Genomic DNA, 72,089 nt, shown 5'->3' with positions numbered 1-72,089 from the left:
TCGGTTTCCATGCAGGGGTCACTTAGTGTGAAAAAGAAAGCCATTAAATATTGCTGTTTTGTATATTTGACTCAATTTTACAAACTCGCTGCCCTTTGACTCGTGCCTATTTGTGGATGTGAGGAAGCGTCAGCCTGTGGGGAATGAAAAGTGCATAGAGAGAATCGTTTTTACGAAGGGTAAATACAAGACCCACCTTCCCCATTTTCCATCAATTTCTTTCCACACAGTAGCAACTCCTTCAGTTATGCTTCAACTAAGCATTATGCATTGCAAATAAATTATTTGCCATCCTTTTTGTTTTCCAGGCAATAGGCTTTTGACATTTAATATAGTTTCCTAATAAAGGCAATGCAGAAACTCTAAGTCCAAGGCAGCTTTTATTGTTCTTCACAAAGATAATTAAAACTGGGTCATGTTCTTAATGGTCTGATTAGAGGACATGTTGGACAATTAACCGGTGACGTTGCTTATAAAACGGACTGCTTTTGAGGCGAGGTGACTGGAAATGGGGCACATCATTAAACGGCATGTAGGTGCCTCTCTATTTCTTTCTTCCTTTCTTTCTTTCTTTCTTTCTCCAGGTACTAAAGGAAGAATGAGCGCTAAATGACAAGGTTGCACCCCTGGCAACAGACGTCCTGATTACTTTTTGTCTCAAGCCTCACAGAAGCCTCAAATAAACTAAATGCTCTCAAGCTATTCACTCAATTAACCGCTATGTTTATGATGCAGAAGTTATATATACGCACCTTTGTCTAAACTTTGATATTAAGTCTGTCATGGATGCTTAAAAATTCTTCCTAGCCTCTGCAGTACCCGTAACTCTTATTCCCTTGTTGAGCAGCCCAAAGAGTATGTGTGTATAAATGGAAGGCCTGTCTTTTCACATTCATTAAAAGTGAAGTTCCAAAATTAATAATGTAAAAATATGGGTTTTAATTAGTCTTCTATTCTGCCCAATGTACTTAAATTGGATCATCTGGTCCCCGATGCCCTTTCACTTAATAAAGAATTAGCCTGTGATGTTCTGAGCTTGACAGGTAGGATAAAGTGGAGAAAATCACTGCTGTTATATAAAGGATATATCCGTTTGTACGTAATTTGCAGCTTAGTCAATTTGACAGGGGGGAGGTTCCCAGCCATGGATCCCGTGCAGGTTTCCATTTAATGCATTTCTATCATGTTATGCCGTGACCACACCATTGCCTTCACTGCTCATTTCTGTCATATAATTAGTGACATTAATCCAATTTGATTGGATATCTGCCTCACTTTGGTTCAAGCAATACTTTTGAGTAAAATCTGCACCTACATAGACACGGTATGTGCTACTGTTAGTGTGATCAACTCCACTAGAGTTAATAAGTATTATTTAAAATGTACATTTCCATTTCTTTTTTTTCATGCTATATAATTATCTGATAATTTAAACTTTCACATGAAATGAAATTACATTTGTGTCTAATGTGTGGTGGAGACTTGCACACCACTTTGCATTTGTGCTTTGAACTGGTACAGATAAAACAGCTTTGACTCATGATCGTCCAAAGCTCGAAGCTCGTTCTATCTTAGAGGTAAATAGAGGGGGGGGTTAAAAAGGATGGCTTTAGTTGAAAGCATATGGCATCCATGAGTGATCCTTTACATCGGTGGCATATACTGGTGACGCGGTGGGTGGCGGGTTGCTACTAGTGGCCGGGGTGCTCAAGGACACGACTGATTAGCGCGGAGTCGCGCAGCTAAGACTACCCACACCTCCCTAAGCACTCGCCCGTAAAGATAGAAGATCATAGTCAGCCTACGAGAGCGAGAAAGAGACGAAGAGGAGCTCCGACGATGAAGGCGAGATCTACTCGTAGAGATAGCGGAATATACGATTAGCGCTACTCATCTCCTAGAGTCTCTCTATCTTGCTATCTCTCTCTCTCTCTCTCTCTCTCTCTCTCTCTCTCTCTCTCACTCTCACTCACTCCCTCGCTCACTCACTCCCTCGCGCGGGACAGGCACAGCTGTCAGATCAAAATCAATCGCATTTTAAAGGACGTGCGAGCTAAATATTTCATTCTTGCCTTGGGAACCAATTAAGTGCTACATATGAAGTCAGAAGGACTGGTTGAGCCGGAGTCGTACTGGTGCGTACCAGCTGCTCCATTGCTTACACCAACCCCCCTTTACTCCATGCAAATGTGTCAGTGTGAACGTTCGAGTTCAATTACCTAGTGATGTTTTAAAAATGCACCAAAGCCAGACTGGCAGTCCGGAATTGGAGGGGATCCACCCCAGGTATGTTGTTTATTTAGTTGTTGTCTGTTGTGCTGGCTGTAACCCATTTGCCCTGATTGCAGATGTAAAGGATCTCAGGGATAGGAGGGACTGGGGCCTTCAAAGCGCCATGTGTCAGAAAACACCTCACACCGGATGGCAGGGACAACTGGCATATATTTCTCAAACTATGACCCCTGATTCCAGCTCTCATTACACTGCATCACTCACACAAAAATAAATAAAAAAAGTTATTTTCAAACTTGATCTTTGAGGATGTTTCCTCTGGGTGTCCTCTCTATTTCTTTTTGCTGAGGCTGGTTTTTGTCCTTTTTATTTGCTCTCTTCTCCATGTCTCTATTTATTTTGCACTTTAATCAGATTCCCTGGGTATGATAAATCACGGTCTATGTATTCCTTTTGGAGTTGGACCCAGGTATCGCATCCTTCTAGCAGCATCTGCTCTGTCAATCTAAAGGACAAGTAAAAAAAACATTTTATTCTCAAAGTATGCTCTTACACTGAAGTGTGTGAAACAAGTTAGAGATTTGAGGAAAGAAAAACAGTCACATTAGGAAGGTTAAAGTCTGTATATACGTATAAGCTGAAGGTGAGTAGAGTGTGCCACTGAAAATGAAAGAACTGGAAGTGGAAAAAAGGATATATGAGGGAGAGAAAAATAAAAAGTGTAGAGAAAACAAAAGCAGAGAATGCCATAAAGTGATAGACAAAAAGGAAACAGTGTGAAAGAGAGAGTGAGAGAAAGAAAAAGTGGGAGAAAAAGAGAGAGAGAGACAGGGAGGGAGTATGATTGATAACGGTGCTGACAGAACCCCTCTGGCCATGCTCTCTGTGGCAGTTTGGGGAGACAGGGCCTCCCCGCGTGAGACCGAGCTGCCCCTCGCCACTGTCCCAGCACACACTCCACATCTGGTGGGATCGCCCACGCTAGGTCAGGGGTCACGGCACCATGGGGCCACTTTCGGACTCACATCCCCAGAATGCTCAGAGAAAAACACAGGCCTGTCGGGGTCCGCACAATAATCAGCATTTTGAAAGTACAAGCATGAGCCTAATCACTCCCCGGGAATATTTTCGCTTTACACTGACCTAGGGAAAAGGTAGGAGGAAAAAATAAAAAGAACATTTGATTTTTTTAGCTAAACGGTGATGACATGGAGTATCAGAAAAACAAAAGCTCTGTTCAAGGTAAGCAGAGATTAATGTGCTGATGTGCAATGTGTGTCCTGTGAGTGTGTTCACAATCAGGGAATGTGTGTGCATTACTGCCCGTGTGCGAGGAGACAACACTGATGAATTAGAGATAAATAATGAAGTAGCTCAGGGACTGATTTGTGATAGCAAGAGGGCCCATCAACAGAGAACACTAATACTTTTGAATGCAATGCTGTTTGATGTTGATCAAGTTCAACTCGGTTGACAGGGCTGAGAAGACTGTAGGGAGCACAGGGACCGTACTAGAGAACCTACTCAGACAGGTGAAAGAGGAGAGGGACAATACCACTCAGACACACTCACGTAGGCAGCCAGTCACACATATGAACACACACTAAATCACACACATACACACTCGCCCAGGATCCCTGATCAGGTCCACAGAGTTATTTAAACATTTTACCTTTAAATGAGAATAGGTGAAGACTTTGTTTGTATACTCTAAGGTATTTTATTCAATTTAAAAACCAACTTTTTCGATAATTAATTGGGTGGAATTCTTAAGAAACCGACATTTAATGACATACTGCCCTTCCAAATTCTGTCTATAGACATTCATGACATGCCTCTGTTCCTCCATTGCTTGGGGCATGGGTCATTTTGAAAGTGTCACCATTTAACCGGGGGGAGGGTTGGGTCTCCATACCTCCAGCATCAGCCATGTGGGCAGAGTTCGGGTGTGTGGAGAGCGTGGCCTCATTATGAAGGAGATAAAGACCGTTAAGGCTGTTTGGTCTTGGGCCGGCTCCAGCCCCTATGGTGAAACACACCTGCTCCCCTCTTTAAAAAGCCCTGCTCCAGTTTAGCTCTTGGCCACGGACGAGTAATGACCTATCCAGGGGGCCGTAACGCCCGCTTCGTTTAGCCTGTCGTTAAGACCCAGAGTCAGCAGCATACTGCGGCACAGTACCGTGCCAAAACTCAGTACAGGGTGTCCTTGCCAAAGATCTAACATCAAGCCTACTATGTTAGAATATGGATAACTAACTAACCACATTAATGAAATGGCGGAATACATTTGGCAACATTGCTCTCCACTTGAAGAATTTATTTTAGACATATTGTCAGTTGGGTTTGATACTTTGATAATTCGACTGAATCATCAACATGAATTTATATCAAAAAATAAACCCTTGTATCTCAGCCAATAGGAGCACACTCAAGAATACAGTATCCACTTAGTAATTAGAGAACATAAAGTTGCAGCTTGACACTGCTTGGTTTCCTATTGTTGTCCTGTCTTTGTTGTTACACACACAAGCACTCACAGACATGTACAGACACACTCAGTGAAGACACCGACACACGCGTGCCTGCACAAACGCGCACGTACGCACCATGCACGTGCGCACGCAAACACATACAGAGGTACGCACACGCATTCACACACCCAAACGCTCTCACACACATATAAAGATTTCCCAGTTTCCCAGTTATGTTTTCATCAAAGCTTTTCTTTGGCACTACAGAGCAGCGTCAGTATGGTAATGTGTTGTGCTGCCTGGAAAGCTGTCAAAAAGCTCCCACCTTGGATGAGAGACCACGGTAATTCAACTGGGCTCCTGTCTTCTGTGTGTTCAGGTCTCCTCATTATTCCGCTTTGCAGGGTAATGGCGTCTTGCGCTGTTTTATCTGTCAGCTCACAGCAAACTATAGTTTTTTAGCCCTGTATATTAGATGCTAACATCAAAGGCAGCTGTCTTGACACAGGAGAGAAAGAAAAAAAAAATTGTTGCGTAAAAAAATGGAAACACTCCCGGTAGGCGAAAATTGAATCTCTTTACGTCTGGGGTGATGTGTGTATTGAGAATAGATTTGCTGGTTGGCGTCTATGTGTTTGTTCTCGAGTAAACAGCAAGGCTTGTTTGGGTGTAACTGTCAGGTATATGCGTGTGCCCCGTGTGAAAATGGGTTTGTTCGCAAAGTGGGAGTTAGAAAAAAAACAGCAACACAAATTCACTCTAGCTGTCTGATCAATGGGGATTTAAGTTACCAGTGACAACTGCATAGCAGATGTCAAGAGACATAGACCCCTCACACAACGTAGCACTGCTAGCCCCATATTCTATCAGCAGGTTTTAAGACTTGTCTCTTTTTACCCAGCTGAACGCCTCTGAGAAGTGATTTGTACATGCACCAGTTAGTGCATGTGAGTTAGTTTGGAGTTTTTTTCAAGTTTGAAGAAAAGTGTGCTTCCAAAACTAAAGTCTGGCACTATCCAGATCCCCCCTCCCCTGCACTCACCTCTATTTGGGCATGTTGGGTTTCTTCCCCCTTGGGTGGTGTGGTGGCAGATTTGTATACAGTATGAGTGTGTTTATTATAGGTGTGGGTTTGGTAGGTAAATCTGTGTTTATAGGAATAGATGAATTTGTGTGTGTGTGTGTGTGTTGGGGGGGGGTTAGGGTTCTTCAGAAGACGCGGGTAGAGCAAATTAAAACTCACCGCAGGAAATGAGCGCCCTTGGCACTCCTCTTCCCAAGCAGCTGCACACACCCCAACCATCATCTGCCATTTTGACACATCCACGGGGCGTAGCAGGCAGCGACAAGGGGGGAGCGAGGGGTGCCAACGCGACACCCACGGCTGCGAGCATCGCCGGGCCGCAGCCTCCAGCCAAACAGGTGTGTGACATCATGCCGCTGGTTCCTCTTCAGGGGCCCGGGGAGCAGGCTGGGGGACTGGAGCAGAGAGGGGGGTGGAGGAGGAAACAAAGGGAGGTTAGGTCTCTACCTGACAAGCTCATTGATAACGTTTGGGACACGAGCCCTGAAGTCGATGGCAAATTGCCTCTAATGTCTCCCGGAGATCACGGGCCAAAGTCAGGTGCTGGGCGCTAAATGGGCTCATTAGTTATGATTTTTTCATTCCTTTTTTGGACTTGCGAGGAGTTTTACACACATAAACACACGCACACGAACAACATGTCAGAGATAGTTGAAGCCAGAGGGCTTTTGCAAACTTGGGACGTCATCATAACTCAAGACAGGGTTATAAAGGAGCCCAAGTGTTGAGACCTTTTCCTCTCAGCTCTTGTAGCTCACACAAAACTGGACATATTTGGTTTCTTGTTTGACTATTTCAACAACTGAGACGTGCAGAGTTATCAAGGGGATACACAAGTCAAATCGGAATGATCTGAAATCAATCCCAAAACGACAATGAACACTGCAATATTTTTTTCCTCAAACCTGTAACAAGAACTAAACTTAACAGAGAGACAACAAATGAAATAAGCACGTACATATTGAGAATTCTCCGCACGTCTCCCACATACACCCTCTTCACACTTCAGTCGAATCCCCCAGCGACAGATCCTGTAACAGAGGAGAGGGAGGCTGTGAGTAGCCTGGGGGGTTCCTAAAGGCACCCGTCTGGGACCTGCTTCATAATCAGTGGACAGAGAGGATAGTGGTGGTACGGCTTCCCAGAGCCACTCTCTCCCCCTGGCTGCCCGAACTCTGGTAAGCACCCCAGGGCTACCTGTTAAGGTGCTCCCCCCGGTCCAGTCTCTCTTCCTGGGCAAAAAACTCACATGCAGTCTGCCGTCTACACACTGAGGGAACAAGATCTGGGTGTTGATTGGATGGAGGTGACAAGGAGTATGTTTGCGTTTTATTTATGTGAATTTGTATACAAATTGATGTTGATGCACACATGCTTAAGCACGTGTGGGCAAGTTATGCATGTGTGAGCAATATGTGTGTACAAATGTTGTTCATTATTTCACGTCTTACTAAGAGGAGGTATATTATTGTTAGTTGTCAAGGAGATATTGCTAGGGATCTGGAATTACTCACCCACATGGACATAATCACATGCCAAGTAACAGCCTGGACAATACGAGTCTCTCTGCAGACCTCTCTGGCCCTTATCAACAATAATGCTTGTTAATAATGTGAAATGCCTCTAATTAGTCTGCAGTGAAATTAACTGCTGTAGCCTAATAAAAATGATCTTCCTGATAATGAAACATTCAAAAGAGAGCAGCCCAGAGACAAGGAACACTCAAGTTGAAATAAGGCAACGGATGTGTGTTGTCGGCTTTTCTGGCTTTTTCGAAAAAAATACATTATGACATGTTGTCTAGGATCTGTTTTATCTGTCTGAGTTTTTATTGTAGTTACTGTAGGTATATGTAACATCAGCTGTGTTCCTGTTTCCATAGTCAGGAACAATATTCCCTTGACTGCGCCTCGGGGTATATCTCCTCCTTTCCGCTGTTCAACAGCAGACCTCAACATCACCACCGCTCTTGTAGATTCAGGAAACACTGTAGTGGTAAGCAAGGAGGCAGGTTGGGGGCTGCGGTCGTGGACTGTCTAATTCTGGGCCTGGCCGAGGGATCGGGGAGACATAGTAGACTTTAACAAACACACTGGCCATTTCCAAATCTGCCGTGTGCTCAGCCGTCCATGGTTCTCCAAGATATCTGGAGGAGAGGGAGGGTGGGTGGGAGGCTTTGGGGAGGTTGGGGTGTACAAGGCGGAGAGAGCCAGGACTGTGCCGTCTTTCCAGTTTGGTTTGGTCCGAGCACAGAGCCAGCTGGCCTCATTAGGACTTGATGGGAGGCGGGCTGGCATGAGACGTGCACATGCATGCACACATCAACAAATGTAGTGTGAAGCGTGGCCTGATGCCCGTGAAAGACCCACACGAAAGTTTTTTTTTTTCTTCATTTTTTTTTCTTTTTCTATTGAGTGCACTGTGGCTTATGGGCAGAGGGAGTGTATGATGTGGGAAAACATGATCATTAGTTTATGTCTCTCTTTAAGGTGCTGTCTTTACCTGGCTCACCTGAGCTACTTCAGTGCGCTCGAGTGCTTGTGTGAAGAAAGAGCGAACCATGAACAGGGGCAATGAGGGTCGGGGTTGGTTGGAGTGGAGTGGGTATAAAAGGACGAGAGAATATGATTCATGGTAAGGTGGGTTCATCACGAGAGACGGCCGCTGACCTACAGTCTGAGGGCCATTGGACCGGAACCAAGGCCTTGTTCCGACAGAGCGAGTGTAGCGTGAGCTGTGACGGATGGCGCCGGTCTGTTTGAGAGCCCCTGAGCAGGTGTGTGTCTCGCTCACATCTGCAGGCAAGCACAGTGAACCGAGACCAAATGGCAGACGCACGGGGCCCATCGGGTACCTGTGCACTGAGACACACTAATGATTATGGATGCAGGCCTATTAACGGTCACATCTGTAAGGGAGAACAACAACCAGCGCACTGGGATTGAGTCAGCAGTTTTAACTCCCCTTTGGAACATAGACATGCTGGTGTCAATGTTGGGATAAAAACTCAAGTCAATATGCTGCCTTTCCCCCGGTTCAGGTCCAGCTCTGGACCTCGCCTCTGTTCAGGCTACATGGAAAATGATGAGGTGCTCTGCGCTCATGGAGGGAAGACTTGAGGAAGTTTACTTGTTGAACTTGAAAACCGACACACACTTGTTCTGGATTTCAACACAGAAAGTAAAGGGCACTGAGTGGAGAAACAAAAACCTGCTGTTGTAGCTACACGCTAAATTATCTAATGAATTCATCAACTTAAAAACAGCGTTAAATATTCATTCTAAGAGTATAGGTACTAAATTAAATATTACTCATTGACTTATTATTTAAAAATGCATAATATGATTTGCATAGTTTTATCCTGATAGGAAATAATAATGGGTAGTTGTCTTGTATCGTCTTTCATGACGGATGAAGGCTGTGTCTTTTTGTTCCCTCATCATCCCTCTCTCCTACTTGCTTCTCATTAAAGTTTTAACAGAGGCTGTTTTAATTGTCAATCCTTTGACAGGTTGATAAAAGCAACTTGACAATTAAGTTCATTGGCTCTGCTATGCATATTAATTAGGTCTTATTTGGGTTTCTATTGTTATTGGAAGGAGCACTCATGGTGTAGCAAAATGTCATCCATTAACTTCCCTCTTCTCAGAACTTAATGTAATTAAGCGTGCTATTGTATGACTACGAGAGCAGACTCAAGAGAGAGGAACTTTTAGTATTCATTGTATAAATGAGTAATGCCATTCCTGTGACAACGCTACTTCTCTAAAATCAGCCATTCACAACTTTATTATCTGTAACAAGTGCTGCCTTCTCTTGTTTGGTTAACAGACAAAGGAAGCTTGCTTTCATGTCATTGTGTGCACACACATGTGCATTTATGCGTGTTAGTGTGTGTGTGTTTGTGTCTGGGTTTGTTTATGTATGTGTGAAGCAGAGATGAAGCGAGGGAGGGATTGTGGGTCAGAGGGGAACACGAAGCAGGACATAAAAGGTGCAGAGAGACTCTGCATTGGGAGGGAGGGGTAAGAAAAACGAAGGAGTGGTGGGGGTGTTTTAGCAGATTACCCAATGCACCTTGCTCAACTCTGCAGGCCCACACACTCACATCAAAGCAGTACCCCCTATCTGCCCGAGGCTTAGTCGGCCCCTGTCCACCCCCCATGTCACTCCATACATCCTAGCGTTCATGTTGAATAATTGACAGTTCTGTTTTACATGCTCAGCATTTGCCAGGACATGGAAGTGTGACTCCAAACAGGGCATGACTCCGAGAGGTGCTGTGCGTTGGGTTGACTTCATTATTGTGCCCTACAAATGCTCCGTGCACACCCTGAGCTGAATACCATCAAGCATAATACATGGAGGAATCGCCTGTTGAAACAGAGCGGTGGTTGCGGTAATAAAGATGCTTTTTTGCTGCGGTTTTATCGAAACTTAATTATCCACGTAGTTTAAAGAGTTTCCCTTCCCACATGTGAGCTGACAGCAGGTTGCATTTCCTAGTCGGGTTTATGAAGGGAGCAACAACTCCCTTCATTACAATGAGACTGTTGCAGTTCCTTATTTGAAGACACTACTGTCTGGTGTGCACTTACACTCTGAATCTGCTGAACTTGTTGGATGTCACTCAAGTCTGCCAGAATGGCCGTGCATAGCAAAGGACAATGACTGCCAGGGGTATGTGAAGGGGCTGCAGTGTTTGTGCCAGGGCGATCTCTGAAGTCATATAAGCCATTATCAGTCTGTCACGCCAGGTCTCATTTGAGGTCTCTTAATAACAGTTAGGCAGTTTGGTGAGGACTCCATCAATGCCCCGGTAATAGCTTTTTAGAACTACTGTAGAGAAATTAGACAAAGAACTGAAGTGATAAAGTAAGGTTGCAACAGGGTGTTGAGTTTCTCTCATAAAGCACCCTCGGGTATATGCACTTAAATAATTTAAATATCAAAATATGTCTGGCGTTCTGTCTTTGCATCACACAGGTTTGTATGGATATTTAATCTTTACTGTAGGACGGTATAGTCCTTAACGCAAGGGAAATAAAGGCCTGGCTGTTCATTTGATGGTTTACCTTGACCCCTGAAGTGTGTCGCTCGCACCCTGAGGGCTTGGGCTGGCAAAACCTTTCTCAGTCCCCCCTGGGAATGATAATCTCAACGTGGGCGTTTACTATGGACACCAGACACAACACCATTAGCCACAGCTCCGCTGCTGCTCATTAGGGCCCCCCGATCGATATAGGCGGCCACAGAAATCGCCAGTGCTGCGGAACTAGCTATCACCCTTCAGAGTTATTATTGTAAACAGCACAGGCCTAGGTTTAGGGCAGTACCACACTTTTGCTGTTTCAACTGGAGATGGAGGGGTGGGAGGGCAATAACTGAATGACTGACTTCAAAGGACGTTATATTGTATCACTTGTTCTGAAACTTTGTGCAGCGTGGAGTCATTGCATTGCAATAACGTTAGACACAGTCAGGAAGCATTACTGTGTATGCGGCTCTGTTCTCTAGGGTTTGGTATTATGACATGGTCGGAGCAGAAAACCCTGACACAGAGGAAGCTTACTCATTACTGTGGAGATATTTGAGCGCTGATGTCTCCCTTATTGAGTGTCAAAAACAAATGAGTAGGTTTAAGCACAACTACAACATGTGCTGAGTTTGCAAAGCTACTCTGTGCACAACAAAATCGTGTAATGGAAAATAATCTAGAAATCTATGAGGTTAAAATGGGAGCAACTAAATGCAGAATGACCACACTGTTTTTAAAACGCCCAGCGCTCTGTGGGACCTCTGCTTGATATCACCATGACAAGATAATTTAATTATTTTCCAATTGTTCCCCTCCAAAACATGAGGTGTGGAGACATAAGTCATAGGAAATTGTAGATGAAAAGACCAAAAAAAAAGATAGTCCATTGGTTTCTGGCAGAGAAGAGAATAATATTGAGGCAAAATTGTGAAAATAAGAAAAAGGGGAGATGTATTGATTTTTGGTGGAGCCGGGGAAAGAAAAGAGAGGGAATAAAGAAGTGCTCTTTGGCCGATGTGTCCAAATGATGTCTCAGGGGAGGTTCTTAATGGTAGGGGGAGGGGTGGAGGGGGGTTAAGGGGGTGAGGTGGGGGTGACGGGGGCAGGTGCCTACCCTGACTAAGGCATGGAACTGCCCTTAGGCTAGGGCTAATGGTATTGGCTGAGCTTACTTTAAGCAGCTCTTTCCTAATGGCCAACTATGAGTGTGCCACAGGATAGACAGGTATTGATTGGTTCAAATGCTCTTGAGTTGACAAGAACTGAAAGTCCCTCAAGCATATACAATCTTGCAGCAAATTATGTCACACGGAAAGGTGATTAAAAACAGAAGCTTGGGGCAGGCACACTCATTAAAAGTGTATATGATATTTCTCTTGTTGTCCTTGTATTGCTCACTCCTCTTTGTGTTTACTCCTCTTTCTGCCAAAGCCTTTGTCTCTCTGGTGGTTGTTTGTTTTTTCAGTTTTCTCTGAGTGAGAAATGTCTGTTTATACATTGTGAAATTCTAGCAGCAACACAGCCTTCAAACCTTATTTTCCATAATAAAGATGTGGCGCATTGACTGTTGGGCCTCCATTGCATCACTTAAAGTGGTGCACATGGTGTAGTTATGCACTTCATCAGTGGTGTAGGATTGCCATTTGAATAGAGTTAAATGGTCTGACATTTTTGAAAAATGAATACAGGTGTGATGGTTATATTCTCTTTAAAATAGGTGCAGCATAGGGCTATAGTATACAGAGAACAATGCCATATATTTGCTTTGTTGTCATGCCCCCCTTCCTCATACACACATACAAAAAATGCTGTGTACAAGATTTTCTCTTATTCACATGGGGCGCTTTCTAGACTGCTTGAGGCATCTGCTTTGATTGCATAATTCCCAAGAGACGAACAACACAAAACAAAAATACTGACTGAATTCAGACTTATAATATACCGAACAAATAACATACCAGCTCCACTCTTCAAAACCATAGTTCTCTAAAGAAAAGGAATTGGAGAGTAAATTCAAAGTTGAAAGCTTAGCTGTTTCTCAGTGAATGCAGGGATGCGGGTGAAAGATGAAACAAACTTTTTCCTGGCTGGAAATGTGCAGCATTACTAAAACAAATAGGCAATAGCATACGCACTTACGTACACTTTAACTGAAGTGGCACATATCAGAGATACCATAAAACATTTTTTTGCCGTAAATGCTGTAGATATTTCAGGAGTGACTGTGAGGAAACGTTTTATTATGCAGGAGGTAATACAACAGGTCCCCCACGTCATCTGCTGCTTTGCCAAGTGTAGCATGACAGTTTCAGGCAAAGTTAACAGTGTTGAACAAATGAAAGTTAAATGAAATGACGTGTCCTTTTTCCTCAGGAAAACTAAAAAACAAAAAGGAGAGAAGAATTTTCTGCATCCAAATGATACGGCTGCACTCAAAGCTCACAGTTTTCTTCTCTTTCGATTAAATGCTCTTTCTCTGGCTGTTTGTGCTTTACAGTGGAGTGTGCTACATCGCTACTTTCTTCTCTACAGGGGCCCCTGGGCTCCCCAAGCAATAGGAGTAAATTAGAGTGCACCTGTTCCAGCTCCAAGATAAGCCATCTCCAGAGGATTTCCTCTGAGTAAAATGAAGTGAGTGAAGAATAAACAGAATATCACAGCATTACTCCGCCAAGGTGAAGTTGCTGCTGCTCAGGGGACACGGTTCGTTTTGCACAACACCCAGCAAAATATCCTCTATAAACCTCTGTATGTGAGACTGTAGGAATGGTCTCTGCTCACAGTGGAGAGAATAGGCGCTGCACTTTGTGTTCAGACCAAGGCAGTGAGTCTGCTGCTCGACTGTATCTACTCACAGCCTTGACTTGAAATGCTCCTATTTGTGGTCTGGGTGTTGTGGTTTGTTTCCAGCATGTTTGGACTCTGTGTCAACACATCTGCGATAGTCAAACATCAAACTGCATATTTTCCCTCGTTTTTTCCATTCCTGTACCGCTGCCAAATATTTTTAAAAGTATCTAATTAAGGCAACTAAGAATATTGTCAGTACATTTCTCCCCCTCTTCCCATCGGCTTAGCCACATGAGTAACTCCTTGTATGTTTCTTAGCGGAAATGAAAGGTGCAACCCCAGTGTGATGCCCAAAGACCACTGACCGTAGATGTCTAGAATGCAAAATTCACTCAGTTGGTTTACACATAAAAGGCAAGGATAATTAGAGGAAAAATGTAATTCCTCATACGTTTGATAATCAGACTGATTTGGTCTCCTATCTGCACCAGAGCATTCAAATAACCCCCCTACTATTAGCACCCCACTCTCCCTCACACCAGTAGTCTGTTTTACCCTCTCTTTGTTCCCCTACAACACATTATCATTATTGTAGCTAATTGCATGGTTTGCCTTGAAGTTGTGCAGGAGACTCGTGATCTGGGGTTGAAACGTGGACAGGGATCCAGTCTTCTCCACAGCTTGCTTTACACTGCTAATTGCCGTTACCACAGGATAAGGCATGCTCCTCGCTGTGGCCAGCCGGACGAGGCTGGAACAGGCACGGGGCAGGTTGGGTGGGGGGAAACTATCACACAAGGGTGGTAAGACGTGGGAGGGAGAGCCAAGGGTGGCATAACTGAAGTGGGATGGGTAGGCCAGATTGGGGAGGGAAAGGATAGCGGTTGGGGGTAAGCTTGTGGGATGGAACCGGCGTTAGATGTGGGTCAGCGGGAGTGGAGTACCCTAAAGATTACAGTTGGTTAGTGCGACCCCTCTCTGACAGGATCTGAGCCCTTACTCCCAGCAGAGGTGGACCGTGGCATTTGGGAAACCCAGCTATTAATGAGGCTAATAAAGCCCGGGCAGGAAGTTTTGAACCTTCCGTAGTCAAGAGACATTGTCCTGCCACAGGTCCAAACGCTGAATCTTAGTTAATATATGACTGCAGAGGGTCTTTAAATTATAGTTAATAAGACAGAGGAGCTGTGATGGGGTGTAAAAGATATCTATAGGCACCAATTTCCATTTTACAATCTCTCATAATAATTGTGTTTTTATGAGCGTATCTTTTTATTATCTTTGTTTATTAAAGGAGTGTAATGTGAGAGATGAGTTCATCTAACTGAAAATCTGAGATTTGTGCGAGCTCTGATAGTTTCTTAATTCAGATGGGAACGTTAGTTTTACACCACAGTATCAACTTCCAACTTCAAAATGAGTCACAGCTCCCCGATGGGGTTTTAGAAAAGGAAATGGAATCACAGACATAACTAGTGACAAAGCCTCCATCACCTCATAGAAGATCTCGCTCCATCTGTGAGAACTTTGGGTCTACCCCAGAAAAATAATAAATATCCTTCTCTCATGGCTGGCGCTTTTCGATCAAAAGGTGGTTTCAAGACCAAACAAAGGAAATGGTGTCATTAATGATATATATTATGAACTAGGGCCTCTTAGAACAGTTTCCTACAAATGCATGGATAAGGGGTTGATCTCTCTCCTAACAAAGGATCTCTAAAATATGAAGTGAAAAGCTACCCAAGATGAAGCTGGTAAAGAAAAGGCGAGGAAGAGCCTATTTCCACAACACAAACAGATTTCCTGGCCTTTAGCAGTCTCTTACTGGGATACTTTGAGACATATCCATCAAAACACAGCTGTATTCATTCATATTTCATACCTCCTCCTTCTCCCAGTGCTTTAACACTGTTCTTTGATCAAAGGAGAGAAGTCGGATCACAACAGGAAGGTTCTCTGCCAGCCAAGACTGTACATGCTACCGTATAGCTGACTTTAACTTCACTCACCAAAAATAATGGAATAATACAAATCAATGCCTTGCACATGCAAAACTAAAAACACTTAAGAAATTCATGAATTTCTACATATCAAATGTTTTAATCTGAATTGTTTCACATTTCACAATGAGCTTGGTTTCAGGCCTGTGCAGTTCTGCTGCAAAATTGTACAAAATACTTTTTGTTATAAACACAAACTCCATCAGTCAGCGTGCAGGAAAATTAACATTTTGATTCCCAGAGTTAAAGATGATTGATTGAAGTCTTTGTTAGATTTAGAGGAATAACAGTTTTTGAAAACTTAAATGAAGGAATTGCTGATAGACTCGACAGCCAGAAGCAGATTCAAACCACGCAGCTCAAGAGTGTCACCATGTGGAGACGAGAGGATATGACGCAGCAGTTACTGAGCAGCGCTGAGAGAAAACACTTTACATCAGAAAGCAGAAGAGCAGTCCTATTTTGATTTCTTCCCTGACCCTCTGCTTAGTTTGTTTTACATATTTTTTCCAATTAAATTTCATGTCAACCGCTTTACATTAAGCCTTCTGCGTCCCTGTTTAGCTCACCTCCACCATATCAATTCTAAGACATAGCACTTCCAAAGAGTCTTTTCAGTAAGGCTCTGCGAGAAAAAGTGTTTGAAGACCTCCCTGACATTTAGACTCTCTCTGAAGATGACTTTGCCTTCTACTATAGCCTGCGGGAACATAGTAAGACCCACACTAAACTTCAATTGATATGCAGGGCCAGATTCCTCCAGGGGAAATTATCATTCTGTTCATAATAAGAGCCACAACAAGCACCTGGAAAATGACTTTATTATACACTCTGCTTCAATAAAAGTTTCCTATGACCCATCAGAAACATACACATGGCGCACGGAGCATAATCGTGATGAAATGAAAACTATATTATGCATATGATAGAATGCTTATTTGATGGTGGGCTGTGCGAGGATGCACATCTGCTCGCTTCGTTTGATTGGCAGGTGTGTTAACGCAGCGCTGTGGCCTTGGATGGAGGTGCTCTGAGACCCCCTTTTTCCTGAAGTCATTATCCAAATATGTTCTGTTTTTCAAACAAATGAATGGCATAAAAATCAAAGTATCAAATATGTATTGCCCTTCATAATAGAATTCCCTCTGAGCAAGGACACGTAACAATGGGCCATTCTCGGCTTCCTGTGCTTTCCCTCTCTATATGCCAGTGGACGTGACCTCCACAGATTTAACAATGGGGCATCCAGGAGCACGAGCACTTGGCTTCTCGCCACAGCCACTACGTGCACTAAGGTTGCTTTAATCTATTTTGTTATATTTAAGGATGACATCCTAGCCTAGTCGGCCTCTACCATTGTCTCCACCGTGATTATTTTCTACCGTTGTTTAGCCCCAGTTGTGGCTCTTTGATGAAAAGGTCGCCACTCAATTGGAAAACAGTCATTAAAATGCGGTGGGTACTATTCACCAGTGTGCATGGGGGAACCAACTCAACTGAGCTGGTTAATCAAAAGTTAATTATATAATTTTCATGCAGATGAGGGAAACATTCAAATGAATCCCAACTCTACAATCATTACAGAAAATAAATAAATAATTCTAAAATGCTATAAAATGTTCAGGGACCTGGAGGCTGTAAACAATATGAAGTTTAATTTGAGGTAAACAAAGTGAATATTCACCAGGGGGTCCGGGAAGGAGAAAGTGAGGTTAAATCAAATTTGGAAACATAGATACCAGCAGGTTTTGTTGTCCTGATATACGTGCAATTAGGAAGGTCCTTGATGAGGACACTGGGAGGGAGAAAGTTGGCTTTCATAGCAAACACTTAGGGATTATTTAAAGGGAATTCATGGAATGTAATGCTCTATCTGTAAACATTAATTATTCTCACACTCTAGTATACCAAATTGAATTAAAACTATATTTTAGGAAAGTTATAAAAGCACAATTATCCTTTATGAGGATGATGCAATATTGAAAACCCCATTAAGATGAGGAATACATCTATTCCTTTTCACTTTCAGAAGAAAATAACCAAGACAAGATGTTATTCTGTAACTTTGTCAAGTAGAAATATAGTACTTTAAAAAAAAAGTCTTTCCTCATCAAAGGAAATGATTGTGTTATGCAAATTACAACCATGAATATTAAACCAACGATGTGAAGTATCACAAATGAACAAGCATTGTTCTGGAAGTGCATTGGAATGTGGTTTAATTTCTTTTTAATTCTATGTGCTTTTATAATGTTCACCTTTTCCCAGTTGTGCCAGCGGGTTTGGGTTCATTGGCGTGCATTACAACCACGCTCGAACAATGCAGGGCCTCCACGGTGTCAGCACAGTTCATGAATCCTGGCCCCTTATGCACCAGGCGATTAGTATGGTGCTCTGTCTGTGGGGCTTTGCCAGAAAATGAGTTCTCTTTAAAACATATGCCCCCTGCTGATTCCTTTCCTTTCCTGATATGAAATTCCAATTTTTATAATGAACACCAATTTCTTTTACGGAGTGGAGGGAGGGGAAAAAAAGTTTTATTCCCTTTCTGTTTTGGATGGCTGCAGTTCTCCTAAATTACAGAAAGCTGTTGTGGACATCACAAGCCGAACATGTTTTGTCTTTCATGTAGGGGGGGCTAATCAACATTCAGGTAGCAACACAAAAAATCATTTGGTGTAATTTTCCACATCACATATGCACATGACTGGTGTGGCAGAAAATGGAATTAGCAAAACTGTAACAAATTCAATTAAGTCATTGATTTCTAATAAATTGGCCTTAATCACCAGCTGTTGTCATGCTAAGATTGTTGTGTCACAAGTTTGTCATGCTTGTCGGTCGTGCCTGCTTTACAAAGGCAATTTAATCTATTAAAAAGCTCTTTTTTTAAAATTGCATTTTATATTTCAATAGCATCATTTCAGTTCTTATGACCACATATACAGGGTTAGATTACAATGTAACTAAATAAAAAAGATTTGATCATTTCATCAGAGTCCAAAATCTTTATTACAATTTTAAATGTAAATCTTACAGACATAGATTTCAATTCATCTGTGCAATATGTTTTTTTAAAGTCAGTCTCCTGCGATCCTTCACCGGTGTTGATGAAGATGCAAATACAGTCCGTGTTTCTTTTCTCTCTTTTTTTTTGTAGCTCTTCAATTATTAGGGAACTTTCTCTTTCGGTCAAAATGACTGTAATCGTCATTCATCTGAAGAGGTTGAAATTAAATCACAGTTAACGGTTTCATCGGCTGCTTAAATATTTAATCCAACAAATGCTTCAATCTTCATTTGTACATAGGATAGCAAACAAGGAAATACGCATCACATCTGCCATCATTCAAAAACATAAAATTAGGCATTCACATTTTCACTCATGCAAAAAGGGGGAAATAAAAACAGTCTTTGGAGCAGTTTGTATATTGTCATTGCTGCTTGGGAACACAATGGCCCACAGTGGTGTACTGTACATTAATATTGTACAATTGAAGTAGACATTGGTGATAAATTATGTATAATAAGCACTTACTACATTGTATGGTCGAAGCCTCTCTTGGGTCTGGGTACTCGCCTCATCGGGAAGAGACACCACTCCTCCTGTACCCATCATCTGAACACAATGAAACCAAGGTGGGTTAGAAATCTGAATCCAAAAGAACATTTACAAAAAAGAAGCTAAACTGAAACATTTTAGAGATTTTCCCTTCAAGACACCACATTTGCTCAAACTGTTAGACTCATCCACATTAAAAACCACTCACCCTGATGGTGGCCTCCAGCTCTCCCACACTCCTCTTTCCACCAGGTAGCCACCCATAGGACCAGTGCTGGGACAGGGTGACCTGCATCACCAACGCCAACATCAACACCTGCACCATCACTCTACTGCTCGCTTCCATTACAGCTGCAGAGGGACACACATTAGTAATAAAAACAATAATGTCACAGCCGCTTCTCTCAGACCGGGGGTTACAAAGCAATGACCAACATTAGCAAAGAGTACTTCAGACAGTAATTACCAAGAGGAGCGAGTCTAACTTGATAAAAATTGAACACACTTCATTGTGGATTGACTCACCTCTGTATTGGCTTTGTTTGCATGTGGCGCATTAGCCAGAGGGGGATTTTTATAGGTGTTGAAGGAGACGCCGTCAGGATTATAATCCCCCTCTCCGCAGGTGTGACACATTTACCGACTAATGGAACACAAAATACTGCTAATGGACCTGGCTAAGTGCTCCAATATGCTGGCGTCACCATGAGGGTTCAGAAAGCATGAAATATATATCAGAAACATCATTGTGTTTGTATCGAACGCATCTGTGTATGGAGCAGATGAAAAGACAACATTAGGATGAAATCTGGTATTTCTCTCCATCTATAATTTATTGGAATCAGCTTTTATCAAACAAATAGTATCCATACAGATTCAAAAAGGCAGAAACATCACTGAAACAAGGTGCCCATGCATTTATGTTTCATCAGCTGCAAGGCCTCACTGTCATTCCCCTTATTTCTTGTTCTTTCAGCATGGACATTTAATACAATGAAGTTAACAATGCAGTTAACATTGGTGATGGATAATAATCACAACGATACATTATGTACAGTAAATAAACATAAACGATCAGTGTTTCATGTATAAACAGTAGAAAGTTGTTCACCCAAACCAAGCTTACTGTTTTATAAAGAAGTAAGCAGAAGCCTTGCAAAAATATATGCTTCTGATTTAGCAGCAATGTTGGGGTTTCCTTAAATACCAAACGTACTACCACTCAAAACATGTCATAATGCCTGTGCATGCATACTTCCTATTTTAGCTCTACACTGGCTCTTTCATTATACTTGTCCAGACAAGGTTCAACTACATCTCATATTTAAATAAAACTCAAATGTTCTGTTTTTCTTCATATCTTTCACACTTTAACTTAAGCTATGGTACATTTAATTTTCTGAGAAGTGTTTGTACAAATAATGAATTCATGATTCATAAAGTAAACCATTATTTGAAAACAATGCATTTTTAAAAGTGTGTCTAATAAAAACAAAAATCATCTGGCTTGTTTGTATTAAAATTGCGTCACTTGGTGACAAGTTTTGCATGATTAGAAATGTCTCTCTAATCAATATGGCTTAATGCAAACATGCAAGTGGAAAGTGGAAATGTAAATGTGTATAAAAAGGGAAGGATGTCATGATTGGCTGTAAAACATTACGTACGTAGAAAGATACGTTGGGATGTTATAATCCATTTTTTTCTGCCTGTTCCAATGTGGGCTAATTGCATTTTGCAGCGTCAGGCACCGATCCACTAAGTAATATTGCCATGGGCAACACAAGAAAGTTGGTGAAGTTGAATAAAATTGCAACAGGCAGCAGCTGTTTAGTTATTCATAGACAGAAGTGAGAAAATGTGCAGCGTCTAACAGAACGAAATGTATCTTGAGTCTTGTGTTTTTGTTTGAGCTCAAAGTAGATTATAAATATAATTCACACATGTCACACAAGACATTATTTTAGCAAAAGCAGTAATTATATTTACCATACTTATCAAACACACAATGTATTCCCCTCATAGCAATCAAACAACACTAATGTAAAAAACAGGCATTGTTGCCAGCGACAAATTAAGCAGAAATAAAATAAAATGCATGTTTTCCACAACAGATGAGATGTAATTAGGTATTTAGCAATAAATACAATATATACAGTATACAATATCTTCATAGATTAAGTGAAATACAATCTTTGAATGTTTCCTTTATTGACCCTCACACTGTTGCAACATATGCAACATAAAACTGAAGCAGAACATACATATCAAAGAACCCAACCGTACCATAAACCACTATAATTACCATATTTTACACTGGAAGCCTGACGATCAAGCATTCCTGACAGAGGCATACTCTCCTGGAGTACAGATGTTTTCCATTATATTACAGTATGTTACAGTTATTGTTTAGATCTGTAATCAAGTGCAAAGTGTAAAAAGAGCTTGCTTTAGAAAACAACATTCAGGAAAGGGAAATGCCTACATTAATTTGACAGGTATTATTTAAAATTGGCGTAGTCTGAGAAAATGTCAACAAAATCCTGAACCACTCTGTAGCAGTAGTCATATTGCTCCTGGAAGAAAAAGCAGGATAAAATAGTGTTACTTTGCATAAATAGAAATAGTTCCAAACAACACAAATGTGAATAAGCTGACGGATTCTGCACAGTAGGTTTGATAGGATCTCTTTTACTCACCACAGTCTGGACCATGTGTGGTCTCTTCATGCGTAAACTCTTGACGGTCTGGAAAACGTCCAGCAGGCCTTCAGCCTTCACCCTCTCCAGAATGTTACTGAGGGCAATGAAGGTACCGGTCCGACCCGCTCCAGCGCTGAAACATGAAGGACAAAAACATTAGCAACCACATCACATTCTGCACACACTGGACGGCCTTGAAAATGGGTTGCCTTGCTGCAGAAGAACTACAGATCATTTAAAATATAGCTCAGAATAAGAATATTTTAAATTCTCACTACTTCTACATTTCTTAAAAAGAATGCTGCAATGAATCTCTTGTAATCCTTGCAGCAGATGCTTTTTTTCCCATTTGAATTAAAAAGTTTGCAAGAGAAAAGGTGACCTTTGTGTAATAGTCCTAATAATCATCCCCACTTAAAGAAAGGCTAATCCAAACGCTAACACTAATCAGTTTGGAAGCTCAGTGTTTGACTGAGTCAATGTTTACAAGGATGGTGGGATGGAGAGAGGAAGACACAGAGAGACGGGGAGCGAGTGTGAGAGTGATGTGTGATTCGGAAGCGAAGTGTAGAGAGACTTTGGGGATTGCATCGGGTTAGCCCCGTTTCCCAGGGGCAGAGGAAAAGCTTTAAAAAGCCCTTCTTAGACAAGTGGTGATGAAGGAATAGAAGAGAGTGATGACACCATTTCCTGTCGTTAGCTCATCTTATCAGATTAATCATAGTGGGAGTCAGAGGAGATTTCACTTTGAGAGGTTTTAATTGACTGTGAATCAGTGGATTGGATCAATCCCACAGGGGTGTGCTGCTTTAGAATCACTTCACCTGAAGCTAGGTTCTGATCAAAGCTTTCACAGCTAAGTCTTTATAAGGGATCACATAAGTGGTTTAGGCATAGAACACCAGGTCTACTGAGGCAAACTGTACAATTTATTGTAACAGGCGTTTGAGAGAAAAATGTATCTGTAAAAATGTAATTCCTTCCAATATCCCTCTAAAAGATTTAGGTGATAAAAGAAAAAGGGTTGGAATAAAAAACACGGGCGGACAGAAACATTTATACCATGTCTGTAAAAATGTTCATCTACAGATACACATGCAGCAAAATTATCAGAAGTGAATTTCCGCACCTGCAGTGCACAATTATGGGACGGTTTCCAGACTGCTGCTGCTGCCTCTGTACAGCGGCAATAATGTCAATCATCCCTCTTCCTTCAGCCGGTATTCCGATCTCAGGCCATCCATGGAAGTGGAAGTGTCGGACGTGTTGCGACTTCTTTTCCTGGTGAGATAGAGTGCTTTCTCTGTTATTTTAATGCAGCTAAAGATGCTAGATATATTGACATTTCATGCATTTTAAACTGATAGAATAAAGTAGACAGGGAGGCATATAGGGGAATTGAAATTCAGCTTTTAAAGGTTAGAATAAAATGTTACGCACTGGTCTGTAGGTGAGCACCATGTCTTTGAGAGTGAAGGTTTCACACTGTGTGTCTGCAGTCAGCTCCACAGTATAATCTCCAAATGTTATACTGCCCTCTGATGGCCAATACTGGAAACACTTTTCCTGGTGGAGAAGGTCAGATGGAAATACAATCAGGCTTCATTTGACTGATTAATGTCCTATTCTTTTTTCTGTGTTTTCAGTGTGCACCACAGGATCAATATAAAACTATTAAATACATACACAGGCTGTCAGGAATAAGAAATAGGTAGAATAGTAAAATGAAATAAAAGAGATTTTCTAAATGTGCAACTCCACTTTCCAGCCTGTACTTTTGCAGGAGCAGCGTACTGTACCTGCTCCCTCTCTTTGAGTTCGGTGAGCATAACGATTGAATGACACCTCCACTCCCACACCATCCTCCAGAAGTCCTCCACTGTGTGAGACAGTGGGCCCTGGGTTGCGATAAAATAGTCCTTCTGCCTGTAGCCCTGGAGGGCAGATCATCCGGTAAACAACACTTGAGAGTGCAGCAAACATAATATTTTGCATTGTTTGTAAAGGCAACAATGAGCTTTATATATACTTCTATGGGAAATCTATACAGGAGGTTGAGAGGGAGTGCTTACATCAATAAAGGAGGCATTGATGTAGTCGGTGAACTCCTGTCCTCTCTTCACTGACAGCATTACTCGGTTGAAATCATCTGCACAAGAAAAAAAGGAAAAATAAAAACTTTCCATAAGTGATTCTTAATAAAATAAAAGTTTGAAAAGGCTGATGGAAAAAATAACAGCTAAGTTCAAATGTTGCTGTGTTATTAAAGCCAAATGCGCCAGAGCTGATATCAGATTTCACTGTAAAAGAAGTTGTAACCACAATTTCCCTTTCCCACTCTACTCTCACATTTCAGTCAAGATACAAGCTGTAGTTAAATGCCATTGATCATAGTCATCCTGATTAGCCGGATATCTGTGTATATCTATAAAAATAACCAGCAGTGTGGCACTTTGATGTTACTGGGATGTGATGTATTATGGATTAGTATCAGAGCAGTCCTTACAAGGAATGATCTGAAGCACACGGTTCTTCTTCATGTTGGCGGGAAGGTTTCCAGTTCTCATGTTCTCCTTCATTATGCGGACGTTGGTCAGTTTCTGTCAGGAGAAAGCAGGAGCAGATTGACATGATGAAAGGTTTGTTTTTCAACAGTGCAGGGCAGCTCAACGCTTATGAATATGATGACTCGGACAGTTTTAAAAACACAGAAGCTGGACAAAAACATTTTGTATTTTCAGAGATGAAGAAAAAAGAAGAAGAAGAGGAGGCATTAGGGAATCATTTCAGTAAGAGTGTACGGAACTGTGAGAACAAAAATTTGAATATTTCACCACGTTATATTAATTCCTGTGTGGAAGATGTTGGGATTCTTATAAAGTATTAGTTGATACAAAGCATTGTTATTTATGTTAGTACCGCTAAGGGGGGCACCCTGGGCAAGTTTTCCTACCATGCAGGGTGCAGGGTGATGGGGACGATTCATTACTGACTGAAATGTCTGAGAGTGAGCCTCTTTCATCCTACCCTGAACTCCTCCTCCAGGCCCAGCCTGTCGTGGGGAGCCCTGGTGTTGTGAAGCCTCTGCAGATGGCCCTCCAGAGAGCACACATCCAGCTCCGTGTCTCCATACAGGTAGTACTCCAGCAGAGCCTGGTAGATAAAGGAATACTGCATCTGAGGGGGAACACAGAGGAAGTCAAGGAAAAGGTGGAAGAAGTAGCTTCAGTTTGCCAAACTATTTTTTACTATTTTCATGTATCATAGAGGAGGTTGTTTTTCTGTGTCCTCTCTTGTTTGTGCCTCCAACACTAGAGAGAGAGTGGAGCTGTCAGTCTGTGTACCACAGGCCGGAGAGGGTCAACACTTACATCTGTCTGGATGAGCTGACAGCGCTGCTCTCGTATTCTGCTCACAGAGCCGAAGACATCCAGCCTCTGTTCCATGTGCATCATGTCGATCATACTGTCAATGACAATGAACGTCCCAGTCCTCCCCACCCCGGCACTGAGGAAACACAAACAAGGGGAAGGCACAAGGTCGGACAAAAGTGAAGCTATGAAAGAAAATGTGTCGGATAAGAACTTGAAACAATATTGTTTCTGTATAGCACACATAGAACCTTAGCAACAGAGGAACATTACATGTACCAAATGGTTGAAACAAATGTATTTCTACTTTTATTTTAAGCTTCTATTAGGGTTTTCGAATGAAGGCAAAAATCATATTTTATGACATTATAACCCTACTTAAAATTTAAATTCCTGAAACTAAAATCCTCAATTTATATAAAGTGATTAATTGGACAAATCAAGTTGATCTTTTTTTCTTTGTCAAGTCATCTTTTCTTTAATAAAACTAACTTCGCTGTGAGTGTTAGGAAGTAGGAAAGCAAACTTTTGGAAAAGGCTTAACACCAAAAATAACAAGCTAAACAACAAATTAAGATAACGACATGCATTTTGGAAAAGATTAACTATAAATAAATAACTGGTTTGAAAAGAAATAAAACAATGGAAAAAACTAAATAGAAACATTTGACGGTGAATTTAGAACTTCGATATCAACATTATGAACGAAGCTTCAAACTATTCTGTATATAACTACTGACAACACAACATAACTATATATAAATATAAAAATGCTTCTGCTTTCTTCTAATATATTGCCAAGCTATCCCTGTTCTCTTAACATAGACGTCAATTGTGGACAGCCTGGAGCATGAGCATGTGTAAAAGTGCTTCACCTCTGAAGCACACTCCTAATAGATTTACTGAGGTCGTTTGAGCAGACGGCTCCGCGGGGAGCAGAGCTGCCGTCCACAGCGGGCGAGGGGCTCCTCAATGGGCCCCATTCAAGAACAACAGGCCCTCTCCCCCAGCACCTGTTGCTGCAGTTGCTCTCTGAGCTGCTGATTTCTTTTGTGAGGCTTTGCACTGATTGGCCAGGAAAACATAACATATGCACTCTTCAGTATATATTTATTTATGCTTCAATTCAGTGTTTATACTCTTGACCTACAGTTAAGTTGAGCTCTACAGTAACATTACCAAACCTAACATGATACAAATACAAAATAAGTTTATCTTTAGTGTTTTATACCTCAAAACTGTGTTGAAGGTTTTAAGAACTGTTGATTTTTTCACATACCAAATTTCAGTTTTGCGAATAGATTTTCTTGCAAATAGGGAAATTCATCATTCGCAAAGTATTTTCTTGTCTCTTATAATGAAATGAAGCAGCTCTTTTTATTAACTTCTCTTCACTGTATTTAATTACATTTGTGTTCCTCGCTTAGAACATTTGAAGCAAAGGTCTCTTTCCTATAGAGAGAATAAATCATCTAAATTCACTCCTTATGGTACAACTTCAACTTTCTATTACAGGACAAAAATTCTGCTGTCAACTTTTAAAAGCGGATTAAAACACTTTTATTTCACTAAGTTTTAGTTAAGTTTAAAGTGTAGGGCTATTAGTAAGATCCTTATTTTCGAATCAGTATTATCATTCCGATTATAATAATGTGAACATTCCTTCTTAACTTGTTTTTATTGTAATACCTTGTTCACTCATATTTCTTTGTATTATATATGTTTTTGTCAGAAATGATCTGCGCCTATTTCTACTTTTTCTTTTAAGCACATGAAGTCCACGCCTGCTGTATAAAATGTGCTCGATAAAAACCTTAGCTGATTGATTATAGTCATATATTGTTTTCTGGCTTTTGATTTACAACACATTTTACCTGCAGTGCACAACAATGGGTCCAGCATACGTTGGATTGACAGTCTTGACCTTCTTGAGGAATTTCAGCATGCCGATGGGCGAGAACGGCACCCCGAAGTCTGGCCAGCTGGTGAAGTGGAGCTGGGTGACGAGGCGCGGAGCTCGGGGGCCGTCGCTGCCCTGCTGCGAAGCACAGAAACAAACCTGAGCATGAAGCATGCTCACTGTGCAGACACACATCAGTCAAATATACTATGCTACCTACTGGAAAATTACCCTCAAATGTACTGAATCATTTGTCTTTTGTTGTCATTTCGCTACTTGTGACGGAATACAATTATTAAACATGTGTACTGGTTTGCCTCTGCCTCGCTCTCCTACTCATGAATGCTCTCTCAAGAGAACACAACTTCATGCTCTGTGTTCAGAGGATGTAAAAGCTCTCAGTGTGCCAGCTCGTGCTGCAGCGCTATACCGCAGTCACAGTTTTCACAGAGTCAGAGAGGATATCTGCACTTCTCCGGCTTCAAATGGAAAGGGAACAAAGTGAATTTTGCAATCTGAAGGCTTGGCTGAGATGGCAGCATCAAAAACACACGGAGAGAACTACAGACACTGAGAGCGCTGTATGAACCTCTAAAGATGAGACATTTGTAGTGTTTACTGTATGTTAAATACACCTACACTTTCATGCTGGGCCCATAACATACATCCTTTAATTTGTTTCCATTTCCCATGTATTTATGATATTTTGCATCTCATAATAGTTTACTAAAATGTCTCCATGGGGAACTACACCATCTCAATGTAGCTTTGTTTCATGTTTAATTTTTAATAAGAATCTAGATGTTATGATGATAGGTTTTTTTATAGCAATTAAGGAGTATATTAAGAACAATATTGAAAAAGCACACTATTATTTTAATAGCATGTGTATGTCTAAATAAAGGCTTAATCTTTGGTTGTTTTTATTGTGTTATTGTGTCCTTATTTCTGCTGCACAGTATAATCACTTTTTTGCTGACGTGCTGTGAAATCGTGCTGCTAACTGAGACACAGTTTTCTGTTTAACAATAATACAAAAAGGGGATTTCATGTTAAAAATTAGCTTTTTCAAAATGATAAACATACTGATATGTAGATCCACACATTTGACTTACATATTGAACACAGAACTTTCTAATGGTGTAGTCCACCAGTACAGTGACGTCCTCCATCGCCACTCTGATGTTCCCGTACATCCAGCAGCCTTTCTCTGGCCAATACTGATAACATTTGTCCTGGTAACATAATAAGAACAAGAAAGAGGTCAGTCTTTAATAACTATAAGAAAAATATACACCTTAAAAGGGAAAAAAACACTGTATTTTCATTGTAACTTTCTTAACTCAAATGGTTGGAGATCAGCGTATGTTGTGTATCTTATTGGTGTGCGTACAGAAATGTGTATTTGACGTATTTTTCCCAATCCAATCCAAAGGCAATCACAAGGACTTTGTGCGACTCTGTCAGTCAATACGATCTTCACACTGACGATTCAACTCATTAACTACAATCTCAGACTAATTATCATGGAGCCTCTTAGGATCTTATCAACAATTATTCCGTCATTGATCCCCATTGCCTCCATTCTGCCCTATCAAACCCGCAGTTGAGCTCTCAATTGATCATCCCTTTGAGGCTAAATTTAATGCGATGCTAAGTAATCTGCTGGGTGACACTTTGTATGGATCCTCAGTTGGAAAAGGGGTCAAATAAATGATGCCCATGACTTTGGGTCATGTGAATACAAAAGGGTTTCATTAATGGTGAATTGAAGCCATATCGATTGAATAGGTTAAATCTATACACACCCTATTTCAAATTAGAAAAGTGCATTGCAGAGGAAGAATACTTAGACAGACCTCTTTCCTTTCTTTCAGATTCGTCAGCATTACTATAGTTGCTGTTTTCTGCTCCCATATCATCCGCCAGAAGTCGGCCAGCGTCTCAAGCTTTGGGCCTGAAGCAACGTCAAGAAAAGTATTAAAATAAGGTGCAAATGGTTATAACTAGAATGCTCAACATTCATTACAAACTCAAGCAAACAGAAAAATGTACCTTGAGCTGCAATGAATCTGTTCTTCTCTTTAAAACCCTGTGTGAATGGACATGGTATTAATGAAAATGTGTCAAGAATCTTCCATATTACAAGCTTAATTGCTACTAAGACTCACATCTATGTAGGATGCATTTATGTAGTCTGAACACAGATGTCCATCAAGATGACTCAACAGCACTCTTGAATGATCATCTGTGGAAGAGAGATGAAAAAAGATCCTGTAAATAATAGGCTTATTTTTCATTCAGCCCACATCACCCTACGATTTAGAGATCAATAAAACTGCAGTCTAAAGGTTACATTAATATTGTGTGCTGCAGAATACATCCTGACACTCACATGGTAAAATGTTTGGGTATCTGTTTTTCTCTCTGTTGTGCTCTCGGCTCGCCTCCTCAAAAGACCCGTGGTGGTAGTAACATGGCAGCGACTATAAAGAAAGAACCCCCCCCCAATACTCGTGAGATCAAAATAAAGCCGGGGGTCGACAGCCTACCAACATAACATTTTATTACTATTTTCTGTATTTGTTCTGTGCTTGCAGGACAAAGATCTTAGTCAGACCACACAAACTCACATTGAACTCCTCTCTGAAGAGCTTGCCGTCGTCTGCCGAGCGTATCCGGTACTCCTCCTCCAGCGAGTCCAGAGGGATGGGGAAGTACCTCTTGGAGGGCGAGGGGGATCTGGGAAGGAGGACCACTGTCTGCTCTCCTGTGTTTTAGGGAATATATGGCCATACAACTAATGGTTCCCAACAGAGAACATTACAAGCTCTCATAGCACCTGCAAAAACAAGCCTGATGGCCATTAAGATTTCCTACTTTTGTGGGTACATGACAGAAATGATTTCTCCGGTCATAAACATGGTGCCGCTGCTGCTGCTGCTGCTGCTGCAAGGAACTGTCTTAACTCAGAATTTGACCTTTCCCCTAATTTATGAACTTTCTACTTGAAGTGAAAGTTTATATGACTCCCTACGTGCTGGGAAAGCCAAGGGCCTTCCAAGACCTTTCCAGCTTCCTTGGACTTCAGATCGTAAAACTTTCCTAGTCCATAAAGAATGTAAAGCTACACTTAAAACTAAAAAGAAATAAAAAGTAAAAGGCTGTATTATATTTTCAAGCACTTGGTGGTTATATTGAGTACAACACAATGTTACCTTGTTCCTCCAAGAAGCCATTTGGTATTTTTTTGTCCACCGAGGTAACGAGAGCTTTCCTGTGGTTTTTGAACCTGTAGTAATCACACAGAGAGAAGCAGGGAAAGAAAAAAGCCTCAGAGAAGATAAAGGGCAGACATCTCTATTAGGAAAGCAAAAACAAGTGAACCCCAATTACTAGAACATAGCTGGTGAGCACATAAAGTAAGCAAACAACAAATACTAAAACCAATATCAACCACGTGAGAGAGGCAAAGCTGTTCCTCCTCATGTCTCCGTCAGGAAAAGAGCTCTGAGCCGGCTGATCAGTGAATGAGTCTGACCCGACCTGACCTAGCTGTTGTTGTTTGCTGGCTTACTTGAGAAGCAGCTGTTTACCCATAAGCCAATGCTCACCGCATGTTCCCCTACCACCCCCGTCCTGAAGTTTTAACCCGACACACACTCACACAGACATGCTTAAAGGGACAGAGACAGAGAGAGAGAGGAGAGAAGGCACAGACTCACTCCAAACTAAAATAGCCAGATCTGTTTCTTTACTCACCTGAGACAGTATATAGTCAGCAGGACAACGATGATAAGAAGCAGGGATATGATGAGTGTCGAGGGCAGCACATGAGCCCCCTGGTGGGTGGGGTTTTCTGGATAGAACACTAAGTCGTCAGTATAATTTAATGAAAGACAATGTAAACTTGTTGATATGCAAAGGATAAGTTTGATGGGAAGTGCATATACTGTTTTTTTCTTGCTACACTGTATCTGTACATTCAATTTCAAGCATTTTTATTTTGTGAGATCTAGAGGTGCTGAGAAGTAGATTTTCTCCCTACGCAGTAAGGCTAACCGTATCCCGTGTTTCCAATCTCCGTGCTAAGCTAACTTGCGGTAATCTATTTATAAAAAAAATTCATCTCAGTCATTGCAAGAAAGCAAAGACTGAGTGGATTTCCCAGAATGGAAACTATTCCTTTGAAGCAATACTTTGTAATTGTACTGAATGGTGACCACTGTCTGTAACCACATGTGAAAGGATAATATTATAAAGTAAAATGTAGTGTCACAGCAGAATGAGTAGCAAAGAGTCAGCAAACTGACTTTTTAAATTGTAATTGCACTCCAATAATCGTGTAAAGTTTGCCAAAATGTATTACCGTACCATAAGGAACTGGTCATACTAGACCAAGTAAGGCGGTATCAGCAGTTTTCCTGTGTATTTAAATGAGCCATATTAATACTAATAAATTAGCTTTGTATATGTATGCAGAATACAATTTTTATTTATTCTTCTTAAAGTACATACTGAAGTCTCTCTTTAATATCTGATCCTTTCCATGTGTTGTATGAATGCAAAGAAAAAGACACATTTCTACAGTTACCTGCAGTTTGATTCTCATGAGATGAATTATTCACAGCAATAGAGATCCCAATCAGAAACAACACCATTGTCACTGTGGATGGAAAAGAACCACAGTCACTTGAAACATAAAATCAGATTCAACATTGTAATTATTTCCACCTCCCACTAGAAGGCGCCACATCTCTACGAAAAGCCTCTGCAGCTGTGAGAAAGATGCAGAGGGCAGAGAGGAGAGCTGCTCGGCTTTGATGCGGCTGGAGAGTGATGTCTGTCTCTCTGCTGAGCAGTTACAGTCCTTGTGGGAAATCTGCCGGCAGTCTGGTCATGCCAGGCTGACTTGAAAGAGCTGCAGCATATCAAATAGCCTAATATTCAGACATCAAACCAGAGAGGAGGCTTTAACCCTCAGGTGACAGTAACCATATCCCCCGTAGACTGTGGATTTGACACTTGAGTTGAGCTCAATGTAGTATTTGTTAGAAGCCATCTCATTTTGCAGCGTTGTCTTTGATGTACAGCACCGTTCAGCCTGGGAAAGCATTCTGCATGGTCACAATAAGACACTGTTCATCAATGGTTTGAAATATGGAGGTGTGCTCTTCCTTGTTTCCTCTTCTACTGCAGCTTCTCTTTTTATACCTCACTTTATACTTCCCTCTTTGTCCCTGAACCATCATTATATTCTAAACCACATTCTCACTTTTCCCTTTTTGCTTCATGACTGGGAGCTATTTGAGATTTATTTTGGGAAGAGCTCTGCGAGTGTCTATCCAAAATGAAAAGTATATATCAAGTTACTCATAACTACACCGGAATTAAATAGATTTTGACACGTTATCCTTGTGTCTTATTATCTCCAATCCAAGTTGTAGAAGCCAATTTCTTCAAACTCACATCCATGTTCCTCTTTTCTCCCCCATTGTTATAATGAGAGGGTAAGAAATCATAGAATAAATTGGGCAAACGGGCAAATCTGCCTAAATGGCTTTGATGGAATAAATGAGAGAAGCAAGAACTCAGTGTCCTAATTTATCCTCTGTACCAAGTCCCCTTCTCGTTATAGAGGCCACAAGACAGCATGGAATAATTCATTGTGTCAATTTAGTTATTCTAGAAATGGGTCATCTAGGGGCCTAATTTGTGATGTTTGAGAGAATTTCTTCCACATAACCCTAGGGGGGCTTCACATAACTGTATCTTCCCAGGCTTATGTAGAAAACGGAGCCACATGATAACGCTCTAACAATGTGCTCAAAAACAAATGTATGCCAAAACTTATAAAAGTATAATTGGACAACAAATTAGGGGCTTTGTGTTTTGCACATTACACAGTCTCTCTGCTGTTAGAAACAGTACAGCACACAGGATGCTGACAAGATTACACACGTACCATCTGCACAAAACTGCTATATTTCATGTATTTAATCTTCTCAGTGCAGTCAGATCTGTATTTCTTTAATAATAATCACTGGACAAACACATCAAATTCCCCTAACACCCATTTAATGTCCCAGAATCATCGCTGCGTGCAAATAACAGATACACACACCGCCATTTCTCACTTCAGAGATGTATGCATGCCTGCACATACGTCCCATAGCCAAAGGCTATGTGTTGCATATGTGCCGCACTCTGCTGGAGAAGCCAGTGTTAACAAGCTGACAGTGTTGGCACCTGTTCCCCACTCTACCCCACTGGGCAAGTCACATTCACTCACACAGAGCCATCCTACAGCTCTATGCTGCAAGGCATGCTGGGTGTACGGGTCAGTGCGCAGGTCGCAGCATATCTGTCATCTGCTGGCAGCTTCAGTATATACAGCAAAAAGCCAAGCCAGGAAATGAAAGAACAGAAGGGGCATATAAAGACATGTCAAATGCACTGTCACTTTAAATGACTCCATTAAATGAAGAAATGATGAGTCAAATCTAGATCAAATATCTTCCAGATAAAAGAAACATTGAATAGAATTGAGTCCTATGTGATGAATCATTATGTGTTGCAGTGTGGCCCACTGGCCAACAGAGGGGATTGATGACACACATTGAGAGAACACTAAGAAGAGGAAGAAATATAAGGTGTCTTATTCCAGGGGAAGGCAATGTTCTGCCATTACTCGAGCGGTCATTTATTAGTTTATCTATAGGATGCACTATGTGAGTCACTTTATAAAAAAGATTTGGCCAAATTATAACATACATATTTCACTTCTTTTTCAGACCAAAAGTAACAAGGGTTTTTGTGTTGCTCATTAAAGCATTTAGTAAAACATGGTGATTATAGGTCCTACAAAGATGCTCATTGTTCTCCTTCTTTCAAGGCTTCGACAATGTAGTCCTTGATTACAAACACAATTTTTATATCTTCAGTTTAGCCTTAAAGGGCCTGATATTTATCATGTAAACAAGACTTTAATGAGAATTCAGTAAAGTCATGGCGACTGAAAGGACATTCTGTGAGAATTAATGATGTACATTTCTTCATATTCCTGTTTCAACCTGCATTTATCTTTAAATAACTTGCCATGACTCATTATGACACATTATTCACTATGGCTAATGCCATTCACAATGCACTATTTATATATCTTAATTAGCATATGACATCATGTGACCCTCATTTGAAAGGGGATTTGCTGGAGAGACCCACTTTAAACGAGGAAAAACACGCTTTGGTATAATTGGCCTCGCCATCCCCACCAGCTATTTCATCATTTATTCCAGATCCCTGTCTGTTTAATGAAAGACTAACAGCAAGGTGATACCTTCAACCTCCTGCACCTGCTTGACATAAATGTTTGTAGGCTATTAAATTATACTGCATCAGTTGAGTTGGGAGACCAGAAGGAATCCATCCCATCCATGCATGATGCAATGCTAACATTTAAAATGCATCACAGGGTGGCTGAACCTTAATATGAATCATTCAACATTGATCCGCTTTGATTTTGTGAACAGAGATAACATGAAGATAAGCATGACAGTGCATTAAATGTGAGACAGCTAGATAAACTTAAAAAACCCCAAGTGAAAAATAATAAATAGTTAATATATACTATACGTCTCTCACATTTCGAGGCCCCCAAAAATATGCCCTAGTGAATCTGTTCTGCTTCACATCCACATTTTCCTCACCTTGGCTCCCAAACCATCAAAAATAAAAAACATCAACCACAGAAATATGAATTCTCCTTTTGCCCGACCTGCAGCGGGTTCACTCAAGTTTATTAATAATTCAAAGCAAACTGCTGGGGAAGGCGATGTGTTATCTATTTCCAACCAGTTTCAACAGTTTTTCCCCATGCTGTTTTAAAATGACTGTATTTACAAATATAACCTTACCGATATAAACAGAATATTTTATTTTCCAATTCCATGAAAATCAGTTGAATTCAGAAATGTGTTTCTGCGAACACTTAAGCAGATTATAAATACCTAAAGCATAACAATATCATTTTATGCTGACCTCCAGCCATGTGTTTGTGGGGAATCTATTTGAGCTTTGCAGCCAGGAATCTAAATGAAAGTTTTCCCTACAATTATCCTTTACGATTGCTTTGCTAAAAGCATGTGGATTAAACATATAAAATGCAATGTTTACAAGTTTACTGCCGGAGGTGCAATGAGCTGCAATGAGGTGCCAATGGGAAACAGCTGTCAATTATTATGGACATTTTTAATGGTAGTTTTACAATCTACAAATCAGAAAAAATTGCAAACACTGCCAATCATACATGTTTTACATTACTACTGGGCACCATTAAAAGACACCAGCACTAAATCAGTCGGTTACTTTTAATTATAATAATGATGTGAACTTTATTAATCTCACTAAGAATTTCAATTTAGTTTATGTTTTATGCATTTGCTCTGTTGACATGTCATCACATTTAAATCTAACTCAACCCTACAGATAATCCCTACCTGCTTTAATCTGCTTTTACATTTACAATCTATCCATTATCCATACCTTAGGGTAATAGTGCATGTAGCTTATCCCATCATGCACTGGGAGGCTGAGTACACCCTGGAAAGCTATCTAGTGAAATCAAAATGGGTTTTATATTGAACAGTTATGAGTATCCAAAGGGTCTATAAAACCAGATCGAGCAATAAGTAAAGTCAACCGTTGAGCTTAATGTCATCTAAAATATATGAATACTGTTTGTTGTGAACGTTTGGAAAATAGTCTTACGTGCAATAACTTTTATACACAGTTTAACAGGATGCTCAGCAAAGTGCAATAAAGCAAGACTGGTGTCTACAGCCACGCTGAGGCTAAATTCAGGCACAGCTAAATGCTAACTTCAGCCAGCATGCTAATATTGTCACAATGACAATGATTTGTAGCTGGTAAAATGTACAGTTAATAGTATTTCCTATTAGCTTAGCATTATAGACTACTTGAAATAGCAAGTTACAAATAAGGCTTTTATTTAGCAAATATCTTGTCATAATCTGATTTTGGATACATTAAAATATTGACTTGATGATAGACACCAAATGTATTATAATGAATCCCTAGGTCTACATTCATGTCAGTAAAAAACGTCATGGCAATGCATAAAATAGTTCAATGTTTCAGTCTGGATTAAAGTGGTGAATCGACCGACAGACAGACCAACATTGTTTATCCACTTTACTAAATGATGCACTACTGCATCACCACACGACACTCTAACATTACATTTATATTAATTGGAATGCACAACAGTACTAGGCTATGGAAAACGCTGCACGATACAGTATGTAAACAAAAAGGAGCTTCACTGACCTGACCCTGCTAAAAGCTTACAGCAATTGAAACCTCCATTCCCTTGAAAAATATATGATTTCTAAATAATTCAATGTGTTCCACATTGTAGAAAGGACATTCATGGATATTTGCCAGATGTGACGGCTATCGAACTATGGTTTCTAATCTGGAACTATCAGAGCGATATTTTGAGGTTTGCTTGACTACAAATGTGTAATGAGGCATACAAAACACTGCTAAAAAATATAGATGTCATTAGTATTGCAGGAAGGTATTTTGCATTATAAAAAGGTTAATAATGTTCTGTTCACAGGGGAACTAATAATACAATACAATAATAATACAAAAATATATACAATTGATAGCTAACGATGACATATAATGTTGTAGTTTCTTCACAAATCAATACAGGCCCAAAGACAGACCCATATTGTGTGCTTGGCGAAGAATATATGGCATGTCTTGTACACAACAAGATTTTTTTTAGTTTCCAGGGAGAGTGGAAACAAAGGCAGAGCAAAAAAGAAAGGAAAACCAGAAACAGCCATTGTCAAGTGCCAAGGAAACGATGGGACGAGAGCACAAACACATGTCAGGGTAGTGTGGCAGCATGAAGGAGTGGAGAGATGAGAGAGGAGATGAGACGAGAGGAGAGGGGAGAGGAGATGGATTCTGGGTTGGGAGATAACAGCTACAATGGAAGACATACTTGGTACACAGAGGCAGTAAAAAGGATGAAGCGGTACATCGCTGATATATCTTTAAATGCAGTTCACTCTGAGGCTTTGCAACATGATTTCCTTTCAAAATACACATAAAAAAACCTAATTTCGATACAAATCCTCACAAAACCTTATACCCTATACTAGGACTGCTATCGTTATCTCAATCTTGTTTACATGTCTCCGATCACCTTCTGCTGCATTGTTAAGGTCAAAAGAATCAATCTAGAAAGGAGACACTGTAATTATTAGATTATTTCCCATTAATGGATAGAATTACAATTGATTCCCTGAAGCGTAATTGACCTGTTCGTCGGTCAGATGGATTAATAAAAGACTTACACTTCCAAGCAAAGCCAGTGTGATCTGGTTTCAGTTGACCCGTCAGTCCATAGCAGCCATGTGATCCCACTTCCTGTCTTGGTCGGACTTATTGAGGTCTCCTACCCTCAGTCCTTCTCCTACTCACATCCTCTCCGAGATATTGATGATAGTACCGGATGAAAGATGACTCAGTGAGGTCAGTGGTGGAGCCTGAGGCCCTTGTGAGAGCTTTAGATTGGGATCAAAACACAGGGGAACCTGGGAAATAAAAGCAAAAGACAATAGTTAGAAATGTTAACCTAACCCAAATGTCTTCTTTATTTTATATTCTCAAGAAATAAAAGAGGCAGGCCTTCTTTGAAACACTATTTGAGGCCAGGGAAAAAATACCCCTAAGACGCATGATTACACAACAAACAGATGTGAAATGAGTGGGAGTTTGCATCTATGCACAGTATGTCTGAGAGAATGACTAGGTACTGCATTTAATCAAATGGGTGAGGATGTAAATGGCTAGTGTTGGTGTACTGTTTACTTCAACACCCTTTGTTGCAATTCCCTGAACCCACTGTCGCAAAGCAAAAATAACAACAAGCTATTTATCTCCAACCATGCAAATCTAATGATCCCCAAATTAGTCTTCCCAAACAGTGTCTGTGGTACACATGAGGAGTTTTCACACATATACAACTTGCTTCTAACAATATAACCTTCGAATATAATCACATTGATTAAGAGTGATGTTCACAGACAATTTAGTCCAATTAAAGCTACACGCAGTGGCAAATCTCTACATGAATTTGACTGTACAGTGATGTTATACTATTGCAGTGCTCGAGTCTGAGAAAAAAAGCGTGCCCCTCTTGCCCCTGCACTCCTACTCTCCGAGTCCCTCTGCCCACAGGTGTGAGACACAAAGCCATATTGTTAACACTTGGCCGCTGTGACGCAGAGAGGCTGAAAGCAGAGGAGAAGAGGTGAATTAGTCACTAAACCCAGCAGGACGGCCCACTCAGTCTCAGTCTGGGTGAGGAGAATGAATGAATAATGTTTTAAAACACCTCTTTTCACAAGTGCTGTAGTAGCTCTGCTCAACTTTTCCAAATGTTGCATAGTGTTTGGCATTTGAACGTAAACCTGTTCGACATTAAAAGCACCAACTTTATCCTGAGGACTAAACCTGGTCAATAGATCTCTTATAAATGAGACTTTAGAAGCTCTTAAACGTCATTGTTAGAAACACAGCCAGATTGTGAGAATAGGTGACAGTATTTGTCACCTATTCTCACAATCTGGCTGTGTTTCTAACAATGACGTTGCCACCTTGATTGTATTAATCAAGGTGGCAAAATCTAGCTAAAATGTTTTATTATATGTCGATAGTTAATATTTAATTTTATAACTAATGCTGAGTGACAGCTGTTACTGATGAGCTCATGAATTTAGTCACCCATTTCCAAAAATAAACTCTCACAAACACTGGCGCATCTTCATTAAGGCTTGATTTATGGACCTACATCAATATTTTCATAAACTTTGTTTGGTATCCTTTGAAATGGGAAATGGTTTCCTTGGTTTGTTATTGGCCAATGGTTACACAAGCCAAAAAATCATCATAAAGTGGCCAAAATCTGATCAACTCATTTTCAGACAGGTTTTTATATAAATGGATCAGGACAAAAAGTGACCGAATCTTTTTTCCTGAAACTTTCAGAATCTCTTTACACAGTTTTTTGTCTGTTCATCTTCCATAATGTTATTTATTATAATAATTGGCATCTATTATAGAAAGTCCATCAGTACTTTTTCCTGGCTCCTCCTTAACCACAGAAGATATTATATAACGGTTTTCAGAGGCCATGTAGCTAATTAATGAAGGTTTTCTTCAAGGTAACATGTCTCAAAACATGGTATGGATATGGCGAAATCTCCAGTGAATTTATTCTATATGTGGAGCTAGTGAATGTACATATGATACAACAAGGTCATGCTTAAAACATATACAAAGGAAAAACTGTCAGGAAACAGCTAATGCGACCTTTGACCTGACCTAAAAACATAAATCTCATCACTAAATCTGTCAATCAAAAATGAATCACAGAGTAACCAGGCAGAAATGGGTCTGTCCTCTGAATTTGAACACATTTCCGCTCCCAAGTTGAACTCCCTAGTTTATATTCAGAAGGTTTTTAGAAAAGTTTAGTTATCGAGCAGCGCTAAAACAATTTTAATAATAGATACAATAGGTTATGCGCTACACTCAAGTTATATCATGCTTAAAATTGGTAGGCCTTTTGCTATGGTAATATATAATCATTAATGTTAAGAAGCCTCGGCTAAATGATAATAGGTATAAAAAATGTATATAATATGCTAAGTTATTCATACTGCATTTCACTTGCGCTCAAGTCATTTGGGAGACTTTATAAAGCCATCTTCATCTTTTCAGACGGATTATTGTTCCCTTTCTGCATCACACATGCAGTCAAAATAATAAGGAGACATGCTCGCTGCTTACGATTACTGCAAGCACAAGAGCTTCCTTTCTGTGCCACTCTGCCCATTGACTAAGAGGGGAAACATGCAGGCCATTAAAGTTTTATGGAGTGCAGTCATCACCCAGCACTCTGTGGTTCAATCATTAATTCATACCAAAACAGACAACACTAAGTACTGTAAGCGCTGCTGCAGGGTAAAGTTGTCTCTATATAATATGTAATAAAGGATTAGATATAACTATTGTAGTCTTTTGGGATTATTGTTTTAATCGTTATTTGCTTGGTCAAAATAATTAAAAATCCTATATCTGATTACGCTATTCAAACAACTTTAATAATGAATGAGTGTAATGAATAGCTATTCATGCTATTCAAATACTGCCTTCCTGACACATAATCCAATATTGATGGCTTCTGCCCCGGAGGCGCACATAATTTTCCTGAGATGATGAATCCACAGTTTTATATACAATGAGGTAAACTACTGAGGGTTTGCAGAGAGCTCAGATGCATGCAGGAACCTTCATTGTATGATGCTCAACATGGAGAGCAAGCAGAGACTGCGGTTTGTCAGTCAGGCTGCTAAATTTGATTTCACACGTGCACAAATTCAGATTGTGGTGACTGAATATCATTAGTAAATTCAATTGTTGAGGTTGCCTACTGAAAACGTGCCTGGAGAACAAGAACAAATGCTGCTTTTTACAGTAGACAATAAAGACATACAATACAAAACTATGAAACAATCATGTCTTTTCGGAAAAAAAACCCATTACAAGACAAGTCTTAATGTTCATGAAATCTGCCAATTTCACAACATTAGAGAAAAAAGATCCAAAATACACATTTAGGTGGCCATTTAGGTGTAGCTATCTCTTTAATTCACCAACAGTTAACACTAGATAATGCCTTATTTGAATATTTAATCAAAGGATTTCATAAAACAGAAACAAAAGAATGGTCTGTTAGTAATCACCTGGAGATGTTTATGGAGATTTGTTTGAGATTAAATGTTCCCCTAAAATGAATGAGCCTGAGCATCAAACCCCCACGCTTAGAAATAAGTGGCTATCACCGGGGGAAATAGCTAAAGAATATTATTTTTATGCATTCATATTAGATGATGAGTAGAGTAATCTCCAGCCTCAAGTTTGAGGAATCTGAAAATGACACTTCTGGGACACAGCGTAGGTGAATCCAGGGACACGAGATAATGATTATCACAATTACAGCTCCACCATTCGTTCTGCTGCAGCTCAGCCAAGAGGGACAAGTATGTTCCTTTCACTAGAGTCCAGCATAAGTGAATAGAATATGCAAGAACTGTGAATCAAACTGTGTTACAGCAGTCCAGTCTGATGATTATGTTTTACTTGACTATATGGTATAAATACAATGTTATTTGTGATATTTTAAACTATTTTTAAGGCTTAAATTGGACACAGCAGCAGCTTTATTCTCTGATTCTTTCACACCTCATGATCAGACGGAGTGACAACATGAGTACTTCCTCTTCCCACGCAAGTCACACCACAAGTCAAGGTTAATTTATAAAACACTGGCCTCTAAACAGATGCTGTATTAATAAGATGATAATCAAGTCTCGAGTGGGGGGCACCTTTTTAAATAGGGTTGTGATAATGCCAACCCGGTATCACGGCAAGACGTGAACATGTGGGGATTTACCATGCTGGGAGACGTGAAGATGTCACGATTTCGTCCCTTCAAACGTGACAGTTACACGGTATTGTTAACCCATGTTAACCAGTGGAGAAATACCCGGAAATGCCAAGCAAATGCTACCCCGACGGTCGGTTGTTATTGTCAATATTAATATAATAATGATTTATTTTTTAATAGTCACACTCGATTACGCCGATTTTCTTGTTGCCCCAGCTGGTCGACACCTCTTTTAGCAGAAACAAAGGCTAGGTATTAAATCGATGCTAATCCATGCGTGTGGATGTGGAATTAACGGACGTGACGTTGTGCGATTGCATTGCCAGGCAACAGCTTCGGTTCATGTTAATTTACAAAATCTTCAACTACAACCGCAGTTATATTTAAAAACATGTTAGAAGGCCTCACGAAATACTTTAATGTAAATTAAAATTAAAATGTGAAGGAATGTGTGTATAACAAAATGCATCCGTCATAAACGAAACCGGAAACAGACGTAGGCAAGGTCCTCAGCTCGATGATTGGATGGTTTAGCCGCAATGCACGCTGGGATTTGGTGTTTATGCGATGGGAAATCCGAAAACATTTAAAAAAAATTAAATAATACTTTATTCCGAGTTTGCTTGCTTTTCTCTTTGGAGGTCATCACATAACTTTGATTTTGATATACTTTATTAATCCCCGTGGGGAAATTGTTTCTCTGCATTTGACCCATCCTCTGTTAGGAGCAGTGTGCTGCCATTTTGAAAGGCGCCCGGGGAGCAGTGTAGGGAACGGTGCCTTGCTCAGGGACACCTCGGTAGCACTTGGTCTTGCCGGGACTTGAACTGGTGACTTTCCAGTTGCCAAGCCAAGTCCCTATCGACTTCGCCACCACCGCCCTCAGCATAACGGCATTGTAATACACGGTTCGGCTGCATTAAATATTATATATCTGCCGTAGTTCTCTATTTATAGAGCCCTGCTGAGAAGACTTCTAGACAAACAGGAAGAACTGCGGCCAACACTGAAAACGTGACGTGGATCATAAATATATAAGCAATTAAACAACATCTTACATTTCTTTTCACACAATACGTCTCCTTGCAGTATCAACACTAATTCGGCTGACTTTTATCCTTTTCTTTTTAATCCGGTTTCCGATCAAAACGCAGCACAGAAACAGCTCTTCTGAAAATCACAAACGACCTCCTCCTCTCCTCTGATTCCGGCAACCTGAACATCCTCATCGAGCTCACCGCAGCATTCGACACCATCAACCACACCATCCTGCTGTCCCTCCTCGAATCATCACTCAACATAACTGACACTGCACTCTCCTGGCTGAAATCCTACCTCACCGACAGACATCAGTTTATCAACATCAACAACTGCACCACCTCCACTGCTCTTCTGTCCCAAAGCGTCCCCCAGGGTTCAGTGCTTGGCCCCCTCCTCTTCATCCTCTACATGCTCCCCCTTGGCAAAATAATTTGTCGCCACAACCTTCAATTTCACTGCTACGCCGATGACATCCAACTTTATATCTCAACAAAAACCATCACCCTCACAACACACTCCACTCTCACCAACTGTCTCTCAGAAATAAAAGCATGGATGCAAACAAACTATCTCCAACTGAACAGTGCCAAATCAGACATCATCATCATCGGCCCCCCATCCTGTATCAAAGACATCCAGAATTTCAACTTCACCATTGACAGCCACATTCTATCTCCCCCCCTCACATCCGCAACCTTGGAGTCATCTTCGACAGTCAGCTCAAATTCAACCACCACATCAATCCCATCACCAGGACCGCCTTTTTCCACCTCAAAAACATTGCCCGTCTCCGCCCATCACTCTCCTCCTCTGCTGCTGAAACCCTGATTCATGCATTCATCACTTCACGACTAGACTACTGCAATAGCATCCTCTACGGCATACCATCCAACCTCCTCAATAAACTCCAACATATCCAGAACTCTGCTGCCCGCCTCCTCACCCACACCCGCTCCAGAGACCACATCACTCCCGTCCTCCAGAACCTCCACTGGCTCCCTGTCCGTCAAAGAATCAACTTCAAAGTCCTCCTGATTACTCACAAAGCACCACCACACCCCTTCCCGCTGCCTCCGCTCATCAGAAGCCAACCTCCTATCCATCCCCACCCACATCAATCACCGGACCTGGGGGGACAGAGCCTTCTCCGTCGCTGCCCCCTCCCTCTGGAACTCTGGACTGCACTGACCTCACCACCTTCAAAAAACTCACATCTTCAATCTGGCTTTTAATGTGTGATTGTTTTTGTATTATTTGACTTTAACTTTAACTATATATTTATTTGTTGTTCCTCTATTTTATTTTATCTTCACTATATATGTAAAGTACGGAGCCCTGGAGGGTTCATAGAGAGTAAAATAAATAAAATGTGGCCACGTTTTACTTTCTTGTGCGCACGCTTTAGTAACTCGTGCGCACGAGTTACTAAAGCGTGCGCACGAGAAAGTAAAACGTGGCCTCGTTTTATTTAAAATTGAGGGATTCCTGTCCGTGACTCACAGTATCTGCTGCCCACAGCTGTTTTATAGAAGGAAAACCTCCTTCACTTTATGAAATCTCTGCGGCACCAGTGGCCTGTACTACGAAGCAGGATTTGCTATTTACACTATTCATTCATGAAGTATGACGCTGCGCTGTCAGCACGCGTCTCCATGTTTGTGATTGGTCAAATGTTGCTAACCCCGTCCCTTTCACGTGAGCGCGCTCTCAGCCGGACAGAGAAACCCTGGTTGATTTACTGAGTTGATAACCAGCTTCGTAGGACCGTTTATCGACATCGCGTTTGTTAGGGTCAGTTAAGCCCCTGTCACACTGTCCCGAAATTGACACCCGATGGACACACGATAAAGGAAATGTTCAAATTCGGCTGTGATCGTAGCAACATCGGGCCATTCGTGAGGGCATCTAAGCCATCGTATGACCGCCGGTGGAGTTTCTCAGGCTCCGGCAGCAACTTTGTGAGCGGCAACTTCGTAAGGCACTCGTGAGGGCATCTTGTCAAATCGTGTCATCTTCGTGTTATCATCGGTGCATTCACCCTCACTCTGATCGGGGCGAATGCCCGATGGCACCGATGATAACAAGATGCCCTCACGATGGCCTTACGAAGGGCACAATTGACACACGAATTCAACACAAAAATGAACCTTCGCAAGGTCCTTCGGCAATTTTTTGGCATGCCAAAGATTTTGCCACAGCTCACGAAGTTGCTGCCGGAGCCTGAGAAACTCCACCGGCAGTCATACGAAGGCTTAAGATGCCCTCACGAATGGCCCGATGTTGCTACGATCACAGCCGAATTTGAACATTTCCTTTATCGTGTGTCCATCGGGTTGTTTTATTGCACAACAAAATCATGTAAATATATTATGTAAATAACCCAATTTGTGTTCTGTGAAACTAAAAAGGATATAATATATTATTTTGAAGGACAGTTGACAGGAAGTTGTTGTTGTTATGGAAACAACATTACGGAGAAAACGTAATATTTTCTACATATAACGACGGATAAAGTAAAGAACAAAGTCTGAAGATATCAGTACAGTATCATAGTACTGTAACATAATTGTTTTTGGTACTTTCATTGCAGTTGTATGTCTTAAATGTAATGTAAATGTTGCCTTCGTGTGTGGTTCGGGGCCATCTTCGTGCGAAATTCACAATTCCATATTCGTGTGTCCATCGGGTGTCAATTTCGGGACAGTGTGACAGGGCCTTTAAGCCGGGTAAATCGAACATATCCAGGTCCAGGGTCTGTTGAACTGGCTTCGTCGTACAGGGCACTGGAGGCAGTAACGTGTAACTCAGCAGAATCTGAGAAGAGCAGCACCAGCTGCAAAGAGCTGTGCCTTTTACTGTTTACTTCACTAGAACCGCTGAATAGAGATCGAGGCTGCTACGTTTAACCACACACACCTATACACACATCGAACTGAGTATTCCCCCTTGCTTTATGAAGGAGATGTCCTGTCACCGGGGTGCATGATGTGTGTGTGTGTGTGTGTGTGTGTGTGTGTGTGTGTGTGTGTGTGTGTGTGTGTGTATCCGACACCACCGGCACCACAGCACACGCACACACACACAAAACGAGGCCACGCTTTATTAACTCGTGCGCACGCTTTAGTAACTCGTGCGCACGCTTTAGTAACTCGTGCGCACGAGTTACTAAAGCGTGCGCACGAGAAAGTAACTCGTGCGCACGAGTTACTAAAGCTAAAGCTGCAAGGAGACGTATTGTGTGAAAATAAATGTAAGATGTTGTTTAATTGCTTATATATTTATGATCCACGTCACGTTTTCAGTTTTGGCCGCAGTTCTTCCTGTTTGTCTAGAAGTCTTCTCAGCAGGGAGAACTATGAATAGAGAACTATGGCAGATATGTAATATTTAATACAGCCGAACCGTGTATTATAATGCCGTTATGTGATGACTTTCAAAGAGAAAAGCAAGCACACTCGGAATAAAGTTTTTTTTTTTTTTTTTTAAATGTTTTCGGATTTCACATCGCATAAACACCAAATCCCAGCGTGCATTGCATCCAATCATCAGCTGAGGATCTTGCCTACGTCTGTTTCCGGTTTCGTTTATGACGGATGCATTTTGTTATACACACATTCCTTCACATTTAAATTGTTATTTACATTAAAGTATTTCGTGAGGCCTTCTAACATGTTTTTAAATATAACTACGGTTGTAGTTGAAGAGTTTGTAAATTAACATGAACCGAAGCTGTTGCCTGGCAACGCAATCGCACAACGTCACGTCCGTTAATTCCACATCCACACGCATGGATTAACATCGATTTAATACATTAATGTAGCCTTTGTTTCTGCTAAAAGAGGTGTCGACCAGCTAGGGCAACAAGAAAATCGGCGTAATCGAGTGTGACTATTAAAAAATAAATCATTATTATATTAATATTGACAATAACAACCGACCGTCGGGGTAGCATTTGCTTGGCATTTCCGGGTATTTCTCCACTGGTTAACATGGGTTAACAATACCGTGTAACTGTCACGTTTGAAGGGACGAAATCGTGACATCTTCACGTCTCCCAGCATGGTAAATCCCCAAATGTTCACGTCTTGCCGTGATACCGGGTTGGATGATGCAGTGGAGCGTGTTGTTTCTCATAAAATGTATGGATGTAGTGCAACACATTTGAAGAGTATCCCTGGTTTACATCAAGTTGCAAACATAACACAGCAGAACACACGTTATCATAATCAAGAGTGCAGTCTAATAAAAAAATGTGCTGAGGTACACAAGGTTATGTGAAGCACTATACTCTACATATGCAGAGAGCATACAGTTAATAATAATCAGCATCTACAAGGCCATTCCACTTGTTTCAATGACAAACTGTTACAAGGGTGTCAACAGCAGAGAAAGAAGGCCACTTAGACAAAAGTCAGACAGTTCAGTTTAGCAGATTATGAAGGATAATTAACAAGACACCTAATGGAAAATGTATATGGTTAATTAACCTTTCATTAGCCCACATGACTGAATATGCCAGGCACGATTAAGAAGGGTTAAAACATGAATCAGTCTGTATAAAGTTACTTGTCTTCCCACATTTTACAAGTCATCTCCAGTTAAAATAGTTCAGCAATAAGCAAAACATTTACAAAAACGACTTAATCTGTGAAATAATCTACTGTATACAACAAACCAATCACATTTCCATTGCATACTAAACTGATTATGAATGTGGAGATGCGTAATAAAACCTATGAGTACAGAAAAACAAGGATGAGAAAAGGACTTTCCATGACTGAAAATCAAGATACTGCAGTTGCGAGGGCATCATTTAAATCACACATAAATCTTTAACCATTCTTCTTTCGGACCAGGTGTTCAACACTCACCTCATACAAGAGGACACCAGTGAAGCATTGAATAAGGTTTTATGACTGTCATCTGATAGAGCATCTATGGCAACCACTGAATTACCCTCAAGCAGATGGACCACATATTATGTAAAATAAATGCATCATGTTGACTCGGCAATGACTCATGTCTTTCTACACAGGATGTTGTTGTATCAATGTCCTGTTATCATTCATGCTCACGGCTATGCTCAATGACACCATTGTGGATTATTTCAACACATTAGGGTTATTCTCATTTTAGGATATTTAAAAGGCAGCATCAAGAAATGAAACCTCAAATTAGCATGTGTCTAACTATAGCTCATGTATTCCCAAGGAGAAAGAAATGTGGGCCATGTGTCCCAATATTCAGACCACAGATGAGAAAACTGAAGAAATTCTAAAATTAACATCAGCGTTTTGAGGCCATTTAATTAGGGATGGAATGGAAGTTGTTGTGAATGAGGTTATGGTGAGTGAGGGACATGTATAATTCATATCATGTGAACACATGGCATTTCCACCAGTTTCCTATACTGCAACAATTATGACATCTTATTGTCCCATTAATGTTGTGTTCCAGATGTATGGGCCAGTCATTGTAGATAGTGTCACAAAGAAATGTAGAAATGAGGGAGACTGAGATAAGGATGTGTATTTTATTTTGAAATCAGACATTTGACCTGGATATGCCCTTGCTTCAAAATAAAATGGCACATTATTATATTTATACAAGAAAACATACTATAGTATGTAAAATACAGTGTCCAGTGTGAATGTTTAGTATGCAGCGTAGGCCTGTCTACATGTGTAGCCTACTACGTGTACTCGCCCCCTTGCGTTTTCTGTCTAGACCAGTGAAGATGCTGCATATCGAGTGCGCCCCTTCCCTATAAAATCTGCTCGCAATTTCGATCCAAAATAACACGTTTTTCAGATGACACCACAATTAATGTAAAAAAAAAACATTTTTACAGGCAAACATGTTCTCATGGGGCATCCTGGTGGTCACAGGGCGTGTGGATTTGCTCCACTAACCCATATTTACTGTAGTGCATGTTGTGTGTTGAGGAATGCTATAGCAGCTACAGCATTTTCTGCTTGTAGCGTAATGCAGTGTGGACTAATGAAGATAAATGCACGGAGGCTAATACACCGCAGCTACACTGAGCACCGGGGAGAGGTTTAAGAAAACGAGATAGAAGACACACAGAAAACAGGGTGTTTGCGCAAAAACACGCAAATGGAAAGTAGCCCGGCTGGTTTAAAGAGCTGTTTTTTTCCCCCTCTTACCGTATACTCTGCGGTGACCTCGCCTCACACGGCGCAGCGGCTCCTGATGTCGGCTGGTGTCTTCCCTGCTTGCCTCTCCTGCTATGTCCTTAGGATGACAGCACAAAAACATCAAGTTGTCGAATCATGTGACCGGAGACGAATAACGCGTTTAGGTTCCCCTGATGGTCATATTTCCAGCAGATCTCTCCGAGGATGCGTTTCCCCCTCCTGCCTGAGCAGAGCTTGTTATGGCAGCCGGCGAGAGGAGCGGAGCGTGGAGACCCTCCCCCGGGCAGAGAGTGGATCAGGTGGACACTCAGCATCCCTCACATTCCTGCATCACTCCACGATATAGGGCAGGCCTGTGCATAACAAAAACTCAGTTTGTTCTCCTTCCTGATACATGGTGACATTGGAGCATATGACGTTTGTTCAATAGGCCTTACATTCCTGTAGTGTCCCTCTGGGGTTTGCATTACAACTTCACATTGACTTTATCAAACTTTATGGTATTTGTTCATGATGTTACAAACTTGCATGTCCTGTGGCATATTTGTTGACAAACAGACTTTTGTTTTTGTATTTAAGTTGTCACGAGCTCTATAAATCATCTTGTTAGTTCCTTAGGTCAGTAGAATGACACAAAGTACTACAGCCTAATGGTTATGATATACATGCTTCCTCAATGTGCTAGCAACAAGTTGTATTGAGCAAAAAGTAAAAAATGGTTATACTTTTAGATATTAAGAACATGAAATGTAATGTCAACAGTTCAAGGGAAAATGTGTTTGCCTTGTTTGTAAGTTTGGTATACAATGCATTTTTGTCCATCTTTTTCTTTAGTAAATTATACAGATTATACAGATATCGCATGCATGTCTTTATTCAGCTGCTGCGTCACAGCGGATGAGAACAGTCACATTGTGTTACCATTAAATACTCGTGCACAGCAAGTGGCATTTACATGTGTGACTAATGTTTCAGAAGACAAATTAGCTCTGAAGAAAAAGAGCACAGTTTTGTTAAAGGGCAGCTGAGCAAAAGCTCCTCTGTTCCCAGGATGTGCAGCCATACAGGCAAAGCAAATGTTATGTCTACAGGGGCTGTAAAGTATCACAAGGAAAAACATTTTTTTTGTGTATTGTTTATTATAATTAGAACATGTACAGTGTATGAGATAATCCTTTGGGGTTTTTATTGACTTTACAGAGACATGAAAACAACTAATCAAGTATAATTGGGAGGCTTTTGCTGACCTCTTGTGGAAGCTATGGAGAAAATGGAAAGTTGTCAAAGTTGTCTATATACATTCAGGGAATTGAAGCTATATGAACATTTCTGCAAATTATTCCATGTTTGATGTCTTGTCATAAGGAACATTCTTTGCTGTTTAGGAGCAATTTTTACTTTTGATCAATCATCTGTTCAAATTTCGACAGTCACTGACAACTCCCTAGTCCTGAAAAAGAGCAAAATTGACAAATTATTTAAATGATATTCCTTTAGCACGCATTTCCAGTGTGACTGAATAATACTTCTACAAACTAGGAGTTAGGGCTGAGCAATTTGAAAATGAAATAGTTAACATTTTGAAATGACAAAAAAATATATTATAATTGCTCAACAATACAATATTTATAGCAGAATTTTCAGTCCATTTATTGCATCATTTAATCATTAGTGGTGAGTTATAAGCTAAAACTCACATTTTCAGAGCGAATAATTCTAGGGTGTTTGGGTCTGTAACACATGCACATGTTTGTATATTTGCAGCATTAATTCCATGTAGCACCAGCAGCTCAGCCATATTTCAGCTGGGGGCAGTGTTGCTCTATAAATTACATAAACATCTACCAATGCTTACATTGCTTGGTGGTTCATAAAGTTGTGTGCTTGTGTGTGTGGGTGCGTGCATGCAACAACAACTCAATCACCAACCTAATTTACCTCATCATATTATTGAATTGTTTTAGTTTCAATATTGAAGTCAAAAAGAGATCCAACCGCCATGCTCGTCTCTAATTAACCGAAATGCATCGTGAGTTAATCAGATTGCTCGCCCATCTGAAGTTAATTGCCATAAAAGAAACACTTAAGTCTGCTGGAAAAAAAGAAAGAAATAATTTCTGAAATAGACCACCATCATAGAGCATCTCTGTTCACATCAGTAAAGAAAGATTAATGTGTTGTCATTGTTTGAGGTTCAAATCATCAGTGCTTAATGCAAAATACAAATTTAAATTCACAAGAAGCACCGGTGTGTAAACACTACACCTGAATTCTTTGGTACCAGAAAAAAACGAACACTGTGAATTTGAGTGAAGGGCATTTCATGGATGGACAATGAGGCACTATGTGTTAGTACGTTCTCTTCCCCAAGGCCCCAGAGACCTTTAGTGAGGAAATGTTTTCCTATACCTGCATGTCAAAAACACTCTGACCTTCATCACTTCATTTTATTAGATCTGTGAGAGAGATTTCTTTAAGTGGATTTCACCATCTTATACATTTCTATGTTCTTCATATATCATACTTACACTGATTTGATTTATGAATGCTTACCACGCAGCAGAAGCATACTGTCCAGGACCAATGAAAAACTTTAACTACACATCTTAAGCTGTGCCCTTGTACTTGAAGCATCTAAAGCTCTAGCGGGTATATTGTTCCGAAATAGGCCATGATGATAAGTGTTCACTAGTGACCGCCTCCTGTGATATAAATGTCGCTTTCTCTCCTGTCTTTTGGCTCTGATGCCGGACCGAGAGAAGAGGTGCTGCTGTGAGCTTTATGACAAAATGCTTTATCCCCCATTAACCTTCAGAGTGGGTATCAGGAGGGGATTTCAGGTGGAATAAAGCACCGTTGTCAATAAGCAGGTGTGTCACCGAGCTCAAAGGAGACGACACATGCTAGCATGAGGCGCCCTCCGTCCTTCATTTCTCCTCCTTCTTCTTCTTTTGGGGTCATTCCTTAGCTGGGCTCCGACAGCAACCCCTGATAAGAAAATGATTAAGTATCATGGACTCGACCACATTCCAATTCAAGTCTCTGGTAGCTCTGCAGACTACACATAAAAAAGCTTGTGATTTTGTTTCTAATCAGGAAGTTATAATAGCTTTTTGGATTACTCTTCATACAAACCATATGTGTGAAAGACTGCCTGAATTACATCCGGAAATCCATTTACAGTACATTGCGTTCCTGAATGACACAGAGCAGTGTGAATCTAGATCAAATGATCTCAATGGCACAAATCAGGCTGGACTCACCTCTGTATCTGAAATGGATCATCGTGAGTTGACATACTCTAACACCAGCTTTGGAAACACACACACACACACACACACACACACACACACACACACCCACACACACACACACACACACACACACACACACACACACACACACACACACACACACACACACACACACACACACACACACACACAGTACTGTATCAAAGGCAGATTCAGTCCACAGGGATCAACAATCAGCCGTGAAATTCAAACCGTGATGCATCTGGGTACCCATGAAAATGGAAATGGCAGCGGCTGATCTATCGATGGGGACCAATCTGCCTCCTCATCAGGGCTCTTTATTAAATTCGAGCACTGTCCATTAGAGCCTGTAATCCTCTTCACCCGGTGCCACACACGACCTTGAGGTGATACAGTACAAATCGTTTTAACAGTTCTCAAAGGGGTATAGTCAGAGGTGCTTTCTCTGCTGCTTTTTCTGAGTGACATGACGGTTTAGAAACAGGTAACTTAACTCTACAGTTTCTTACAGAGTCATCAGTCACATTACTGCTAATCATAACCAGCAGTTTAACTCATCCTCATCACGCTGGCATCGCAGTGTGACTGTTTTCACTGTCTGCTACAGGATTGTGATCGTTCCTTGCTCACCATAGTAGCTGCTTAATTGAGCTGGGTGCGCGTGAATGATTTTACTTAGACGGGTTCGTCAAGATTCAGACAAGCACCTGGTCCTTTATGCGCCTGTAGAAGCCTGGCAGGAAAAACGATTACCGGCCTCATTTGTTCTCTATAGACAGTTGTGACCTTTCCAATTGGCACATCCTCTTACGAATATGACAGCTTTTCTATCCTAAAACCAGGAGTGATCTTGCATTTAATATGCACATAAATTGCATATTTGTTTATTGGGGAGCTCGGAGCGAGAATGTACTGTATAATCAGTACGCCGTTGATTTTTGACATTGTATGCGTCAGTTGTCCCTGGAAGTTAATGCTAGTTTCATTGTGCTCGTCTTTCTCCATTCTCATGGCTCTCCGGAATAAAATGCTCCCTCTAGCAGCACATTTACATGCCTGGCATATGCTGAAATATGGCCTCATTTACTGTCCAGTGTGATGAATAAACAATGGCAAAAGTCATGTAATATTCACATGAGATTGTGGCTCCAGTGTGATCATTTGCAGCCATGCACAGCTATTAACAGCTGTATTATTATGGATGACCAGCAAATAAGCCTTTTTTGGGCATTATTATATAGGTTGCCAATTCAACAAGAGGCAGAAAGATAGAGGCATTCCTCCAGGGCTCTCTTAACACTTTGAGACCCAGCGAGAACTATTGGCCTGTACGACTTGGTTGCTGGACCGTTAAGTCAAGGCAAAATACACACATGGGAAATACGGAGCAGAACAGAAGCTTGTACAGTACATACCAATAAAATCCCCAGTCTCCCTTTGTACAATGTGGTTAGATTGTATCATAAAATGGATTTCTGCTGAGGGGTTTGAGATAGAAGCACAGGGAATGATTGCCAAAATCATTGTTTACTTGAATGGATTACCTCACGGTGGAACTGTTAGGATGTGCAATCAGCAGGAAATATCAGAGCAGAATGAACTAGCAGGACTATCAAAACAAAAAGCTCAAATAACGAGCAGATGTTTGGTTTAGAACACTTATCTTCACTAGGATCCACAGGATATTCACTTAACGAGTTTTCTGTGTTTACGTGTGGCTTTACAGTTCAAGTCCACTTGTTTATCAAATAAACCACTACTGCTTTTAATTCATTTATTTCCATTTATTTTAGTTCCTATACAATTCACCTTTCATTTGTTAATTCTTACAGTTTTAGTTGACAAGGCATTGTGTAGTTCAAGTATTCAAATAATTGGGCATTCGTGGATAACAGCAAATTAAACTGAAAAGGAAAAAAAAGGTTCAAATACTTCCATATAAAAAAAATGGTTCATAGGTGAATGGGAAAAAACTATGAATTCAGTCCAGACAGGAGAATGCGGTGACCTACGGAGCACAGCTGACAGCTCGAATTACAAGCATGATGAAATAGCAAAGAAGTGATGAAATGTTCTCTCATTGTTGCATGACGCAAAAGGGAATAATTCAATTTGAGCGTGTTAAAGAGGTATTTATCTTTTGAGTGTGAAGACACATGAAGAGAAAAGGCAGATAAATACATTCCAGCACTTCTCTCTCTCTCTCTTCCTCTCTCCATGGGAGTGTTTATGCTTTTTGTTGTTACCTCCGTTTGTTGCGCAGTGTCGGGGTCGATCAGTGTCTGCCGCTCTTATTGTCTGCGGAGGCCATCTCTAGTGATGAGATCGTACAGACTGTGTCTCAAATGCCCAAACATTCGAGCACCAGAATTCCCACACATACACACAACAAATAGTTAATGGACACTGAAAAGGACACTCTTAAAAACATATACACACTGTGTTTACTCACTCTCCTTTGCGTCACGGCTTCTTTTTCAAGGTTTGAGCCAAAGGCCGTTTAGCTCGTTTTCTATCCAGAGGCTCTTCTTGTCCATCACTGCTTTCAAAACTTCCAACAGGATTGGAAGCCAGTCCAAACCTGGGCCTAAGTAATGATGACCACAGGCACAACAACCATCTGTAAAGCGTCCACTCTTCCCTTCAGGGAGCTGGAGAAGGATCTGCTGTCACTCTAGCAGGGGAAACATCTGTTCCCATTCAATTACTGCGGTCCTGCATGCAAGTTATCTCTACGGCACTCCATTTTACCGCCTGAGTCCTGCGCCTGTCGACAAGGGGATAAAACAAGATTAGTTAAATGACTGGGAATGGGGAAGTGGTAAGGGAAGGACGGAGGGGAGTGGAGAGAGAGTCAGGGAGACGTCTCTCCCCTTGTCATCTGCTCTCTTACCAATTAGGAACTGGGGACTGTCCTCGAGTAAAAGAGCGATATAATCACCTCATCCATCAGCTAAGTTGTCAATGAACAGCCTAAACACATTATATAACAGTAACACTCCGAGTGGCCCGTTAGAAAAAGCTTGTCCATATTTTCTGAATTTGTTTATGTATAGACGTGGTTATGACATTTACTTGTTTTAATGCTGAAGTTTTGGTCAGGACTTGAACTTGAACCTGTTTGGAGGTTGGATTTCGAGTTAGTTCATCCTGGATAAGGTAGAAACTTGCAGATGGGACATATGGCACGTAAACTACATTCAGCAACATCTGGTATCATTTGATTGTAGATGAAAGGGCTGCAACTGTGTCCCATCCAGTGTTGTTATTTTTCTGTCAAAGTACGCATAAATAAACAAAGTGCAGCATCATTTGGACAGTCTGTTCAGTCAGCATTAATTAAATATAGCAGAGAAAAAAGTTTTCCATGCGTGTGAGTGTGTGTTCATGTGTGGCTAAGTGCTTTCTGTGACTAACCTTTGTAGCGCATTTCATTGAAGTTTTGACATTCTCATCTGACATCGAGAAAAAAGGCAGAACAGTCTTTGATTTGTATGCAACTATAACAGATGCTGCTTCAACTGAAGCAAAACAGAATATATTTTAGTAATGCTTCTTTTTAACCTATATTCTAATTCTTCACAAAAGATGTCTCAGCTATTCAATAATTAAGATGAAGCTAAATGAAATGCTGCTGTAGTCTACACATCTCTGAATAACATTTACTTTGTTACATGTATTTGAGTTTGTTTAGCAAAATAGTTTCTACCAGTTCTGGATATATTATATATAATTATACCAAGTTACATTGGTCTACATACTTCTTGCTACTTTTACTGATGCATATCGCTATAAATAAGTGTGTTCAAAAGGGCTCAGAACCCTTAAACATATTGTGTTGACATGAAAAACTGCTATGCTTGTGACTGAGGAAACATGCCAAGGTGTTTGTAACATCCTTAATGTAACAACATAAAGTAAGAACATATGTGCAGCCATGTGCTGCTGGAAAACAACACCCAGCAAACTATCACTGAGGTTTATTTAATGCTTACACTTGGCTTTTTTAGCCCCCCATGTCATGTTGGAATCATGACACTGGTCAAACACAGCCCAATGGTTTAGAAAATTGTGAGTAACACATGATGGTTGGCTTTCAGTGTGCAGTTTGAGTTCCAGCCGTAAATGATGAGCATGAGAAGCCATTCTGTTGAAGGCGTGAAGGTGAGAGGATGGTGTGAGGAATATAGGGTGTGCCAGGTAAAATAAATAGATATCCGGAGGGTAGAACAGCAGGAGGAGAAGAGAAGTATTGAGGAATACTGGCTCGGAGAGAACCCCTGCTGAGTATCATGATAAAGTGAGGTTGCAAAGACACAGGCTAAAAATAGGGATCCTCAGATGGAGGGAAAAAAAACACAATGAGAGCAATACCTGCCTTCCAGGACCTTTAAAAGCGCAACAAATACAAGTTATAACTGATCTGTTAAATGTTTAAAACAAATCTAAATGTGTAATTGTAACACTGCCCACATTGTTATGTATTAAGAGTAAATCCTCTCCATTAAACCCTTGTGCCCTCCTTGAATTTTTAACCTTTCGACCCCTTCGTGGCAAAAATGTACACACCCATAATAACTGCTATTAAATCACCATACATCAACTTTTTTTTCTACTTTTTTTTTTCATGAATCACTTAAACAACTTATAACATACTCAAAACTACCAAACATTCAATAATTTTCAGGATTTTAACCCTTTAAATGCCCGTTTCATTATTTGAATTATTTCATTATTTATGACAAAAAACACAAAAAGTGAATTTTTTTCAATATAATAATTAGTAGAGGCATGGAACTTTGGTGGTTATTAGAGTCTCGGATGTGTCAAAGATTAGCAACAAAATTGATTTCACTGCATTATTATTTTGTACGTAGTGTCAGATACTACCTCTGGACCCCTTCGTGGCAAAAATGTACACGCCCATAATAACTGCTATTAAATCATCATACATCAATATTTCTTTCTACTTTTTGATTCATGAATCACTTAAGTAAGGGATACTTGGTCATTATGGGGAAATGATAATGCCGATCTAGATCCCTCCGCTTCGCGTCGGGCTCCTGATCAGCCTGTCGGTGTTCTTTTCCCCATAATGACCGCGTTACTGCACATTATCCCGCTTATTACATGGCCACATTCTCAACAAAGTAACGTTATGACTCCCAATATTAATTGAAATGCTTTTATGGATTTAGAAAATGATTTTATTGATTTAAAAAATAGTTTTATGTATTGATTTAAATTGACATGCATCCGCTAAGAAACATAGTCTGTTGTTAGCGTTTTTGAGGAGCTTTTTGATTACAGATTTGAAAACATCGCTGCTTGCTTTAAAAGTAGCACAATTCATTATACACTGAGGGTCCCGTCCACAGTGAGAGGACAGAGAAGAACGGAGGTCGTTCTCCCAGGAGCTGGGGAAAACCAGGGTGTCCTCACAGATTGTGAGAAGAAAGCCCCCCGTGGTGTGGATGGCGCCGGACCCTCAGTGTCCTCTCCACTTTCAGATGAAGGGTCAGAGGAACTCAAAGAAATGCTGGACTCCAGAGAGCATTCAGTGTCAGACCCTCCCTCGAACCTTGTGTCTTTTTCAGATGAGTCCTGCAGCTCGCTGGCAGAAGAAGGCTACAAGATTATTTCTGAAGTCTCCTCTGCACTGAAATGCTTCTTCATTTGAGTTCCTTCTCTTTGCTCCAGGTCTTTCTCCTTCTCTGCTCACTAATGAAATCAGCCCTTGGTCAAACTGCATGTTTATCTTTGGCAGCCAGGTGCATAAACACACTAACAGGTGTTTTTTGTTTTTGAGTAATCAAGCAGCTCTTCAAAGACACATCAAACACATCCCTCAAAAGATGGCCTTTTTTCCCATGGAATGATCCGTGCATGCTTACAGATTCTCACAGACACACAGACACACACACGGAGAGGGAGGAGAGGTTGTGCACAGGCCTACAAAATTGTTGTTCTATCACCTGAGAGAGCACCAGGTCACATGCTGCAGGACCTGCTGGTCTGCTGCTGGAAATGACACACAGACACACACACACGCACACATATATACACACACACATACATACACACACACACACACACACACCACTCTCGGGGCCCCCTGGTAGTCACACGGCTCCATAATATAACTGGCAAAAATGTAAGAATTGCATGCATCGGCCTACAGTGGGCAAATGGTGTAATCTGTTGGAATAGAGTAGAAATATCAAATATCACTACTTGTCTTCTAAATGAAATGCTGACATTACAAAATGCATGGTTTTATACTGCAATGGCAGTGAGATCAAAAAATGTGGTCTGAATGGAAGTCAATGAGGCATTTTTGACATTAATTAAAATAATGAAACAGGCATTTAAAGGGTTAAATTCCTGAAAAATGATTGAATGTTTGGTAGTTTTGAGTACGTTAGAAGTTGTATATGTGATTCATGAAAAAAAAAGTAGAAAAATATATTGATGTATGATGATTTAATAGCAGTTGTTTGGGGTGTGTACATTTTTGCCACGAAGGTGTCCAGAGGTAGTATCTGATACTACGTAAAAAATAATAATGCAGTGAAATCAATTTTGTTGCTAATCTTTGACACATCCGAGACTCTAATATCCACCAAAGTTCCATGCCTCTACTAATTATTATATTGAAAAAAATTCACTTTGTGTTTTTTGTCATAAATAATGAAATAATTCAAATAATGAAACGGGCATTTAAAGGGTTAAAATCCTGAAAATGATTGAATGTTTGGTAGTTTTGAGTACGTTATAAGTTGTTTAAGTGATTCATGAAAAAAAAAAGTAGAAAAAAAAGTTGATGTATGGTGATTTAATAGCAGTTATTATGAGCGTGTACATTTTTGCCACGAAGGGGTCCAGAGGGTGCAAAATGCATCACGAGAGTATACAAAACATGTAAGAGTAAACGACAATGGATTTAAAAAATGTGACTCAAAAGAAGACTTCTTGCAAAAATCCATGCCAAAAGCTGTAACACAGCTGAAATGATCACCAAATTAAAAAAAAAAGTCAGGAAAAATGTACAAAAATGCCCGAGGAGGGCACAAGGGTTACGCTTGCTTTGGCCCATCATCCAGTATCTGTTGAAGTCTGACCCGCTTTGTTCAAGAACACAATATTAAATGTTTGATGATCACCCTAAATAAAATCAAAAAGGTGATACCTTTCCCTTACAGCTAATGGTCCTAACCGTTTCATAGTAATTAATAAAGCTTTTAATTATTCAGTGAAGCACAGCAGGTGACTTACAGCAAATAGTGAAAAGCAGCAGTGGCTATCATCTTTCACCCAGATAGTTTAATTCTTGGCACTGCTTAAGTCTGATTAAAGCTCATTGCTATGCTTTTACAATACAACGACTGGAGGCTGTGATAAACAACTTTTTAATTGCAAATGCCTGAAGTGTGACCGGTGTCAGAAGTTTGCATTTTTACACCAGGGTGCTGCTTCCTTTGCAGCATGGCTCACCTCACCTAACAGATGGTGAAATGCATACCCAGGCTATTCATACAGTAAATGCTGCTTTATTAATTGAAAAGGAAGGTTCAGTTTAATTGTATTTTAACCTTTCTGCTTTACATTTCCTTAGATTAAACAAATTACTACAAAAAAAAGAACATGGTTAAAAGATTTCCCTGTTTGACTAGAAATGATGTAGCACTAAATGTTCATTATAAAATCCTTATTACCATCCTCAACATGTAATAAATCACAAAGCATCCTTCACCTGATAAGGACATCATTTTCTTTCAGGGTCTGCGGACACTAGTGGGCTTCAACAGATTCTCCTCGTTCCTCACAAAGTAACGATTGGTCCTTGGTGGTGGACATGGGTAATCAATGTGTAATTATTCTTTCAACGTGCAACAACATGAATATGCAAAGACAAGGACACACAGGGCCTCAATCTTTCTCTTGAGTTCTAATCATTCTGATTAAATTGTGTCCCCATTCCCATATGTGAATAAATCAATGACATAAAAAGAGATAAGAGAACTTCTGTCTCTCGTTCCAGTCTCTTATAAATCTACCGGACCATGACTCCCTCCATCACTGGTTTCATAGTAGACTTTTACAAGCAGATATCTTGGCTTGTAATGAGAGAAATATAGATTGTACATGTTAACAGTACCTGGCAGGGCTTCTGCCACCCGCTGTGATAAACATTTTGTATTATGCATTTCACCTTGAAAAACATTTTTTGCTGCATCATTGTTGCAACATAAACAACAATTGCCAGTGTGAAGCAGTCTTATCTTTCCACTTCCTACTAAATCCAAAAGAGTGAAAATGAAAAATTGGAGAAAGCAGCACCTCGCTTTCAGATGTCATCAATATTTATTCTAACAAAAGACCGTATCACCATTTTGTACAACAGCCACATTGTGAAATTACCTTCCCAGCAAACAGCAGCAATACTTTCGTGCCCTTGATGCTCGATGGTACGTTATGCGACATTTGTCTTGCATACATATATAAGCATATATCTTAAAGCAAGCACGCGCCAATATCACAGCAGCACTCATGCATAGCCTCTACCTCGGTGTCTCGCTCTCAAATCACAGGGAGTAACACAAAGAGAAAGTGTCATAACCTCTGCTGTGGCTACTCTTTGTACATTTCAATTATTCATCACTTACATATTTGTCAGCCAAATCCTGGTGTGCTATGGAAGGTTTTTAAATATTGAATGGATGTCACTTCTTGTAAGCTCTGAGTAAGCGCTAAACTCCATAAAGTAACTATCAGGCAACACATGACTCATACACAGGATGCGTCAGCGAGGCGCTAACAGCAGAAGAGAATCCCGCTGCATATGTCAGCATCACTCCCAGTCTGGCACTGCGCTGTTTGAAAGATGGTAAACAGTGTGAGAGCATCTCATTGAATGTGCCTCCCACTCAGATTCTCTCTGCTTGGGTTTTCAACACTCTGCTGGTGGGAAACAGGGGGGCGAGGGTCAGGGGCACACTGCCCTGCTACTCTAGAGACCCCATAGTTCACGATGGGCTCTAATTGTGCTTCTGGAGTGGATGAGTTTCTGACCTTTACTGATTTATTTACACACTCATGTCAATCATTATAGACGCTGCTAGCCATCTAAACTGAGAGAGATCCAGTTTCAAAATACCTCTTATAAATAAAGGCCCCTTTTGTAAGACAGCACATGTATAAGCAGTGAGACATGCAGAATTACATTTGCATACCCTGGCCTACACACACACTCACACAAACTGAACCTCAAACACACTCCCTCACTGGAGCAGAAACTGAGCAGTCATATTATATTCGTACAGAATTAATTAAACTAGCCAGTTTTGGGTTGCATTTAAATCTCCCTTGAAGGGACATCTTCCTCAGTAATGTTTGCATTCATATTCAGGGCTAAAGATAACATTGTTCCACATGTAAGCCCCAGTGAATATGTTCAAGTTTGTAGAAAGGTCGTTAAGGAACATTCAGTCTCTCTTGGCCTGATTTGATCCCCCAAAGGAAAACTACAGCTATTTTATTTGGAGTCTTTTTGTTTGTTTAGGTTCAATTTGACTTATGCATGATTGATTTTCAGCCAACTTAAATGATTGATTAGTGGAAATCAATATTTTACCTCATATCAACAGCTAATCAATTATTTACATTATTTATTTTGCCAGCAGCATTGATAACATTACAGAAGCACACTGCTTTATTTACTATAATTCCATTAAAAGTAAAGCCATTTTTGGTACCCTTTTCATGTTACAGCGTAATTACTATATGGTGTTTTTTGAAGTCATTGTTTGTTGATGTCAACATTTTCAACCTGAAACACATGGTGGTGGCCATTGACTGGAACGTGACTTTAATCAATAACCACTAAACAGCTCAATACAGCAACATGTTAAGCTCTGTCACAGAACTGATTAAAAACATGCAATATGCATAGGCTGCATACCGGGAACTTGGACCATCTGTACATTGTAGACGGAACAAATAAATCACTGAAATATCTTCTGTGTGTAAACTATATATGTTATTTTTTTCTTTAAGGCAAGGCAAGTTTATTTATATATATTAAAAAAAGTCCTATGTCTGTAGGTAAAACATTAACCTGCATCTTCTGTATTTCTTAATTTTTTTTAAATGCAGTGTTTACATGAATGACATGTATTTGCATGTAATGAAAAGGTAGTTCAAACCTGACTGATTACTATCATGAAGTATTGTAATTGTCCTTTATTATAGTTGCTGATTGGAATTAAAAGTCATGTTTCTAATTTAAAAGTTGAGTAAGAGATATGCCACGATGACAAATTGAACACTAGTCGTGCAAAGAAGAATGTAATTGGATGAGGCAGATATGTTGCAAAAGGATTAATTTATTAAATGAAAGCATATAATGAGAAATAAAGAAAAATCATCTCACGCCGACAAATCCCTCAAAAAGTGTAATTATATAAACATAACAATAAGGCTCAGAACATTAACTGTCATCTCAAACTATTTGCCATCAGCTAAATGGATATTTAATCTTTGGAGATCTGAAAAAAAAAAAGGATGTGAATAAAAGGCCTCCAGCCAGAAATAAAACAGGTCCATTGTAATCCCCCTTGTGGACTGGTTTGTGCCTTATCATTTTGTGCTGTATAAGCATCAAGCAAATAGGGAGTAACTAAGTGTTGTTTATTGAGAAGTATCAACGTTGTGCTACTCGCCAGTAATATTGTAGTTTCTTGGTATACAGTATATTTTAAAACAATACAACATTATAGGTCCGTCGAAACATATTTGCTCGTGCAAATGAATAGTTCTGTATGCAAACTACATTTCCCGTCTTATCCATCTAGGTTCTTGTGGTTACATCAGTTTAACCATTAGCTAATAATTTTCCTTCATTGACTATAAAATAAAAAAAACTATTAAGAGACTTGTTAAGTGAACGGACTTTCTTTTAGTCTCGTTGTGCTAGCGGTCTGCAGTCTCTCTCTCACGGTGTTTGAGATCTGAACTAGAGCTGTGTATCGAGAGAAAGTGTCAGCTTGCCCACTGAGCTGTCTGTTGTTGCTGCTGATGTTTGTCAGCTGGTAACTGGTGAAACAGTTTCCAATAAGTACTTTCATATAGCTATAAACCCACAATTGTGTTAGTCTTGGTATCTTTAGGGAAGCCTTGTTGTATCTCCTTTCTCCCCTTTTCTGTGGTTAGTTAGGAAGCTTATTACTGTATTTTTGTTTGATCATTAAGACAAATGACTAGGTTGTTTTTTGGTGTGGGAGTGTTTTGTTTATTGTTTTTGCATGCAGGAGACCCTGTAGCTTTTGTGCTGTCCTATTATCTTTTTGTAAACCATTAAAATATAAATGAATACAATTCAATGTTGAAATGAAAGTGCTTCAGCAGCCTCTTTTGTTGTTTTGGTCCCATATATTCCTCAGAGGTTGTGTACAATTGTTATGCTTTGTCCTATGTTTCCCTTGACATTAAGTTAAGCTCATAACAATATTTCTTGATGCGTCAAGTTATTGGTGATTATTACACTTGAAGTCTGCACTCACAAAATGTGTTCCTGATATGGCTGTCTATATACCCAGGAGACATAACCTGAGCAAATCAAATTAACAGGCAGTACACTCAGGATTTCTCCGCTGTTGCTCACCCACCATGTGTGGGGCGGTCACAGGGGACAAAGTGAACAGCAATAAAAGAAGATGAGTGAGGGATTTGGATAAGTCACCCAGGATCACCCCATTATATGAGCTATTCCTTTTTTAAACCCTCATCAGCATATCAGGGATTTCCAGTGCGGCTTTACCACAGCTCAGGCAAGACTACAGTCTCCCAAGAGAACAAAACATATATGTATGATGCAGCTGTTATCAGCTCATGAAAAATAAAAGGCCTCTTTCTTTTAATAGACTTGACAAATTCCTGATGCAACAACGAACATTAAGGTGATATCTACAAAAACATCCTATGGGAGAGAGAATACTCTTTCCATGTGCCATCTATGCACTGACAGTTTGTAAATTAATTTAGAGACAACTGAGTATCTGCAAAATACAAATCATAAATTGTCCCGATACATTGTCGAATGCTTTCTGTAATGTAATAAGGAAAAACAGGGTAAAGTGAACATGCTTTGAGGTCAGAACATGACAAAGTTACTGGGAGAACGCCAGACTGTAAAAACCCAGATAATAACATAATGCTGTGATGAGGGAGTCAAATATTCTGTTTCAGATTCACATTGCTTTTAAAGTTGACTGTGTAAGCCAACACGTTTTTCACAATGTGACCATTAAAGTGAAAGTGGTACCGCCCACGCTCCTCACCCCTTTCCCCCTTCAGCTACAATATGTGCTTTATTGATCGCAAGGCTGTTACTCGGATTGCCGTTGTTGTTAGATGTCATTGCTTTGGTCAACCAGAGCAGCCTCACAAAAACAAGACGGGAGACATCTGGAAGCAGCCTGGAGAAAAAAGCACATTCGCCTATTAGCTGTGCGTAGACTTTCATTTCGCTGGTAGCAACAGTCAGGTATAGGTTTGTGAGCTATAAGCTGCAAATACCCTAATTAACCTAGTTGTTTTAATTTCACTTTAGCTGACAGTTGTTCTGTGTCCACTTAAAAAAGGATGAAGAGGGTAAGCATTATAATAAGTGACTGCTCCAGTTTGATATTTTAGGTGCTCACTTCAGAGAGAGGAAGGCTTATGTCCAGGCTAAAGTCCTTGCCATGTACTTGAGGTGAACTTAAGACAACTACGACAAAAGAGAAAAGCAATTCAATATTTATTTGGACTTCAAGGGCAAATGGATGTGGTTGGCCGCAGTCAGCAGGACAAAACCCCCTTATAAATGCTGCATGTTTCCTTTATACAAGTAGAACATATATAAATAAAGCTGATAATCACGGGAGGGATGTCTTTAGATTTAATTTCCATTAAATAACCTTGGCCAAGTCTGTACGTTACAATTGGCTCTCTGCTGTCTCGAATTACACTTAAGGTCCATGATATACATTACTAATATTGGCCAATGCATGTTTGGGCAAACGGCCAATGACACATCCAAGCAAACTCGATTTGAAATGTTATGTTTCCTCCTATGCCCTCTTCAAATGGCTACTGTCAGTTTGCATAATGTTTTAAGGTTTGACAGTCATGCCTAAACAGTTTCCTCTTAACTCTTAGTTCCTGTTGCTGTCAACCAACATTAATAATAACAACAGGTGGCAGATGTTTCACTCCGTCTCTTTAAGTTTAAACGAACCGCATTTGGCCCCCGGGCCGTAGTTTGGACACCCCTGCTCTAGACCAGTGGTTCCCAAACGGTGTGCAAGTCCGGGTGTGCCGTGGGATTTTGTGACAACCATACGTTATTATTGCAATATACAACTACACAAAAATAATTATTTAATTGACTATATCAGTACTTTGTAGGTTTATATGTACGTAATCTGCGCGACTTGCGCGTCCACATCTCCACGTGCAGTGCTGCATAAACATGGCTGAGTCAGCGATAACTCTCGAGGGGTGGAGGTATGCCCATTATTTTGAGTTCGTCCGAAGAATAGACAGGAATGTGACGGTGAAGTGCAAACTGTGTCCAGGCCAGAAGCTGTTATCCACTGCTGTAAACACCACGTCAAACCTCAACACACACCTGCAAAGAACACATACTAAGGTGAAGCTACCGCACACACTATTTGTTGTTTGTTTATATCACGTAGTCTGTTCTTCTTCTCTGTCTTCCGGTTGTTGCCTGTTTTGAATGACAAATACACACTACCGCCGCCTGCTGGTAAGGAAAGTTATTGCCACTCACGCATGCGCAGTTCGTACGTGCTCGGCGAGTAAAGTAACGAGTTACTTTATGTAGATAGTAACAAAGTAGTGTAATATATATATTTTTTTAAAAAGTAATATGTAATATAGGCCTATTACATTTTTTTAGTAACGACCCCATCTCTGGAGTTGGCGTTCTCTACTCTGGTTTATATGAAGAACAACAGGAGGTCACGGCTCTCTGTTGAACAGGACTTGCGAGTGGCCCTCTCCTCAGTACCACCAAGGATTAAAAAATTCTGCGCGCCCCGACATGCACATGTATCTCACTAATTTGTAAGTCGGCAACATATTTACAATAGCACATGTTTCAATGCTAATTGCTGAAATGTTACATTTATAATTTGTAGTTCAGGACCATGGACAATGCAGCTTCCTTGCATTGACAGTTCTCTGTGCTGAATTTCTGCTGAGTTTCCTTTGCCTCATTATTTTGTGACCTGTCTGGTTTAAATGAGTGTGTTGCTGCTTTGATGAAGCCTAATTTGATAAAGTTTCAAATTAATTTCTGAAATATTTCGTTAATAAATATTTCATGAGTAATATAGTTGTCTTTGTTTGATTGATTGATTGAAAAGTTTATTAACAGCTTGTATATTGGGTACAGTACAGTACAGCTCAAAACATACAATTGTTAAGGGAATGCAGACCAGAGAAAGACTTTCGTCTTGTTTACATCAGGGTCCCCCATTTCCAATTCATCATATCATTTAAGACATATAAGACATATTTGACATACAGATGGCTTATTTACAATTTACATACAGGTGGTTTTTTTACATACAGGTTGCTTATTTACAATTTTCATTTTAGATTTCGTTCTAATACATCCTAACCGGACATTTAAGACATACCAAGTCTACAGATATACAGTTAGTAACAGAGTCTAAAATGCGAGTATATATTATACATAGATGGGGGGGGAAGCTGTCCATTGAACGACAGGTTGAGATTTGTACCATTACCGGGGCCAGTTTTGCAATGCTCTCCCCCAAAGGTGCTCTTTAAGAGAGGTTTTGAAGGTAAGTATAGTTTTACTTTCCTTTACAGTTGTGGGAAGAGCGTTCCACCTTGATGTGGCATAATTGCGAAACGTGTATTCCCCCTTTTTTGTGCCAAATCTGGGTTTCACATGATTTGTGGAGCTCCCTCTGGTGTTATGATCATGGTATTCCTTGACCTTTGGGAAGAATTTTGACATGTACATGGGTACCATAGAGGTGTAGTGGATCTTGTAGACCAGGCCCATTGCAAGTAGCTGTACTCTGTCGTCTACTCTAAGCCATCCTAGGTTGTCAAAGTGGGCAGAGGTGAGGTGGGTTCTAGATGAAAGGTCAAGCAGTAGTCTGACCAGTTTATTTTGCGATGTTTGAAGTTTTATTTTTAGCGCCTTGGAGGTGCTATGGTACCATGACGTGCAAGCATAGTCATAGTACCCTTGAATGAGTGCTCCTGCCAGAGTTTTCAGGGTGTTTTTGTTTACCAGAGAGGAGATCTGGTATAGGAATCTAGTTCTTTGATTGACTTTTTTTATTACATTGGATGCCATTTTGTCACAGGAGAGGTTTGCCTCAAGAATAGATCCTAGGTATGTAATTTCCTTCTTACTTGTGACAATAATGTCACCCACTGCAACTGAGAAGTCGTCGGATTTGCTGAGATTATGTTTCGAACCGAGGAGAATGGACTCTGTTTTACCCAGGTGTAATGATAATTTATTATCGGCGAGCCAGGTGCAGATTCTGCCGAGCTCGGAACTGAGGGTTTTTTCAACCTGCAATCTGCTCCTGTCAGAGACCAGCAGGGCTGAGTCGCCGCGAACAGGAACAAGTTGCAGTCACATGCTGATGACATGTCGTTTGCATAAATTAGGAACAGTAACGGACCTAATATGCTTCCTTGTGGAACACCACAGCTCACTGGGAGGGGGGGGGACAGAGTACCGTTTACCTCCACCATCTGTTCTCTCCCCTCCAGGTAGGATTGCATCCAGCTCACCGATAGTTTATCAAAAACAATTGCTTTTAGCTTGTCAATCAGAATGGGGTGATTGACAGTGTCGAAAGCCTTTTGTAGGTCCAGCATCACCATGCCGCAGTACTTGCCCTCGTCCACCTCTTGTTTGATGTGGTCGCTCAAATAAAGAAGGCATGTGTCAGTGGAGTGGGATGTTCTAAAGCCAGATTGAAATTCATAGATTAGTTTCTTTTCCGCAAGGTACTTTTCGACCTGTTCATATACAATTTTTTCCATGACTTTCGAGATGGAGGTAAGTATAGAAACAGGGCGGTAGTTGCCTGGGTCCAATTTGCTGCCCTTTTTGTGTAGGGGGGTTACTCTTGCAATTTTGAAGGTACTTTTCCCTGTTTTATGGAGAGGTTAATTATGTGAGCTATGACTGGTGAGATGGCGGTTGCTGTGTCTCTGAGGAATTTGGAGGGGATATTGTCGTGGCCAGTGGCCTTGTTAGGTTGGAGGGCGCTCAGTTTAATGAGTACCTCTGCTGTTGTTACCCTTGCTAGACTGAAATCATCTTTGCGTACCCCTAGGTTTTTGTAGTAGGTCATGATGTGATCTACTCCAAAAAGCCCTGAGTGGGAGGGTAATTTATTTGTGGCTATGTTTGTGAAAAAAAATGTTCAAGTACTGGCCACATCCAGTTTGTCTGTGATGAGCCTGTTATCTGTCTTTATGTTTAAGTTCGAAAATCTCGTCACATTTTATTTGGCATTAGTAAATAATTATGCACATTTACAGATATGTTACATGATATGAGTGATAACACGTGTTATAAGGGCTATTTTGCACAATAGGTGTGCCTTGAGATTTTTACTTGTCCTTTGGTGTGCCTTGGGCACAAAAAGTTTGGGAACCACTGCTCTAGACCATCGATTTTGCTGGCAGAATTGAGCATTGGCTAGTTTATCAAGCTAGTCTTAGCTCCATGAGTTTAAAGCTCCATCTGCTGTTATTTTAATTATATAACTTAATCCGGTTGTTTTCCTGTCTAATTAAAAGAGTTAAGATTTAAAACCATATGATTTCACTTTGGATACTAAAAGAGAACGTTGGTGGAAGAAATGGTGTGGTTGGCAAACACAATGCTTTTCCTTACACTTAATCCAAATTCAAAAAACAGCAGGAAAGAGCTGCTAGTGTTAGCCTACTCTGTTGTTCGAACTATGATCGAACAACTGCTTCTCATGGAGGGGAGCATTTAATTTCTCACTAGAACAATTATATATATATATATATATATCTTGTTACGCTGGCTTGACTGTGTTGCTGGTTCATTTGCCTGAATTGTGTACAAATTAGAGTCAGATTTATTTCTCTCTAGCCATGTAATCGCTCCACTGTAAATCTATTACGGGGGGGGGACATGAGGGGTAAATCAAGCACAGCAGGCTCAGCTACAGAGCAGGTGTGAAGCTACAGTAGAGAGGCTTTATTAAGTCACTGTCAGGTAAACAGAATGCAGTAGAGAGAACAAGTAACCGAGGTGGGTGTCATTCTGACAGGCAGCACAGAGAGGAACAGGAATAGCAGTGCCAGGATCAAGAAGCACCTGCTGCTCTCTTAACAACTCTTCAGCAGCATGGAAATGCGGGGGAAAAGACAAACAAAACACAATTTGCAGTGCAGTGAACCAATAATTCTGGCGTTTTGAGAAGAGACCCTAATAATAGCATGAGATGCGTTTCCAATTCCATCTCTGCTGAGACTGTAATCACATTATGCATAACATTTCTGCATCTGAATAACACTCGCCCTTTTACCTGCAAAGTGGGACACCACGACTGGGGGGGTCAATTTGCAAATACCAATCCTGCTCTTCTCTCACATGCAAAGGTGGCACACATCAACACATGTATGTATATTCATGTGCAATATAACTGCCCTTGACATTACAAAAGGCAAGGACATGCTAGAGAGGATTACTGCAAAGTAAAATATACAGACTTCACATGATTAAACTGTGTAACCCTTAAAGGTAGGGTATGTAAGTTTGAGAAACCGGCTCGAGATACACTTTTTGTTATATTCCATGGAATGCTCTTAACATCCTGATAGCAATGAATATCTTAAGTGCTTTGACAAAAAATCCATTAAAAAATGTCATCTGTGGAAGCCGTAGTATTGTAAAAAGTACGACCAATCATTTTAGCCGGGCCGGCTAAAATGATTGGATGGCCTACCTGCCTGTCAGCCTTCCATCTGTGCACAAACTCTCGTGCCCCCATTGGTCATGTGCGCGTTCATGTGTGTTGGAGGAGGGGCTCTATAAGGAAGTGGCAGATTTTCTCCGGTCGTGTATTTTCAAATTCTAGCGATCTCGAGCCGGTTTCTCAAACTTACATACCCTACCTTTAACTAAGAAACATCGCATGCAGCAGTGAAACACCACTACAAAGCCAGATGAGCTCACAATGAAAGAATGACTGACAGATGCAATCATGGCTCTTTCGACCAATTGACTTTCCTAGAGTAATGTAAATGTTCATTATGCACCCAGGGTACATCACTGTGGTGGGCTTACTTTTATCGATTCCTCAGCCTCACTACCTGCAACCACGTTTATTCAGCTGGAACCATTGCCCATGCATCACAGCCACAGCACAAATTAAATAGGGATGACTATGGAACTCGTGTGCAATCCATAACTGGTATAGACCTCTTAGGACTTTTGTAAACACTGCTTGTCTAAAGAAAGAAGGTGTCTATAAGGAAATTAAAATAAAACAAAAGTGGTTTTGTGGATAGTTTTTTTGTCCTTGCTCATCATTGTGTTATTGGATATTTGAATAGTTTTGCCTGAGTTATATAAAATGATTGTTGTTTCCCTCAATTATCTCACTCTATGTGGTCCAATTTTTCTGACTGCACTTCTTTTTTACATGCTGTGTTTGTGATTGCATGACCTAAATACTTTCAGAACCCTGGTGATTATTGACTTGTTTGGGCTTTTTGAGTTGCGGCTTACCTCAGAGACATTCTCTGTCTTCTTTGTCATCTTTTTTTCCGTCTCCTTTTCTTCATGTCACACTCAGGTCGGTGATTTATCTTCACCAGGTTACTCCTTGTAAAGATCTTCCCCTGTTGTCCTGGTGACCTCTTGGGATTGCTTTCACCTGAAACAAACAACCGTTTAAAGAGCCTGTGACAGCATCCCAACAACTGTTGTGCAATGAAATATTGGGCTACTAGTCATCTCGAACCGTCAGTTTAAAAAAGAAGGTGCGATACCGTTCCGATAAATATCAATAATTCCGAACATCGCGGGGAAATTCCTTCGACTCATTTTGAAGTTTTGGGGGAAGCCGGAAGTGACGTCAATGCGGGAACGCTTCACTGTGCGGCGAGAGAGCCAAACACGGACAAAGTGTGTTGTCATGCGTATAAATGGTGAATTACTGAGTTTAGGCACGTTAATAACGTTTTAATGAAGTTGACTACAGTATATTCATATTTGTCAGTGCTTTCATGTCAATTCGGCGAACATAAACATAAATGATCGTGGTGAAGATGATGATTAAATTAGGATTAAAAATCGGTAGTGAGAGCTGCTGAATTTCCTCCCGTCTGATGTGATATAAAAACAAATCGATTATTTTTGTTGTTGTAAACTCAAGTGGATGAAACTACATTTATTAGTGCTTTCATGTCAATTCGGCGAACATATGATACATTAAATGATCGTGAGGATGATGATTAAAAATCGTTTGTTTGAGCCGGTCTGCATTTCCTGATGAGAAAACAAACCGATGCATTTTGTAGTTGTACACCAACATGGATTAAACGTGTGTTTTTTTACCACAATGTTGGGGAAATTAATGGATAAAATGCACGGATTATTATTATTATTCCCACTCCGATCGGGACACCAGGTCCACCGTTTCCCCGCAGCGAGGCTCCCCCCGTTGACAGTTTACGTGGGCTGGGCTGGGTGCAGTGACGGACTGGTCATCGGGACGAATCCCGATGGGCCGGTATCGAAGTGGGCCGGTCGAATAAGTCACTAGCACATCCCCCATAGGCGGCGCGTGAGGCTCAGGT

At 40.5% G+C, this 72,089-nt stretch overlaps 2 protein-coding genes across 4 annotated transcripts; both read right to left on the bottom strand.

Annotated features, from left to right (window-relative positions):
• Positions 1-18,779: 18,779 nt before the first annotated feature.
• gnrh3 (gonadotropin-releasing hormone 3) lies at positions 18,780-19,523 on the bottom strand. Its single transcript, XM_034237936.1, has 3 exons — positions 19,386-19,523; positions 19,154-19,234; positions 18,780-18,833 (listed from the first exon to the last, which is right to left on the bottom strand). Exons 1-3 carry the CDS (start codon positions 19,521-19,523, stop codon positions 18,780-18,782), a joined length of 273 nt encoding a protein of 90 aa, XP_034093827.1.
• Positions 19,524-19,984: 461 nt separating this feature from the next.
• On the bottom strand, positions 19,985-49,230 carry LOC117560853 (receptor-type tyrosine-protein phosphatase epsilon-like). 3 transcript variants are annotated; one of them, XM_034237933.1, is made up of 21 exons: positions 48,913-49,230; positions 37,545-37,784; positions 31,745-31,816; positions 30,913-31,009; positions 30,369-30,442; positions 29,784-29,920; positions 29,546-29,636; positions 29,322-29,398; positions 29,206-29,242; positions 29,010-29,107; positions 28,266-28,385; positions 27,125-27,288; positions 25,251-25,386; positions 24,907-25,056; positions 24,386-24,479; positions 23,952-24,028; positions 23,679-23,813; positions 23,320-23,445; positions 23,009-23,160; positions 21,877-22,012; positions 21,679-21,753 (listed from the first exon to the last, which is right to left on the bottom strand). In XM_034237933.1, the coding sequence occupies exons 3-21, from the start codon at positions 31,809-31,811 to the stop codon at positions 21,679-21,681; spliced, it is 2,043 nt and encodes a 680-aa protein (XP_034093824.1). In that variant the 5' UTR covers positions 31,812-31,816; positions 37,545-37,784; positions 48,913-49,230. The 3 variants fall into 3 exon arrangements, with proteins under 3 accessions (XP_034093825.1, XP_034093824.1, XP_034093826.1); XM_034237934.1 differs by lacking the exons at positions 37,545-37,784; positions 48,913-49,230 and having other exon boundaries at positions 19,985-21,753; positions 31,745-31,811; XM_034237935.1 differs by lacking the exons at positions 30,913-31,009; positions 31,745-31,816; positions 37,545-37,784; positions 48,913-49,230 and adding an exon at positions 30,608-30,682.
• Between the last annotated feature and the right edge of the window lie 22,859 nt (positions 49,231-72,089).

This window comes from Gymnodraco acuticeps, unplaced genomic scaffold (assembly GCF_902827175.1).
Source record: "Gymnodraco acuticeps unplaced genomic scaffold, fGymAcu1.1, whole genome shotgun sequence".
Lineage (NCBI taxonomy): Eukaryota > Metazoa > Chordata > Actinopteri > Perciformes > Bathydraconidae > Gymnodraco > Gymnodraco acuticeps.
The sequence above is the reverse complement of the archived record's forward strand: the minus strand, read 5'-3'. Positions and strand labels throughout refer to the sequence as shown.

Bases quoted from the DNA above. Each gene is read 5' to 3' on its own strand.
- gnrh3 (XM_034237936.1), bottom strand. From the start codon at position 19,523: ATGGAAGCGAGCAGTAGAGTGATGGTGCAGGTGTTGATGTTGGCGTTG. The intron at 19,235-19,385 runs GTGAGTGGTTTT...CATTGTGTTCAG, and splicing joins AGCTGGAGGCCACCATCAGG to ATGATGGGTACAGGAGGAGT. The intron at 18,834-19,153 runs GTAAGTGCTTAT...CAACCTCTTCAG, and splicing joins GGCTTCGACCATACAATGTA to ATGAATGACGATTACAGTCA.
- LOC117560853 (XM_034237933.1), bottom strand. From the start codon at position 31,811: ATGGTGTTGTTTCTGATTGGGATCTCTATTGCTGTGAATAATTCATCT. The intron at 29,108-29,205 runs GTACATTTTTCT...ACGTTGCTTCAG, and splicing joins CAGATTCATTGCAGCTCAAG to GCCCAAAGCTTGAGACGCTG. The intron at 27,289-28,265 runs GTAAGTCAAATG...TGTGCTTCGCAG, and splicing joins GAAAGTTCTGTGTTCAATAT to CAGGGCAGCGACGGCCCCCG.